This window comes from Paroedura picta, chromosome 2 (assembly GCF_049243985.1).
Source record: "Paroedura picta isolate Pp20150507F chromosome 2, Ppicta_v3.0, whole genome shotgun sequence".
Lineage (NCBI taxonomy): Eukaryota > Metazoa > Chordata > Lepidosauria > Squamata > Gekkonidae > Paroedura > Paroedura picta.
In genome coordinates, this window is record NC_135370.1 from 157,298,309 (window position 1) to 157,370,397 (window position 72,089).

General features: G+C 42.9%; 2 protein-coding genes across 5 annotated transcripts in view; one reads left to right on the forward strand and one right to left on the reverse strand.

Annotated features, from left to right (window-relative positions):
• Window positions 1-6,954: 6,954 nt before the first annotated feature.
• Window positions 6,955-50,777, reverse strand: GALC (galactosylceramidase). Of its 3 annotated transcripts, XR_013228554.1 has the most exons (18): window positions 50,387-50,775; window positions 48,545-48,613; window positions 43,564-43,627; window positions 41,538-41,651; window positions 39,419-39,558; window positions 37,069-37,107; window positions 24,307-24,437; window positions 22,337-22,492; window positions 21,778-21,902; window positions 20,415-20,542; window positions 19,570-19,659; window positions 18,550-18,639; window positions 17,027-17,171; window positions 15,922-16,102; window positions 12,370-12,530; window positions 10,172-10,248; window positions 7,402-9,227; window positions 6,955-7,285 (listed from the first exon to the last, which is right to left on the reverse strand). XR_013228554.1 is itself a non-coding variant. In XM_077323412.1 (17 exons), the coding sequence occupies exons 1-17, from the start codon at window positions 50,537-50,539 to the stop codon at window positions 9,084-9,086; spliced, it is 2,004 nt and encodes a 667-aa protein (XP_077179527.1). In that variant the 5' UTR covers window positions 50,540-50,777; the 3' UTR covers window positions 6,955-9,083. The 3 variants fall into 3 exon arrangements, 2 of the variants coding, with proteins under 2 accessions (XP_077179527.1, XP_077179525.1); XM_077323412.1 differs by lacking the exon at window positions 24,307-24,437 and adding an exon at window positions 30,087-30,214 and having other exon boundaries at window positions 6,955-9,227; window positions 50,387-50,777; XM_077323410.1 differs by having other exon boundaries at window positions 6,955-9,227.
• Window positions 50,778-67,030: 16,253 nt separating this feature from the next.
• Window positions 67,031-72,089, forward strand: part of GPR65 (G protein-coupled receptor 65) — a 6,252-nt gene continuing 1,193 nt past the window's right edge. Inside the window, exons 1-3 of one of the 2 annotated variants that reach the window (XM_077323414.1) lie at window positions 67,031-67,105; window positions 68,900-69,017; window positions 71,776-72,089. The exon at window positions 71,776-72,089 is cut by the window's right edge and continues 1,193 nt beyond it. In XM_077323414.1, coding sequence (XP_077179529.1) covers window positions 71,848-72,089 — 242 coding nt within the window. In that variant the 5' untranslated portion in view covers window positions 67,031-67,105; window positions 68,900-69,017; window positions 71,776-71,847. The remainder of the gene's footprint in view (window positions 67,106-68,899; window positions 69,018-71,775) is intronic. The other variant, XM_077323413.1, reaches the window with a different exon arrangement.

A 72,089-nucleotide genomic window follows, 5' to 3' on the forward strand; every position in this document is an offset into this window, starting at 1 on the left:
TACCAGTTATCCCTTCTCACCCTCAGTGAGCAGTGAGAGAACAACGGAACGGGTGACATTACAGTGTTCATGATACTCTAGGGATTTGCTCAATCTCTATGATGTTTACCATAAAGAATGGGGACATTCTTATGCCCTTGTGATGCTGCCCCAGGTCCGCACCTCTCAAAAGCTCCCAGAATCGGCAGTCACAGGGCTGGACCAGTACAGGTTCTTTGGCTGCTGGTTGGAAACAATAGGAATTGGTAATGCAAAGTCCTCTCATCCCTGTATTTTTCAACACCAATGTGTTGCTTTGCAGGTGTGAGCAGAGGCATAGCCAGAGTCATATTTTTACCAGGCCTTTGCCTGAGACAAAGATTTGCCCACAGTTAAAATTACAGGCAACTCAGATTAAAAGTAGGATAATGATTTTTAAAATCCTAAAAGCAGCATAGGATACAGGCTTCTGAAAGCTCCAAAAGCTTTTTTTCTTTTTTAAGTAATAGATTACTTTTGGAAGCTAAAAGCTCCATTTCAAAGAGGCTCTAGAAAGGCCCGAACAAATAAATAAAATTTCAAAGGGAATCCTAAAAAGCATGAGAAAATACAGTCATCTTTGCCTGGCAACAAAAGCATATAAGCATAGTGTTTGTTTGCATGGGGAAATGCCGCCATCCAGTGGCTTTTCCTTGCAACTGTCCTGTGGTTATTTGTCCTTATGAGTGAAGTGGGATCAGCTGGAACCCTGTTAAATGCATCCATTGAACACTGCAGGACAGAAGGATCAATAGCTTATGGAAGCTCAGAAAATGAACAGACTGACGCCCCTCTTAAAAAGGGAGAAAACCCTGGGCTTCATAGAACAGTGGTTGTTATTTCCATCAGAAAAAAAAATTGGGGTATCCTGCCTTTCCCCTGAGTTTAAGACAGCTTACAATCAAGTCATTAAAACCAACAATAAAGCACCACAAAAAATTAAAACCAAACAGCAATTTAACCCAGGGGCACCAAATCACAATTTGAAGGTGAGGTGATGACTTAGTGGTAGAGGATCCGCTTTGCATGAGGAAGGTCCCAGGTTTAATCGCTGGCGTCACCTGCTGAAAGGACCAGGTAATCAGGGAGGTGAAAGACCTCCGTCTGAGACCCTGGAGAGTTGTTTCCATTCTAAGAAGGCAACACTGACCTTGATGACCTGATGATCTGATTCATATAAGGCAGCTTCATATACTCAACCTCTGCTGCCAAATGCCTGCAGCAGGGCGGCCTGTCTCACCGCATCCCACAGCCCATTCCACAAAGTGGATGAAATAAGGAAGTGTGGGCTCTGGTTGAGGACAAGCAAGCAGCCCTGGGTAGAAGAACATCTGGAGCTTCCTTACACAGAAGAGGAAGAGAAAGAAGGAAGAAGGAAGAGGGAGGAGGGAAGAGGGAAGAGGGAAGAAGGTTAGAAATCTGCACTCCTAACCACTATACCAAGCTGACTCTCTGAGTCAAACTGAGTCGGACCTTCAGTCTATTGAGGTCAGTAGCGCTACTCTGACTGGCAGCAGCTCCTCAGTGCTTTTCATATCTCCTGCTACTTGATTGTTTTCAACTGAAGATGCCGGAGATGGATGGAATCTGGAATCTTCTGCATGTCAAACAGATTCCTCCCACCAAGGTGCAGCCTGTCCCTGAAGAGAACTAACCCAGAGAATATATTTGGCACAAAGCTTCATGATGAAGAGTCAGGTCTTTAAATATGGGATCCCAAGGCTTTAAAAGTAAGAACCAGTATTGACCTGAAAGACAAATAGGCAACAACAGGAGTGGTTTAAGGCAGTGGTCCCCAGGCCGCGGCTCTCCCCCCCCCCCCCACAGTAAGAAACTTCCCAGGCCGCAAGCTTCTTACTGTGGGGGGGGGGAGAGGGAAGCAGGGCCGCGCATGTGCAATGCGCCATGTGTGGCCAAAAACACGCTTGCACGGCACTTTCCGCACAATCACCCTCCCTGAAAAAGGTTGGGGACCACTGGTTTAAGGACTGTGGGGCTCGTAACACCAGAGCCAATTTAAGGATTCACAGGGCCCTAGTAGAATACAATTTCTATGGGAGCAGCCAGACTGCAGGCGGAGCCCCCCCCCCCCCCACAGTAAAAGGGGTGTCACTCCAAGTGTCCTTAAAGAGGGGAAAGGAGGGGTGAGAGGCTTACGGCCCTGACTACGGGGGGGGGGGAGGCATTGTGCATGGATCCTAGAAGCATGGGCCTGCCACGTGATTAAACTGGCCCTGGGCAGCAACAACAATCACTTAAGAACCGGTGTGATTGACTTGTTCTCTCCAGTCCCTGATAATGGGCCACTGCATTTGCCCTGGCTGAAGCTTCTATGCTGGCCTGGCACAAGGTACATCTTGATCGGCTAACAATGAGATGACAAAAGCATGGCTACCCAATGCAATTAGAAGGTGCTTCTATCCACACAATCAACATCAAGCAACATAGCCAGATCCATAATCACCCCCCAAATTTGCTTGACCTTCAGGACACCACTCCACTGCATCTAAAATAAGTAGGTCTCTATCTCCAAGAACATTGACCTTCCCCTAAATTGTAGAAGAGAAGAAGAAGAGTTGGTACTTCTATGCCGCTTTTTTCTACCCGAAGGAGTTTCAAAGCAGCTTACAGTTGGCTTCCCTTTCCTCTCCCCACAACAGACACCCTGTGAGGTGGGTGAGGCTGAGAGAGCCCTGATATCACTGCTCGGTCAGAACAGCTTTATCAGTGCTGTGGCCAGCCCAAGGTCACCCAGCTGGTTGTCTGTGGGGGAGTGCAGAATCGAACCCGGCTCGCCAGATTAGAAGTCCACACTCCTAACCACTACTCCCCACTGGCTTGTATGGAGGATTACCACGTCAGTCTTTGCAAGCCTGCACTTACAGTCCAACTGTAGGTAGTTTGGCATCTGCACCATTACTGGTGTAGTACAGAGGTTAAGAGAATGAACTGTGATTTTTCAGCTGGTTCAAATCACAAACTCATTAGTAGTACCATCCTAAGCAGAGTTACATCCTTCAAATATAAATCTGCTTAGGCAAGCCATTCTCCTCAGTTTCCCATATGTAACAGGGGAATAATAAAGCTGACCTATTATACATGAGCCCTGACATGGAACTTGATCTTGTCGGATTTCAGAAGCTAAGCAGGGCTGGAGTAGTAGTTTGAAGGAAAACACAAGTCCAGGGTACTGCACAAAGGCAGGTAATGGTGGTATAAAAATAAAATAAAATAAAATAAAATAAAATAAAATAAAATAAAATAAAATAAAATAAAATAAAATAAAATAAAATAAAATAAAATAAAATAAAATAAAATAAAAATAAACCACCTCTGTTTGTCTCATGCCTTGAAACCACTAAGAGGTCTCCAGAGGTCAGCTGTGACTTGATGGCACCATCATCTGACAAGACTTCTGAAGGAACAAAATAAGGTTCATGAAGCACTTTGAGTATAATTGGTGAACTAGCACTCCACTAAGAAAAGTTGGAAGCCTTTCTCCATCCTAAGGAGCTTTCCTTGAACTGAAGGGACTCTTCATCCAATAAAAAAGCCACTTAAGTTGGAGAATGGATCCTTAAACTGGGGGGGGGGGGAATTTCCTTTGCCTAAGCTAGAAAATGGGCCATAATTTATAGCTGGACAGGGTTTTGTCACTGCAATTTGAGAAGCTTGGGGATGTGTGTATGTGTGTACACATGTATTTATTTGCGCAATTTGTTTATACAATTTTCCATTATTGAAGTAAAACAACTAAAAATTGTGGGCGCCAGCCAGCCAGCATTGTTCACCAGATTTCCATGATCATGAAACATTTCCTTCACTCTCCCATTGCAGGCAAAGAGCATTAAAAGTGCTTACATTTGGCCAGCTCAAGTTGCATTTGGCTTTGGTTCCTCATTTCCAAATTGGATTTCTTGGAAGGGAATAGTAACAGCCTCAACTCACCATCTTTAATAAATAGCCAGACGGCCCAAGCTGTGATATGGATTTAAAGGAAATCTAGCCAATATGAACATGCCAACTTAATTCATAGCGTTAAATGAAATCCATTTCCTAAAAGACATGTTGCTTCACATGGTGCCATAGAACTTCTTCAATTTTTTTTGCTTTTGAGAAACTCCAATAGGACTAAGAACCTGCAGCAGAAGCACCCGAGGATGTTCAAAAGCCTCATTGGTAAACCAAACATCAGTGAATTGCTTCAGTCCATCTCTGTAAAACACCCCCCAAAATGCAGCTCCCTTTATAGATCCAGAGCAGTTAAAAATGCTGCACCAAAGGATTGTGACAGGGTAAGTCTGCTACCCACCTCCACTGTGCTGCTTACCAGTGGTCAACAGACTTTTACTTAATTGCTTCCTTGCCTAGTTTGTCTTTCATGACTCACCTTTGACGCTCTGCCCAAGGGTGGTTTTCCCCATCAAGACTCTAGTGGTTCTCAACCTTCCTAATGCTGCGACCCTTTCATACAGTTCCTCATGTTCTGGTGAGCCCCAAACATAAAATTATGCAAGTGTTCAATCACAGAAATTAAACCTAAACTGACCAATGGCGTGATGATCCATTGTTCATGATTGTATATAATTTTTTTTTCAGGGTTTCTCAGTTCAGCTTTGCCTTTTGGCCCACCATGTCTGTCTCGCTCTTTTCCATTGCTCCAGACAGACAAACGCTCTATCTCATCTACCCCGCAAGGCTATTGTGTGCATGGCACCCCCTCACCCAAGCTGCTTGCCCTGTTGCGACCCAAAGGTTGAGAACCACCGCTGTAGATAGCCTCTAGGAGCCCCTGGAGGCTCCTATTGTGCTCTAACGGCCCCTTTTCTCTTGAGCCATTACTGCCCCTCAAGAGCAATAGTTGTTTTTGTCTTGGTTCTAGGCCAGCCCATCCTGCGTACATGTTGCTTCCAGCACATACCACCCTTCAACCAGGTATAAAAATCCTCTTGTTAGCAAGCCGCTCTCTACCCTCAGATCCATCCAGGTTGCCCATCAAGTGGCTGGTCAGCTGTGTCATCCTGTCTCTGTAGCTGCCTCTTCAAGACTGGCAAATATTCTTCCACTGACCCAATTCCCTGACTCGTCATTTTCTCTGCCTATTTCGTCGCTAGTGTGTTAGTATGCTTATGTGTTAGAATCATAGAATCATAGAATCATAGAGTTGGAAGGGGCCATACAGGCCATCTAGTCCAACCCCCTGCTCAACGCAGGATCAGCCCTAAGCATCCTAAAGCATCCAAGAAAAGTGTGTATCCAACATTTGCTTGAAGACTGCCAGTGAGGGGGAGCTCACCACCTCCTTAGGCAGCCTATTCCACTGCTGAACTACTCTGACTGTGAAAAATTTTTTCCTGATATCTAGCCTATATCATTGTACTTGTTTAAACCCATTACTGCGTGTCCTCTCCTCTGCAGCCAACGGAAACAGCATCCTGCCCTCCTCCAAATGACAACCTTTCAAATATTTAAAGAGGGCTATCATGTCCCCTCTCAACCTCCTTTTCTCCAGGCTGAACATTCCCAAGTCCCTCAACCTATCTTCATAGGGCTTGGTCCCTTGGCCCCAGATCATCTTCGTCGCTCTCCTCTGTACCCTTTCAATTTTATCGACGTCCTTCTTGAAGTGAGGCCTCCAGAACTGCACACAGTACTCCAGGTGTGGTCTGACCAGTGCCGTATACAATGGGACTATGACATCTTGTGATTTTGATGTGATGCCCCTATTGATACAGCCCAAAATGGCATTTGCCTTTTTTACCGCTGCATCACACTGCCTGCTCATGTTTAGTTTACAATCCACAAGTACCCCAAGGTCTCGTTCGCATACAGTGTTACCTAGAAGCGTATCCCCCATATCCCCCATGGACGTGTTAGTCCGATGTCCATTTTATTTACTTTTTGCCTATAATAAAGTTTGCTTATTTCATTGGATATATGTTGTCTGCCTCAAGTTCTTAAGGGACAATAACCACATATTAACATAGGCAATTAGAGTCTCTGCTCATTCCCCGCCTCCCCCAAGCTATTCTACTGACACATGTTTCAAGTAACAGCCACTCCACCCCACTGAATTTTTTTCTACATAAAATCTCATGATCCAGTTATTTCACACAACCAAACCCTTAAAATATGTATTTTGCATTTCACAAAATAACAAACCTTCAGCATTACAGATGCATCTGTTTTAGTTAGAATCTACACAAGGTTTCCCAGCACTTATCCTCTCTCCCTCCAGCCCGGGCAAGACCAAACATTAACTGCAGTGTCATTTTGCGACATGTGTTATTATGCAATATGAAGTCATACGGAACCATTTCTCAGGGGGGAGGGAGACACACAATTCACATTGCTGTTTGAATGAAAATGAATTGTCAGAGCTTTCATTTAGACCCAAGACATCCATTCTATGTATTCACATCTTTTCACAATAAATGTCTAATCTGAGACGTCAACATTAAAGGATCACTAGAACTAATATATAATCAGAGTCCAGTGGCACCTTTAAGACCAACAAAAGATATATTCAAGGTGTGAGCTTTTGAGTGCAAGCACTCTTCCTCTGACTTAAAGGTGCTTCTGGACTCTGATTTTATTGTGCTACTTCGGACCAACACGGCTACCCATTTGAATCTAATTAATATATACTTTCTGTGTTCCTGGATAAGTTTTTTGAAAGGCCTGGTTGCCTTGCCTACATTACAATATCTATTGCATAGGCAATGAGTTGTGCAGAGCGCTCAAATTGTGTGGCAAGTAGTGAAGATCCTCCAGTGTGACACCCACCTTTTGATCAAATTATTTTGTGGAAGTTGCCATTTCCTGGTAGTCTGTTTGCAAACTATATACCTTCTGCATGGCGACTAGGCCTTAAATGACAAAGCACGCTCATTTCTACTAACTTGCTAGGGAGACAGTATTTACATACACACTCAGTCCATTTTGGTAGCATTTATTTTGTCACTTTTGAAACATCAGACTTTGCACTCTTTACATACACAGGCCTTCTCCCATAACATTCAGAAAATACATAAGAACACACAGACATTAGCCAGTTCAGCACACTTCATAACATGATCACTTTCAATTTGCTGTTTTATAAGTTAACACACAACTATGCTTCATGATTACACAACATTTAGCAAATAATGAAAAAAAGACATTAGTGTAAAAAAGAAATTAACTCTTTGGGATACATTAATTAGGTATTTAATGTCATTCATCACCAAAAGGTACCAGGAGATGGTGTAATGCAGGGGTTGTCAACCTGTGGTCCTCCAGATGTTCATGGACTACAATTCCCATCAGCCCCTGCCAGCAACGCTGGCAGGGGTTCATGGGGATTGTAGTCCATGGACATCTGGAGGACCACAAGTTGACTACCCCTGGTGTAATGGACATTAGCCAATTGCAGTGAGTTGGGGTCCAGTGATCTGCTGGTCCTGGAACTACAGATTTTTCTTGCATTACTCTCCCACCCAACACTCCCTTCCAGACACAGGAAAGTTGAGGGCCTGAGTTGTAGGAATTGCATGTGGGTTGGTGGCTGCGATGAGGAAGGCGAAGAAGATGAAATCACTCTTCCCAACACTTCCATCAGCAGAGCCATATTGAGAAGAGAGGAAAAGAGTGATTGCACCCCTTCCTTCTCCATGTCCCAACTCATACAGCTATTAGGCCACAGGGCTCCTGTGAAACCAACAGTCATATTTCCCAGGATCCCTTTTTTTAAAACCCTGCTGGAGGGAGCAGAACTTCAGACAGTGTCAGAACTTTCAACCCAATCTCTTTTTTTTAATTTGGTCTGATTGAGTATAGAAGTATTCACACTAGCAAATTTTGCCAAAGTGCTTGAGTTGAAATCCTTCAGAAAATATTTCCAATTGTTTAACTCTTACAACAAAGGCTTCGGTGTATGAGGCACAACTCCTGGTTAAGAAGTGAAAGAAGGACAGTTTTTTTCTCTTATCTGTTTACCCAAAATAGTGCACAACATTCAAGTTCACAGACAAGAGTTGAATCCAGTGCTTCAAAGAAAAGAGGGGATCCCCCTTTGATTCCCAAAAAGGCTATGGTGGGCTGGACTTCATCTGCAACCAGCAAATGAAAGGAGGCACCAGTACACAAGTACACATAGCCACCTTGGAGTCTCACTGCCACAGAAACTGGGCCACTCACATCCTAACCACAATGAAGAGCCAGTCCACAGCCTAACTGTACATCTGTCAGCTTTTTCATATGTCAAATATCCACTAAACTCTAGCGGAAGTGCATTTCATTAAGACTTCAAAAGTCTTTTCTACTCTTTCTTCTGCAGAAACAGACAAACAGAGGAAACGCTGAATGAAATACAAACACAGTGGAGCTATGGAATTAGGCTCTTTCAATGTACCTGTTTAGCTGCTACTATAGAATAAGTACCCAGCTTGCTGGGGGGTAAACGGTAATGACGGGGGACGGCACTGGCAAACCACCCCGTATTGAGTCTGCCATGAAAACGCTGGAGGGCGTCACCCCAAGGGTCAGACATGACTCGGTGCTTGCACAGGGGATACCTTTACCTTTACCTTTACCTATAGAATAAGAGGTAGTTTAAAACAAAGAATTTCATGAGATCCAACCAGCTAGCAGCTGGTTTCTTTGCCATTAAAAATAGATAAGCTTATTTAAGAATGTAAAAGGCGAAGAGAGAAGGCATTTGAATCCATTCGGAGCACTTTATCTCAGATGGGCCTTTTACAGAAGGCTTATTATCTGAGCGGAGTGTTAGTGTGAAAGAGATGGACTTCACAGTTGTGCAAGTATTGAAAATATTCCCTTTGTGAAATCTCACTGTTGCTTAAAAAACATCAGGCTATGACATTTGAATTCCAACAATTTAAAAGGCTAGCAGCAGATCCCAAGTCTTCTCTCATTCTTTGAAACGGCAGAATCATCAAATTCAATTCATAAAAGCAGCAAGGAAAATAAAAAAAAATCCCATGGACGTCGTTTACAAAAGGTCGCTTTCAAGGCACTAAGACGAGTCAGGTTTCTGCTTCTTTTAAAACTGCATGTCAGACGCCTCAGCTGGTCTGAATATGAAAGTTATCAAACTGTGTGAACTCAAAAGATTTTGTCCCAATCGCTGCCCAACCGTTCTCTGGATTGGTTATAGTGACATTCTCCCAGAGAGGATAGCCATTTAGCATGCCTGAAGCAGTTGTGCCCTGTCGAAAATAAAGAGACAATGTTCATGTCCAAGACCTGGAGCAAGTTTGTTTGTGATAACAAACTCCTGCATTTGTGCTCCATTACAGATATCAGCATGCTGTTTCCCAAGACTTCCCCTCTTGCTTTTGCTAAGCTGTGCCCCAATAAGAAATAAAAGCTTTTCTCATATTGTTAAGCATCCCCTACAGCAGGGGTAGTCAACCTGTGGTCCTCCAGATGTTCATGGACTACAATCCCCACGAGCCCCTGCCAGCGTTTGCTGGCAGGGGCTCATGGGAATTGTAGTCCATGAACATCTGGAGGACCACAGGTTGACTACCCCTGCCCTACAGGCCCTACTTTTGTGTTTCACCCCATATGGATTCAGAACTTCATCCCAAGCCACTATCAAATTCAGTGCCCAACACAGCCCGTGGCCAAGCCATAAGAAAGGGCAGCATTTGAACCAAATCACTTGTCTCATCTAAGTGGCTCACGATGTCTCCCCCATTTTATACACACAACCGTGTAAGTGGGGGGGGGGATCAGGCCTAGAGACAGAAATCAACCCAAGGTCATCCAAATATTTATTTATTTTATTGCATTTATCTACCGCCTCTCCCTCAAGTGCTGCCAGCATCTCTCATTCACTTACGCCACACAGAGGATGGGCAGTGTGATTCATGCAAGGAAAACCCACTCTGCAAGGCAGCTAGGCCTTTGTATCAAAGCAGCTTATAGTAGGTGAGGCCTTAGGCATCGTTTAGTTACTTGGTTACTTCTAAGCAGGGGAATAACCGCCTAGTCTCAGGCAGACACAACCCCTACATGACTTTCAGTCTCGTCATCTTACGTTACCCACTCCGAGTCAGGTTTTCCTTCTCCCAAGGACTTCTTGATTACCATATTTCAGAATTCTGAAGAGTTTTGTCAATACTGACTTGATTTTATCGGGACTCACCCTGAGAGTTAACGTAAGCCTGTGCCAGGATTCAGCCCGCACACCGGACAGCCCTTTCATCAAGACCTTTTGGCCATCTGGAAACAAATGACACTTTAGGATATTTTCAAGTTAATACATAAATTAAAAAAAAAACTGCACCGAGACAGTGTGAACCTTTAGTCATACTCTAGGTATTTGAGACCACTGTGAAGGCTACCAAGGAATGAATCCCAAGCATCAGCCTTGGAAATTATCTTTTCAAAAGCTCAAACACAGCAATATTTGGCAAGTTTGTATCACACTGCTATCACAACAGGCTTGGCTATGCACAGAGCTGGTACTTCTTTAGAGTTGCTATATTATATTACAGTCATAGTAGTTCAGCAGTGGAATCGGCCGCCTAAGGAGGTGAGGAGCTCCAACTTACTAGTGGTCTTTAAGCAGTGGCTGGACAGATACTTTTCGTGGATGCTTTAGGCTGATCCTGCATTGAGCAGGAGGTTGGACTAGATGGCTCCTTACAACTCTAGGATTCTTTGATTTTATATGCTACTTGTATAGTGGTTAGGTAGTATAGTATAGTGGTGGTATTGGTATAGTGGTTAGGAGTGCAGACTTCTAATCTGGCGAGCTGGGTTTAATTCTGCACTTTCTCCTCCCCCCCCCCCACACACACACATACATGCAGCCAGCAGGGTGACCTTGGGCTCGCCACAGCACTTATAAAGCTGTTCTGACCAAGCAGTGATATCAGGGCTCTCTCAGCCTCACCTCCCTCACAGGGTGTCTGTTGTGGGGAGAGGAAAGGGAAGGTGACTGTAAGCCGCTTTGAGACTCTTTCAGGTAGAGAAAAGCGGCATATAAGAACCAGCTCTTCTTCTTCAGTAATATCAGGGTTCTCTCAGCCTCACCTCCCTCACAGGGTGTCTGTTGTGGGGAGAGGAAAGGGAAGGTGACTGCAAGCCGCTTTGAGACTCTTTCAGGTAGAGAAAAGCGGCATATAAGAACCAGCTCTTCTTCTTCAGTAATATCAGGGTTCTCTCAGCCTCACTTCCCTCACAGGGTGACTGTTGTGGGGAGAGGAATGGGAAGGCGAGTGTAAGCCGCTTTGAGACTCTTTCAGGTAAAGAAAAGCGGCATATAAGAACCAACTCTTCTACTTCTTTTTCAGTAATATCAGGGCTCTCTCAGCCCCACCTCCCTCACAGGGTGACTGTTGTGGGGAGAGGAAAAGGAAGGCGATGGTAAGCCACTTTGAGCCTCCTTCAGAAAAGCGGTATATAAGAACCAAGTCTTCTTCTCCTTGTGGGGGCCCATGATACTTGCATGGGGGGAATCCTGTATCCCACTGCTGAGCCCACCAGGCTCCAGGCCTCACCACCCATCACTGAGCCAAGCAGCCAACATCTGCTGCCACCACCTCAGGCCAGGAACAACTACTGGCATCTGCTGCCGCAGCATTTAAACCCAGAGCAGCTGCTGTTGTCTGCTGCCACCACACTTGGGCCTGGAGCAACTGTCAGCATCTTCACTGCTTGATGCCAGATGCACAGAAGTTGCTGGTGTCTCCTGCTTCAGCAGAGTCCACAGTGGTGGCCCGCGTCTGCAGTTGCTGGGCCCAGAGCAGCAGTCAGCATCGTCTTCCACTGAGTCAGCCACTGGGGCAGTTTCCACTCTTTATTTTTAAGGGATTTAAGCCTCTCTGTTGAGCCGCCACATGGACCTCATCCATAGATTTAGCTGTCCACAGATGGGTGCTACACACAGCTCATAGTATATAAATTTCCACATAAACATCCACAGATGCTTCCGCTAGTTTGAAAAGGGATTGCTATGTATCGGATTTAAAGCTTCTTCACAGCTAGTGCATAAACTGTCCAAGTGACAATTTAATATTTTGTCCAAGGGATTTGTAGGTGCAGGAATCCAAGCTAACAACAAACTCTGTTGACCGAGGTGACCTGGATCTTTAACTGCAAATCGCAATTTTAACACTCTCTTACACTAAGAAAGACTTCAAATGAATTTTTGGCTGATAAAATTAAGTTCTGAATAGTAGTGAAAAACTACGATGGGAGCAAGCACCAAATATATCTCAACAACACTGGAATTAACACAGTCCTATCAGTTTTATTGTATAGCAGACTGAAGTGCAAGGATTAATAGTCACTGCAACTCTGTGATAGGTGCATGAATATTAAAAGTTAAATACTCACAGAGATCACCTGTGACTCGGTAAGTGCCATCTGGAAACACCCAGAAGAAAACTCCCTCGGCATCGCTAATGTATATCCCACCTTTGTCCACTCTTCCTGCAATAAATGCACCTCCTTGATTTGATTCTATGTAAACATCGCAACTGAGCGTTAGGTTCACCCTGCAAAAGACATGTCATTTTCGACACTGTTAAATAAGGCAAGATGTTCTAAAAAATTTTTGAACTTTTTTTTAACTGAGCTAACTAACTCAGTTAAACCTTTATACTTTCAATTACATGTTTAGTCCTTTGTTCTCCCAAAACCAATAAAATATCTCAAATGTTTAATAAAATGAAAATAAAAGTCATGATATGCGGTATCCCAGACACTCCATTGACTATCACTTGCAGAATAGAAAATAGTTGTTGTTGTTGTTGTTGTTGTTAGGTGCAAAGTCGTGTCCGACCCATCGCGACCCCATGGACAATGATCCTCCAGGCCTTCCTGTCCTCTACCATTCCCCGGAGTGGTAGAAAATAGTACTAATAAGTATTTACTGAATTCACATACTAATATTAATTAGTCACAGTGATTCATGAAGGCTCATACTTTTGTTAGTTCTTTTCTACTGTTACGGAGAGCCAGCTTGGTGTAGTGGTTAGGAGTGCGGACTTCTAATCTGGAAAGCCGGGTTTGATTCTGCACTTCCCCCATGCAGCCAGCTGGGTCACCTTGGCTCGTCACAGCATTGATAAAGCTGTTCTGACCAAGCAGTGATATCAGGGCTCTCTCAGCCTCACCCACCTCACAGGGTGTCTGTTGTGGGGAGAGGAAAGGGAAGGCAACTGTAAGGTGCTTTGAGACTCCTTCAGATAGAAAAAAGTGGCATATAAGAACTAACTCTTCTTCATCTTCTAACAAGCCTAACAGAAAACACCTTGAGCTAACAGAAAACACAGCAAAGATATTCAGTCCAGGTTGATTATTAACCGAAGGGCATGCATTGCAGAAAAGATAAAATACTGTACAGGTCTCAAACTGCATGCCAAGAGGTAAAGTCCATTCATTGCCCATGACTTAACCTAATGGTGAATACTTGGGAAGCAACTGACATGTGTTTACCATACATTACTAACACACTGAATATCAATCTGAAAATGGGACTGGCTTATGATGGTAACAGTAATTGCAAATGTATGATTTCTGTGTATCACATACAGCAGCATGATCCATCTGCAACTCTGAACCCACAGGAGAGACAAACTAAATTAGCCGTCAGCTTCATTACTGAAGCGTCACATGGCATAAGGAAATAAATCATCATAAAAGCAGCATCCAAAAAACTACCACTTCCAAAACAAGGTATATTCATTTAGAAACCATTTCTATGAATGAATTCAGCATGCACTGAGCTTTTTCCCACCTCCTTTGATAATCAGAGTTGCCAGATGAACACTGAACCCATTCAAAATACTACAAGATACTACAAGGTGACTGCAAGAACTCAGCACAGAACAGAAAGGACAATAGTCCTAACAACATACAGCAAGCTGAGAAGTAAAATGGAAGTAACTGTGCCTCTGAGAACTGCAGGAGTACAGCTCTCCACCTACCTGAAACAGATGCCCAAAAAACCAACCCTGCATAGCATGAAGGATCTCTCATTCCTTCCCTTACCACTCTGTTCCAGCCATTCAACAGCCTTCTAAGCTGGAACTGGCAGAGGAGATAATCTACCACAGCTGTTTCCAGCTGACAACAGTATGTGTGTGCCACCCTTTCCTGGCTTGGCATCTTCAAGCAAAGGTTGGATACACATTTTTCTTGGATACTTTAGGATGCTTAGGGCTGATCCTGCGTTGAGCAGGGGGTTGGACTAGATGGCCTGTATGGCCCCTTCCAACTCTATGATTCTATGATTCTATGAAGCAGTTTATCCTAGTAGCACATGTAGAATGTGTGCTACAGGCCCTGTGATTCCAGGGAGCCTTCACACCGTGACTGTTAGGGGATCTTCATACTTATGCGGACTGCAGACTGCAAGAATGAAAAAAAGAGTGATATACATGCTCTCTTAGAAACTGAGCATGCACAGCGCTCATTGACCATGTGTGCTCGCAACAACCTGCATCAATGTGAAGGTCCCCTTAGACAGTGGGGCACTGTGCTTGCATCTTCTGCCAAGGTTCGAGAAACAAAATGGATGAAGGTGAGGACTACAACTTCATCAGTGATGATTCCTAAAACAAAGAAAGGTTTCTAGGGAATCGTGGCTGACTCTTCGGGTTTCTAATTATTGCTGGATTATTTTATAGTTGTATGTAGAGAGCAATTGATAAACATTGTGTTAATACTATTGTGTTATGTGTGCTATTATTATATTGTACACTTCCAAGATTTTAAGTAAGATATCGTTCGATGTAACCTTCTTGCTATTGCAGATTAAAATGACAAGTCATGAGCAAAATTTTGGGTGTCATTATCCTCCAGGAAATGCAACAAGGAAAGCTAGGGAGGAAAAATTGAAGAAGGAATTAGCCACTGTGTCCAAAATTCACTTAACTTCTGAAAACTAACTGAACTGATATTTCTTAATTTGAACCAAATCTTTACAAATTGAGATTGTATCATTTTATTTTGGCTCTTGTTTTCCTGATCTCGAGACTGTGCTAAAGATTTAACTGGCTCGAAAGGTTACCAACTGCAATGGTAAACGCTCTTTTTGAAGTTGAAACAACTCAAAAATGTAGTACAAGCCAGTATGAGTCAAACACAACTGAACCATCTCTGATGAATATTGGGCATGACTTACTTAGAGAAATGAACATGTCAAGGATAGTTGAGGATTTTTTTTTTGTTGCTAAGTCTTGTAAACAATTTGTGTGAATAACTACATTTGAATAAAAGTGTACTCAAAATTTTTATGCTAAAAAGTTTAAGTTCAGGGTAATACTAGTAAATGCTTTCAGCAAAGCAAAATTGTCAAATGCTTCCAAAGTTTCAACTATCCCTGGGAAGGGTGTCCCACTGCAGCACAAGTAACAGCACAAGTTGAGTTGTGTGAAGATCCCGCAAATCAAACTGAATCTGGTGCTACGGGCCCCATGACTCCTTAATTTGGGCCTGCTTGGCATAGCTTCAAAACACCAAAGCTATGATGCAGGGCAGGCAATAGCAGCTGAAAATAGGGAAGGGAGGAAATTAGTTACACGGTGTGGGGCATAGTATGCAGTCACAGCACACTAGAGATCATGTCTGTTCATGAAGTTCTTTAGCAGCATCTTTTATCAGCCTTCAAAGCAATGCTTTGAAGTAGACAGAAGAGGGCAGTAAGTGACCACATTACATAACTTTCAAGGCATACCCTGTTACATGAGTGCAGAAGGGTTTCAAAAGAACTGCCATTCACCAGCAAACTGCACAGACAGGTATGTTGAAAGTTGTACCTTTAAAGTAACAAGTTTATGTGACATTTGGTATTGTTTTTCCTTAACAGTTCAAGACAGTTAATTACTTATTTGGTTGAATTCGTTCCACTGCTCCAGTTGAGAAAGGCACAGTGTTACATACCATTTGTAGTTCCCAATTATGCTGATGGTGTTCTCTGCATCAGAAACCCATGTCACAGGTCTCTGATTGACCACCTGCCGAAGAGTGAAGACATGCTCCCCTGGATCCGAAGTATTTACAAAATACTCAAAGACTCCAGTCTGATCAGAAAAGTATGGGGCCTCACTGAAAGGTGGGTTGCCTGTTTGAAGAATAAAACATTTATTTAATTTAAAAGTGCATATGCCACCTCCCCAAAGTGTTGTCAGATTTTAAATAAGCAGAGGAGCAGAGCATTAGCTGTTTAAGGAATAAACAGCTTTATTGAGCATCGAGGCAATTTTGTAAAGAGAGAGAGAAGACAGAAAGCCCTGGCAGTCTGACTAACTGTTCTTCATCTGAAAGCAAACAGGAGCAGGAGGTCTCCAACTGAGCCTATCAGGATACAGGAGATTAACTGGAAAATACCACAAAGTTCCTATCTAAATATGCAAAATACACATCTCCTCTGATGCCCCCCTGTAGGATATTCTTTATCACCTGTTGAATTGTGCACACTACAGATCTTGCATGTTCCAGCACAAAAAAACCCTGTTCAAGACTAATTGCAAACATGAAAAGGCATAAAACAGCATGCATATCATAGAAAATACAAATCAGAGATTAAAAATGGAACAAAACCTCTAGCAGCCTAAAATGAGCCCCTTAAAATAATTGTTATTTCATTTCCTTATATCCATACATCCCAAAAACAGCAGAATTTCTCTACCTACTGCAGAACTCCTGTTCTGGTATTTCTAAACCAGCTGTTTTAACTTGGAGTTACATTAAACAAGAAGGGTCTCAGAAAAGTCCCAAGAAAATATTAGCTGAAACTCATTCAGTATCTTCATTTATACCTTACAAGTGTGTACAGGGATTCAAGTGTATGAATATAGCACTCTTATAGGGCCAGAGAAGAGTTTTCCAAAGCAAGAAGCCAACAGAAGCTCACCAGATCAGATGGGCTAGCCACTGGATACAGATATCCTAAATTCACAGCCGTTCTAAATGCATAGCTGGAGAATGCTACAGACAAAGACCACCAATTTGAGGTTTTCACCAGGGAATTCAAGTGCTCACTTACGGACATTGAAGTCATCCTTGTAAGTTGAGGGAAAGGGCTGGGAACGTGGAGGATCACGGAAACGGCTTTTACGGCCTGTTGTCAGTGTTGTCAGGGTATAGACTTCATCCTGATCCAAATTTAAAGTTAACATGCCGTCACAGATCTGTGTGGAAAAAGGATAAGCAAGCGTGTCACCAGAGACAGCAAACACAGAGAACTATTTCACCTTGAAGACTTACCTAGGCAACAGTGGAGGCCTGCTCTAGGGTAACACTCATGTATTTAGGCATGCCTCCAAGCAAAGCATTATAGATAAGCTGCAGCAGTTTAACATGCATATTTATACATTTTTGACACAAGATACTAGTGCAGTGGTTCTCAACCTGGGAGTCAGGACCCCTTTGGGGGTCAAAAAACCCTTTCACAGGGCGAGCAGCAGGGCGAGCAGTTTGGCCGGGGGGGGGGGGACTGGCACTGTTGCCGATCCTCCTGCAGGCCCTCGTGCTTAGCCGCCAGCAGTGCTGTTCGAGCAGTGCTTCCAGTGCAGCACAGTCTCCCGCCAGGTGCTCCAGGTGGTGGCGCAGTTCGGCGGAACAAGAGGCGGAACTGAACTGAGAAACCACGGGAAAAAAAACAATTTGTATACAATCCTGAACAATGGATCTTCACGCCACTTGTCAGTTTCAGTTTAATTTCGGTGAAAGAACACTTACATAATGTTATGGTTAGGGGTAACTGCAACATGAGGAACTGTATTAAAGGGTTGTGGCATTAGGAAGGTTGGGAACCACTGCACTAGTGAGTTATATCTTATCTTCGCAGTACATAAAATGCTTAGCAGCAGCGGTCCCCAACCTTCATCTGGTCGGGGACCGCCTCCGGGGGTGGGGGAGAGCCAGCGGCCCGGCTGTCGCAGTAGCTCAAAAACGTGCACGCGCGGAACTGCCGCACATGCGCGTTTTGGCCACCAGGGGGCGCAAACGCGCATGCGCGGCAGTTCCGCGCGTGCGCGTTAGCGTTGCTGCCGTGCCGGCTGCCGTGCCGGTCTCTTTCCCCCCTCTCGCTGTAGGGGGGGGAGGCAGGCACAGCCGCTGGCGGCCCGGTACGATGGCCTTTGCGGCCCGGTACCGGGCCGCCGACCGGGGGTTGGGGACCCCTGCTTAGCAGTATCACAGGGGTGGCCAAACTGTGGCTCTCCAGATGTCCATGGACCATAAGCCCCTGCTTGCACCATGCTCCCTAAATCTGTAGAGACAGTACAACAGGCATTCCTGAGTTACAAAGGAGCACCACATAACTCCAAGGGCAGTATCAAATAATACAGAGAAATTGGGGAGAAGAACAGCAAACATGATTTGCATTCTGATGTCCTATTCAGATTAGTCACTAGAAGCACAAAAAAGCCACCCTCCTCTACACGAATGAACAGACTTGTTTCCTCTCTCCATCCAGGGAACCAAAAGGCCCATAACCTGTATGTGTTTTAATGTAAAACATGTATTACAACTGGCCTAGTACAACCTCCCATAACACTCACTCACCTTTTTGGATCCAAGTGACTGGAACAATGTGGAATTTGCGGATTTAAATTCAAGCTTAGAATACCACACCTGAAGAGCTTCCAGGTGGCTCTGAGGAGTGGAAATAACATTTTCATTAGAGCTTCCTTAAAATACACTAATTTGTTTTCTTGAGGGGGAAAATGTTGAACTTTCAGTTTTGAAATCCCTCCGTTTATTAAGAACACCTATATCTTGTCTGATCTCATTAGACTAGAGACAGCTAATTACACAACAGTGCAAAACACCCCAGATGCCTATTTTTAAAAAATTGGTTTTTATAGCCCGCTTTTCACTACCGGAAGGAGTCTCAGAGCAGCTTACAATTGCCTTCTCTTCCTCTCCCCACAACAGACACCCTTTGAGGTAGGTGAAGCTGAGAGAGCTCTGAGAGAAACTGCTCTGTGGGAACAACCCAAGAGAACTGGGGCTGACCCAAGGTCACACAGCTGGCTGCATGTAGAGGAGTGGGGAATCAAACCCAGCTCTGTAGATTAGAAGCTGCCATTCTTAACCACTACACCAAGCACTGTTCAGACAGCTCCCTCAAAAACTGTTCTCAATGAGAAGAGAAAAGATGCATGAGAAAATAAGTATATCCATCCAACTCAATTCAGTTCTTAGTAGACATCATTGATGCCAATAAATACCAGGTTCTGCTTCCCTCAGACATACAACCATAGCACAAGACAAAACCATTTCAGACCATTCAGTTAATGGGCAACTTTTGGTCATTAACAAATTAAGCTAGGATATAAATTTGACTAATAATTTGATGAGTTTCAGGCATCTGATAGAACACAGTAAAGAGGACACAACTGGTTACAGGACTGCACCAACACTTCCAGAGCCAATGGTCTAATGCATACACTGGTGAAATTCAGGAAAATTGTACTCCAACAGCCTCAATAGCATGAAACCAAGTTACTTTTCCTGCTTTGTACCTACTACACACTAACAATAGTATGCAAGGAGCAAATATCCTGTATGTTGTATACTTACAAAGGATCCATTGAAATAGAAAGTTGCTTTCTGGGGTGACAAACTGTACGGACTCAGGGGTGGTCTGATGCAAGCAGAATGGGAATAAGTCTGGGGATAAAAGCATACAGAATTCAACACAATGTACATGCAACATTTATTAGCCAATAGAAACACAATGTTCGTACTCCTTGGTGACAGCAAGTTTACACCACTTGATACCTTGAAAAAAGCTTTCAAAGTGATACACAATAGACAAAAAAAGACTGAAATACATTATCTGACCTAGTTAGGAAGTACATATTTAAAATAAGAAGACACTTGGAGTTCCAGATGCCATAAATACACTCTCCACATAGCTTGGCAATGCTGACTTTAGCATATAGTCCGGAGCTTTCGCTAGAAGACCTCACTGAATAATCTTAAATAATTAAGATGAGTGAACAGTGAATCAGTACTAGCTACGCAAATGGTACTATTAGAATCACCACTGTCTTAACACACCATTAGAAAGTGCCCAAAAGCAACTCCGATGATTTAGAACACTAATCCTTAGAAAGCACAGTAAAGTAGGTCAGTAGGATTATTCCCATATTGCAGGTGAAATGCTGAGACGAACAGCAGACTGTCCAAGGCCCCTCCCCCCCCCATGGGAGTTCAAAGCAAAAATGAAAACAAGGAACTTGAGGCCAGCCTGTCAGCTGCAGTGCTAAATCAGATTTAAAAACAGGCACTTTTCAGTATTACCTTCACAAAGTGAATGGACAGTCATATAACTTTAATTACCCGGACAGATTTGTTGTCAAGTGCTGATAAATGCTACTGTGTTGGGATGATTTTAACAGGCCCAGAACTGAGAGCATTACCATTGTTTCAATGATGATTGTAAGATTGCCTTTCCCGTCAGTCAGTGCCACATAGCTGCCACCTCCTTCTAAATGTCCATCTACCATCAGGTAATGCCAGCCTGGTTGCGTAAATTGGGTTGTGTGTGCTGTCACAGAAACAGAAAATTATCTCATTGTCTTAAAGATGACGATTTTACAATCTTAAACAAATCATAACATTAAGAAAAGAAGTATCAGAAGGCTGCACACTGCATGAATGCAACAGCCTTATCCTGTGCAAACTACAGAATAACTCCTTCCAAAATTTGGGAAGAATGGTCAGCTACCCAGTTCACAGACAGACGTGCAACCACTTTCTTGCCCTGGCCCCAAGCACATGTTCCTGCACTGCCACAAGCTTGGGTAAGGCAAGAAGCATCTATGTAGGAGCACATTCCTACAGTCTCACAGGACTGGTATTCTCATAAGGCAGCAGATGGGGTCAGAGTGCTAGTTCAGCCCAAAGACATCTCATAAAGGGTTAGTAATTGGCATGCCAGAGGAAACCAGGGAAGAAGAGAAGGAGGATCTTGGGTGACTAAGTTCCCTTTCCTGCTGTGAGCCAGACATAATATTGAGAAAAGCAATAAAACTATCAAGTCAGCAAACCGGTTTTGCCTGCGATCACCAAACATGTCCTGTGCTGCATTCCTCAACTTCAGTGTTGGACTTGGCTACGCAGGTTGGTGAGGCAGGACTTCCCTTTGCAGAAGCCATGCTGATTTTTTTTCTCAACAGGCTTCGTTTCTTTATATATATATCAAATAATTATATCTTTGATTATGGTTTCTACTCATTTGCTTGGGACAGACATCAAGCTAATTGACCTATGAGTTCCTGGTTCCCTTTAAGATCCCTTTTTAAATATCTAGTCTTCTGGCAAAGTGGCTGACTTTAGTGATAACTTGCAGATACATGTTAGTAAATCAACAATGCCGCATTTGAGTTCCCTAAGAGTTCTTGGGTTTATGCCACCAGGATCTGGAGATGAACTGTTGTTTTTTAAATTTCTCCAATAGGTCATCACCTCAATTTGACTCAGTTTCTCAGACTCTGTTTCTGAAAATAGTGGCTGTGATGTGGGTACATGGCCAACAGAGTGAATGTAGAAAACAGATAAGCTAAATGAATTTTTTGTGTCTCCCCATCTTCCTTTAGCAATCCCTGTATTTCCTGGCAATTCAATCCCCCAACTGCTTTTCTAGCTGGTTTTCTGTTATGGATATGTTTAAATAAATATTTATGGCTCATCTAGATCCTTTCTAAAGTCTGCTCTCCAAATGCTCTTCTCATGTGCCTAATTAAATTATGTCTAAGTTTCAAGTTCTGTTTAAACATTTACCAGTAATCCATATTGGAGGATCCACACTGTAATGCCCACTCCACGGTTCCTGCGCTGTCATTAAACCGCACCGACCAAAGGGTAACTCTTCATAGTAACTAGCCACTAAATTCCAAGCTATAGTGCTGAAAAGACAGAGGAATGAATATATGTGTTAATGAAAAGAAGTGTTCTAGAATTTATTCAACTGACTCAAGACCATTACGTATATACTAATGAAGAGTAGCTCAGAAGTTCTTAAGTAGTAAAATTGTGAAGAACAACATGACATTTCAAGGAATTAATGCATTCTGTTTTCATCACCTTGCTTTTGAGCCATCATTTGGGGATGGATGAAGCAGGGTATAAATACTTTTTAAATAATATGAAATGTATAAATACTTCAAGGGGAAGGAGGGGAATCTACCAGCCATCAAGAAACACGGTATTGAAATACACAGGGATATTTTTTTAGTTAGGATATGCTATTTTCATATTATATACAACTTTATTATACTGTGCATTTTTTAATTTTTATGTTATATATAGAAGATACATTCCTATGCATGACAAGACATACGAGGTCATGTGGCCATTGACGTAGTTTTGGTTGAGGATTCGAGCCCAACATCCTGCGCCCACTTCATTGTTGAAAGTGCTGTAGTCTTCTGAAGCCCAGAGTTTCTTTTTTGTTAATAAGGCAGAAGGCATTGTCTTGGTCCCTGGATAGTGAGCCCTTGATAAGACAAAACAAAAAATTCACACAAAAATGGCTTTTCAACACATGGTCAAAAAGACTGACACATTCTTAAGCTTTTAGCAAACTGAAGGTTTTGTTGCAGCAGTTCTTATTAGCTCTTGCTGACCATGAATTGATTCAAAAATCCTTAAAAAATATCTGGATACCCACTAGAGGTAGGTCTTTTGTTGTATGTTTGACTCCACCAATTTGGATGCAAAACAGGAAATCTATGGCAGGGATCCCCACTCTTTTTAAACCTTTGATTTTTTTTTTGGGGGGGGGATTGTTAGCACCATAGATTTAGTAATTATGAGAGCCAGCTTGGCATAGTGGTTAGGAGCGTCAACATCTAATCTGTTCTGACCAAGCAGTGATATCAGGGCTCTCTCAGCCTCACCTCCCTCACAGGGCGTCTGTTGTAGGGCAAGGAAAGGGAACCTGCCACAAGCCTTGTGAGAGAAATCAAATAAGTAATAATAAAAAAGTGATTGTAAGCCACTTTGAGACTCCTTCAGGTAGAGAAAGGGGGAATATAAGAACCAACTCTTCTTCTTCAAACTACTTTTGAGGATCTATATAATGAAAATTTTACTTTACTTAGTATGACATAAATGTCAAAACTACCTAACCAGTCCCTACCAATGTTTATCCATGTAATCCAAACCACTGCCATAACAAAAAAGCTTAAAAATTCACAAAAGAAGACATGCTTTAGTCATAAATCCTAGCAAAATACTCACCACTATACAGAGTTTCAGACCAAGACCAGTCAAGGGAACGTTTTATCCCATTTATGGGCTAAACAAACTGTTCCAACTTAAGACGAAATCTCTCATGGACTTCTTTTCCCACTTCTCTGAAATACCACACTAAATTTTCATACTACACATACATTCACATCCTAAACCCACTTGGGCCTTTCATCCTCCTCCAAGAAGTGGCAGTTTTGAGTTAAACAGCAGTAGTGGGGTATGCATCATAATTCCTCTGCTCTAAATCACAATCTCTCAAGTGGCCCTATCTCTTCTCTAGGGCCCATACTTGTGTTTGTGTTCAGAATGAAGGAAAGTTGCTTTAGGAGGAAAGCAATTTGAAGCATGGAAATAGAAAAGAAAGAACTCTTCTGATTAAAATATCCCCTTCTGAAGCATTTTTATAGGAGGGGGGAGAAATGGGGAAATGCTATCAGGGTGTGATATTTACATATATGTCTTATATCTATATAATTTGTCATCAAGAATAACAAAAGAGGTACACAAAAGAGTAACATTTTCTTTCATGCGGAAGTTCTGGGATTATGAATTTGGTTCATGGTTCGCAGCTGAACCACAAACACATATGAATTGGGAGGTTGGTTTGTGAATCGAACCAGTTAACATTGGTTCAGGAACCATTTCAGGTTTAAATCCCTGTTTTATGCGGCCTTTCTGCAGATAGCAGAGGGCTATTTAAACCATTGCTTTTTGCTCTCTGCAAAAAGCTATGGGAAGCAGAAAGCAAAGGTGAAATGACTATGATTTTTTTTTCCGAGCAGAAAGCTGTGGTTTAAATGACTCACAACCAAATACCTAAGCTGGGTTTTTTTCTGGTCCAAAATTCATAAAAGTTCATGGCAGTTCTTCCACTGGCAAATATTGCTTCGCAAACCATGAACTGCCCAAAATTCATGACCAACTTTAGTTCATCAGCCGGTTTGTGCCCATCCCTATTCTGGACAACACTGCTTTGTTGATTTACACTGGACAGCAAAAGTTATCACAAGGGATTGTACAGAGGCAGGGAATGTCAGCTTTGAAGAGGCACCCTACCCAATGACATCGACCACTTCACGGAGTTCAGAGTCAAGCATCATGACAAAAGAAATTGGTTCCCATTGGTTATCGCTGGCTACGATTCGCACCCGCTGCAGCTCTTGCTTATCCAAAGTGTATCTTAAAATCTTTGAATACAGGGAAAAAAGGACACATAATTCTTCCTATTTATAAAAAATCAAAATTGCCATTCTTTCAGTGCAAGACAATTATTTATATCATCACTGCATAAGTATTAAAAGTCTGCTCTCTGTTAGGTCTGGGGAGGCAGGAAAAAAGCATCCTGTTTACATGTAGTCATGAATAAAAATAGAAACAAAGTCATCCACCTGTCAATGGAAGGATTCTGGGACAGGACAACAGGATATTAAGACACTGCAAAATGTTAGTAGTCAATGGTTTGTGCTGATTTTGTGTAAAAAGCAGGTACTGCTTCGGTGGGGCATAGTATAGCTCAGAGTTTTTTAATGCTAGTTTATTCATAGCTTTGTTTTCATGTAAAAGATCTCCCTAAATGTAACAGTACAGGAACTGCAGGTAAGAACAGGGCCAGTCAAGGAGACAATTAGTGACCCTGACCAAGAAAGGAGGTCACTGGCCATAATGATTTCCTTTATTCCTTTATTTTTAAATTTGCAATGGACACACGAGAAACAAAAAGATGGGATACTAGGAGACAGGTTAGTTGGCACTACACTAGGGATCAATGAACTATCTCATACCTTGATTCCAGCAGCACCTTTATGACTGACAAAGTTTTATTCAAAACATAAGCTTGAATAAAGGTGCCACTCAAATGTTGTTCTGCTGCTTCAGACCAACACAGTTACCCACCTAAATTTATCTCATACCTCTCCCAGTATTTAGGAAAATTAAAAAGAGTAGTTGTAATAACACAATGAAGTCCTCATCTAGCAGCACAGCTCAAGAAAAAAAGTAGGAAAAACTTCCAAAAATAACATTGTTACTAACTGAATCTAGAGTGCCCCAAATCCACCCAAACTGAGAATGAAAGCACACATTCTTAGCCCAACCCATTAGATGCTCGGGCAGATCTAATCGATAACAAGTTTAATTTTGGGTATAACTTTTTGTGTACATGCATACTTCAGTACAATCATGCTTCCAGGCAGAATTCTAAGAGATAGAAAGAACATCATTATTAGCCCACTATGCACCATTCCTCAATAAAAGAAAAAACCTGAGCTATTTTGCAACTCCTGGGAAAACCTCAGGTTTGCAGAAGAGAGGAAAAAGATGAAACACCACCTAGGCAGGGGAAAACAAGCAAGTAGGATGACAGGGAGGAAACAGACAACACAAAACAAAAGATAGAGACAACACAAAAATAAATAGAAAAAAAACCCAACCTTTTGCACAAAATATAGGAGTTGCGAGTTGCGACGAACAAAAAGTACTCTGTTTTGGACATTAGCCAATAAATTAAGCACTTTCTGCTCATGGTATCACTTAGTTCTGCAGAACAGGTTTCCTCAAAAAGTTTAATATTATGATTTACTGTCTGGTATGCTTGGGACTGCAGCTGTAACCCAGAATCTCTTCTACAGAATTGATTCATCTCATAATTCGGTCTCAGAAAGATACCCGGTTCAACATGTTTAGAATGAAAGCTTGCACTTTTTGAAAACCTGACTTGAATTTTGATTAACAAATTAATTAAGCAGGTTAAAAAATGTCGTTCTACAATCTATTGCATTGGTCATATAATTTTGGTTATTGTTTATGTTGAAATCATCTCAGTGTTAAATACACATCTACTATTCTACTTTGTAAGTCTGTTGATTGCTATAAATAACTGCCAATTATAAAGTCAACTTACATACCATAAATTCTAGAATACAACCTATCCACAAATTTAGGACAATCCATTGACTGAACTATAGATAAATCTATAGATCTGATAATAAACTGTGTGGAACACAAAAGAAGCATAATGGGGCCCTCCCCGACAAACAGAAAATAAATCAAATCCAATTCAAACCTGAATGTTGCCAGTGGCATATATGGATCTTAAAATTAATTTTGAACCACTTCAAAAACCGTATAATAGCATGAAAACATAAGATTAAAGACCTGCAAAGCCATCAGACAAGTTTCCTTCCCTAAGGAAGCAGAAGATTGCCTTGGGGCCAATTAAAGTTAGAAATTCGTATGTCTGCATGTTTCAGATATTTATATAAACTATGCAGAAAAGATCATTACAGGATGCATCATATGATGATGGTAATGAACACTGCTCCGCAGGATAAGCTTTGAGCTGTTCTTTTAATATTTATCCATGATGTGAAATTAAACCAATATTTAAAAAGGAAAACTTATTCCACCAAGAGAGAAAAATCAGTAATAAAATTTGTATAATTTTATTATACAGTGCCTTCCCCAGTCATTACCGTTTACCTCCCAGCAAGCTGGGTACTCACTTTACCGACCTCGGAAGGATGGAAGGCTGAGTCAACCTTGAGCCAGCTGCTGGGATAGAACTCTCAGCCTCATGGGCAAAGCTTTCAGACGGCTGCCTTACCACTCTGCGCCACAAGAGGTTCTTATATAACTATGCTAAAAACAAAACAAGTTCAAACAGGTTTGCACTACAAATATGACAGGAGCAAAAAAAAGAGCCCTGAACCAACACAAATAAAAATAATAGCTTCTCTTGCTTCTTAATGTATCAGATAAAATCTAATTTTATCCATTACAATTTTTCTTCTGTCATTATGGTTTGGTTCAAACATAATACTAAACCATGGCTTGGAACATTAACGAGCATGTTTTCCTTCCTCAAGCATGCTGCAATTGTCTCCCTAGTCTGGGGCAACCCTAGTTTCCTTGAACTACCGGTTTGCATGTGATAGCAAACTGTCCTTCGTCATGCAGCTCATAAAATACGGATAGGGAGAAAGAAGCCGCCTTAACTTATTCATCTAACACAGCCTTTTTCAACCTTTTGACCATGGAGGAACCCCCAAAATAATTTTTCAATCTTTGAGGAGCCCCAGAAGTGATGTCAGCTGGTCACACCCCCTGCCATCCCCTGCCACACGCCCAAAAGTAACATCACTGCCTACATCCTCAGGCCTCCTTTTGATCCATTCCTCCAGTTTCCTCTGCCTGCTCTACCTCATGTAAGCAAAGAAGAGGAGCTGAGAAGACCCACACATACACACCTATCATGATGCTTCAACGCTCCCATGGCTCCCCTTCAGAGCTCCCACTGAACCCCAAGGCTCCATGGACTCCTGGATGGGAATCCCTGATTTAGCACTAAAGGAGTTTCACACTATACCTGAACCAAGCCTGTCTAGACAACCAAGATGATCAGGAGGAAAGGCTAAAGAGTCTGGGACTCCTCGATCTAAAACAAAAACATTATGGGGAACCTGACAGAGGTTTATAGAGTTACTAGTACCAAAGCCCATTTTAAAAACAGGTGGCAAAGCAGGGCAGACAAGCTTGCTGGCTGGTCTGTGTCACCCTGGGGGAGGTATCCCACCCTCTGCCAGCTCCATCAGTGGCACAGGGCAGCAGCAGGGTTGCCACACTGTGTAGGAGGCTAGGGGGTGCTCATCACATGCGAATCTAGGATTGCTCTTGTAGAGAACAGCTGGGTAGGTGGCGCAGCATGGGGGCCGCAGAAAGGGACTGGTGGGGGTGAAGAGGGGAAAGGGGAGGAGGGCTCCTGCAGGGTGGGCATGCTTGGTGGATCCCTACAGAGGCCTGGCTGGAACATGTGACTGAGCATGGGTTGGCAGCTTGACGGCTGTGGCTGGCTACTGTGCAGGAATCTTTTAGCAGCCACTCCACAGCCCCCCTGCCTTTGACTCTACACAGCAGAACAGGGCAGACCATGTGGCTCTGGTGGAGTACAGCTGTACCACATTCCCCATCCTCCATCGGTCAGGAGGTCAGGGAGCATCCAGGCTGTCACGGAGGAGCTTTTTAGCACTCAGTCCACAGGCCCCTACCTTTGTTTTTGCGGAGCAGGGCAGGCAGGGTGGTTGAGGGGGGGGGGTGTAGAATTCCCTGTCCTCCCATTGGCTAGGAGATTGGGGAGCAGCCAATTGGCTCAAGCTCCCCAGCTTATTTCCCAGTGGCTCTTCATCCTTCAGCAAAGTGGGAAGAGGAGCAGAGGCCCGAGGAAGAGCATGCTAGGCCTCTGATTGGCCCTCAGTAGGAAGGTCCTCCCCCCTTGAGGGCCAGTCTGAGGGCCAGAACACTACAGCAAACAAAATTGCTCCTGTGACCTCCTTCACCATTCATTTTTTCCCTTCCTCCCCAGTCAGGACATATTTAGTAACATTCCAGCAAATTAGACCCATTAGATTCCTCTACATTTTGCGTGCATTTGGCAACCTGGTAGTCTAGCATTTACATGTAGATTCACCAATATTAAGCCTCCTTCACCCATGCGCTCAATCCACTTCCAAAATCAACAAAACAAATAATTATGGGACAGGACAGAATGGTAAGTCAGAAACCCACAACATTCTACATTTTACTTTGGCACCCCCAAAGTGGGGCAAGGACAGAAGGAATCTTATGATGGATTTATGACAATCTGGTAACTTTTAAATAATTCTGGCTTTTGATAGTTCTCTCCTTGAAAAAAAACTCAAATGAGTTATTTTCTTTTCAATTCTTGCTGACACCTCTCTATTTTGACCATGAATTATAAGAGTCATGGCTATAAATGTCTTAAGAAATGGCGTGAAAAATTTGAGAAGCTTTCTTAAGACTGTACATTATAGTCAATTGACTATTGACTGTCTGACTGACTGACTCTACATGAGACAAGATTTGAGAAGAATAATAGAAGGGAAGCATTGGAGAAAGGATGGGCTAGGAGCACAGAGAACATTAGCAGCTGCACTTTATACATACATGTATAAGAATAATCCTGGAAAAGTCTGGGTAGTGGTATGGATGGGGAATCCTGTTCCCAGGAAAAAATTACTGTCTAGAATCCCTTTCCTTCCTTGCTGTGAGCTAGGTAAGAAAAGTGAAAAGGGAGTGAGACACCAGATAGCAGTTATGGTGGTGCAGAGTGTGCCAAGCTTCCAGAGAAAAGCACCTAGGAAATTACTTTCTACTTCTCTCAAGAGCTCCATCCAGCCTTTAGCCTAGCTCCTGAAACAGCCCCAGTGCAGAACATGATGCTGTCTGGCACAGTTGACTGAACATTATTGTGCTTCTTCACAGCTGCTGGGGCTAAGAACTGAGAGGAAGGGAATGAAATGAACACTGTGCAACACAGCAGGTGCCATGGGACCACAGCCACCATGTTGGGCATCACTACTCTAAGGGAAGGAAATGATTTATTAAAGCAGTTTAAATCATGGTACAAATACACACTATAATCTGTAGCAGAAAAATAAAAGGAAAAAGCACACAGGTTAGCTGCCGAAGTTGGCAAAGGAATACAGATATTAGTACAAGCTTCATCAATATTAGGAGACATTACAAATTATTATATCATGTCAAAGTGAAAGGATACAGCTTACAGACCAGAGCCCCATGCAATCCCACTTTAAAGGAGCAGACTGATTACTTGCTAAGTCTGTATCAACATACTTTAAAAATAACATGGGATTTCAATTTTTTGAACTACAGATTTAAGGAGTGAGATTAAACTACACCGTACATTTCTAAATGTAAGGCAAAATACTTGTAAAAAGCTGTATTAAAGATTTCTTGACAGCCCAAGACAGCTTTGAATATAGGCCTATAGGGATATTGTTTCCCTACGATTCCACACTTACCCTACTATCTCAACAGCATCATTAAGATAAGGATCAACTACCATTGACTTCACAATGTCCCAATCTCCATCCGCAGCGATGATGCCAATGTTCTTTTTACCCACTCTGTCCATTGTTTTGCGCAGTACCTTGGTAACAAATAATATACTTGAAGTATAGCTTTCACCAACCAAGTAGCATGACAGCATTAATTTTACAAACCAAATAGTAAGGAAAAGGTCACCAGCAATCTGGCTTTTATGTAAAGTACCCAGAAAACCAGGATTGCACATGCCATTAATCTGAATGCACAGTTTTCAAAGGAACTGAAGCACTAATTGTGTGAAAATCACAGTGAGGCTGAGGGTGATCCTTATAAGTGAATGGACACATGAAGTATGTCAGTAGTGCTTAAAACTAGAGTATTATTACCAACAGCATTCATATATCTACTCAAGGTTTCTAATTGCCTGAGAGCTTTTTGTTTCCAGTTCTTAATCTCAAGACCGGTTTTGATGCCAGAACACAGCCTACTGTAATACAAAGAGTGTCTCCAGGTCTGCCCAGTTCAGTAACTAGAGCAAACTCAATCAACTATAATTACTGTATCTCTCCACAAATCTGGGATTGGACAGATTCATAATTAGCCACTCATCAGGCAATTTGTTGCAAGTGACTATGATCTCCAGGCAATCATGAAGGGAACTTACAATGTTCATAAAGGAAGACACACAAGTATTTGGGACATAAAAATTTACAATGGTATTACACACTAGATGGGGAGGGGTGCCCAACTAGTATCACAATTAGATAGGTTTGATGCCCATCAACTTTTATTTTTGAACTTGCGTCCAATAATATTTTTTTTATCTTGTATGTCAACATTGAACTTAGTAGCATTTAGTCCCATAATAAGTTATCTCAACAATGTTAAAATGTATTCTATAAAATAACGGGTCTAATTATTCAGTATCAGTTTCTAAGCAAAGAATTCTAAAAACTTTCCTTAAATTTAGTCTCCTCTGCAATCAATTTCCATCACTAGTACTCTTCTAAAATACCAACACATGACTAAATAGTTTGATTTAATACAGCAGCAGTAAAATCAATTGAAATTTTAAAAATAAAATTAAAGTTTTATAAACAGACAAGAGGCAAAGCCACAGAGGGAAACAATTGGCACTAGGATGCACATCTGCACTGTGGCCTTCCTGGGGGCTGGCTACATGGCAAAAGCATAAATCATGGAAGGACAAAAGCATAAATCATGAAAGGAAGGAAGGAAGGAAGGAAGGAAGGAAGGAAGGAAGGAAGGAAGGAAGGAAGGAAGGAAGGAAGGAAGGAAGGAAGGAAGGAAGGAAGGAAGGAAGGAAGGAAGGAAGGAAGGAAGGAAGGAAGGAAGGAAGGAAGGAAGGAAGGAAGGAGCCAAACTGGGTTCCATCGGGATGAAGGGCAGCCATTACTTTCTCCTGCCCACCCACCCCCCCGGAGCTCCTTGAGTTCCTGCCTCCAAACCTCAAGGAACATTCCTAACCCAGGGCTCACCAGCCTCCAGGTGCAATCTGGACATCTGGAATTGCAGGTCATCTGCAGACTAGAGAGATCAGCTCCCAAGGAAAAAATGACTGTTTTGGAGGAGGGACTCTACAATGACAACATATCTCCAGGCTCCTGGAGACGAAAGGGCTGCTTGGGAGGGGGGAACTCTGTGGCACTGTCCCCCAGAGCGGTTGTGGGATGCAAATCTCAAGTTGGCACCAGAGGATTTGTTGGAATTGCATAAATCAGTCCCCCTGGAGAAAAGGACTACTTGAGAGGGAGGACTCTCTAGCTTTGGATCCCTTGGAGGTGCAGGGATCCCTTGGAGGCGCCAGTTGGGAAACAAAGAGTAATCCTGTGTGGCAGTAACTGCTAATTACAATAAACATCAAATAATTCCTAAATTTGTCACAGTTTCTTCCTTCAATTAAAATATTTGATAGCAAAATCTGCTACAACTGAAAACCTTTCAGTCTGTACATTCTTCAGTTCAGTTCACTATCAAAGTAAATCAAAAACAGTTGTATGTTTCAAACAGACATGAAAACATTGGTTGATAAAGAACTTACAGTGGGTTTCTCAAATACTGCCTCTATGTCAGTTTTTCTCAACTATTTTACCATTAAGAAAGCCCTGAAACATTCTTCAGGCTTCAAGAAACCCCAGAAAGTGAGATGTCCTGATCCCAGCTAGAGGCTGGCATCCAATATTCAGGGATGCCAGCCTCCAATGGAACCTGAAGAACCTCCAAAATGAACGGTCCTCTCCGGACTGCAGAGATCAGTTCACCTGGAGGAAAGGGCTGCTTTGGATGGGGGCTATGTGGCACTCCCTTTCCCTCCACACCCACACCTACAGAGAGAGAGAGAGAGAGAGAGAGAGACAGAGACAGAGAGACAGAGAGAGAGATTCAAGTGGGTAGCCATGTTGGTCTGAAGCAGCACAACAAAACCAAATCAGAGTCCAGTGGCACCTTTAAGACCTACAAAGATTTATTCAAGAGAGAAAGAGAGAGAGACAGAGAGAACACAGAAGAAAAAAGTATTCCTTTCTTCTGAACCTTATTAAGCACTCAATCACCTCTCCATGTAGGAAATACCTGAGTGTTTCCCTCCTTGGATTGCTCTGAGAAGTCATTGGCTAGAATGTCCAAATTTAAAGAAAAAGACTCTCATAACAGACAATGAGCAAGTTAAAAAAGACACCATCCTCCTACAACAGTTGCTTCTGCCTGTGCTCTAGCTACATCTCTTTAAGGCAATGGCAATTTGTACAGCTTGGTGTAGTGGTTAATAGCAGCGGCTTCTAATGTGGTGAGCTGGATTTGATTCCCTGTTCCTCCACATGCTGGGTGACCTTGGGGTAGTCACAATCCTGTCAGAAACTGTTCTCACAGAGCAGTTTCTCTCAGAGCTCTCTCAGCCTCACCTACCTCACAGAGTGTCTGTTATAGGGAGAGGAAGACTATTATAAGCCTTTGGGCAGTGAAAAGCAGGGTATAAAAACCAACTCTTCCTCTACTGCGAATGTGCTACAGGGAAACAATGTCTACTTTCTCCACATGTCCTCATGGTCTCATGGTGCTTCTGTGCCCCCCTCTACAGTTTCCTCAACTTCCATGTCATTAGTCTCATATTTGCTGTGATGGTCTTGGAATGATTCAGCAAGACCAAGGTGGTATCTGTATGGAAAGGGAAAGTTTGTATCACACCCCAGTCCTACCCACATCAGCATTATTTTCCATACTATTGCCCGTGATGGCTACCTACAAAGGATTCCTCCCTTCTCAGATTGGAAACTGCAAAGCTTGCATGACTTACTCGTGAGTAAACATTCTCAGGGCAGAGGATTTTTCTGGGCACCCTGGAGCCCAGGGCAAGCAGAGGGACAGTTTCTGGGCCTCCTGCCATCCAGAAGGTGCGCAGAGGCTACCCCAGCTCCCCCCCCCCCAAGTCCTCTGAGTTATAAGAGGCCAGGAGGCCAAGGCAATTTACTGGCAACAGGGCATGCTCTGAGGCTGGCTCCTCTTCCACCCAGCAAACTTCTGAAACCAGCAGGAAGTTGAAGGTGGAGAGCTGACCCTTTGTTAAGCCCTTCCTGGCTGACGGCTGCCTCCTGATTGGGGCTAAGCTACCAGGGCGGGCCATTCCTGGATGAGGACCAATCAGGTAGTGAGTGAGCAGTCAGTATGGATTTTATAAGGTTTACTGACTGATATCATAGGAAGGCCATTAGCAGAACACTTCACAGAGCAAATCAGCAGTGCTAAAACCTTTACTCTGCAGCTAGCTTTCTAAGATATCTTCATGTTTCTAAATCCCACAAAGCAAGGTAATACCATAACAACCTAAAAGCTGCACATCATTATGCTCAGTTTTCAGCTGAAATATAATAAGAATAGTTAAAAAGCCAAATACTTTTTATTAAGACCACCCTAAACAATACAATGTTCAAGCTCGCATGTTCTACACAATACCAGCAGGCTTTTGGTTTGGGAGTTTGCTATAGGCAAAGGCAGCTAACTACTTCCATTGTCAACCGACTTCATACTAGGGTTGTGTGCTTCAGCCGCACAAGCCCAAAGCACCCAGCGTCATGGCACAGAGGGGAGGGCCGGTGCTGGTGTACCAGTCGGCATACGCACGCAGGCACACTGGCTGCTTCGGGCTCGAACAACCGCTTCAGCGGCCGAAGCACACAACACGACTTCATACCATAAGAAACTGTTACAAAAACTATGCTAGCCCTGAAGGAAATCAGACAAACCTCTCTTAAATTTATTAAACCAAGGAAGGACTTGTTTCACAGAATATAGAATGTTTACCGAATATGTCTATAGCATGGATTAATGGAAAGAGCTGACTCCCCACCTACTAAAAATTAAACCTGCCCTTTTAGCCATTGCTGCCAGACGTTGTGCTATGTACATCTACTAAAGAACCCACGCTGGGTTCAAATGATACCATCACTTGCACTTTGGGCTACCATTCTCCAGGGGGTGGCTGGTTTTCTCCCAAAATTACAACTGGTTTCCAGATAAAAGATATCTGTTCCCCCAGAGAAAAGGTGATGAACTCTGTGGCATTATGCCCCACAGCCCGGGAAGGCTTGCTTGCGAGGAAGCACCAAGGAAGAGGCAGGGAAGCCATCCAAGCTGGAAGCTGGGAGGTGCAGTTTGGCGCGGTGGGGGCTTGAACCCTCCCCAAGCCTGTGTTTCTGGCAGGTGCTCACTCACTGGCTTCCTCAGTGCCCTTTTGGGGGTGGGGGGGATGGAAAGACGTGGGATCTGAGTCCTGTAAACACAAAGGCCTTGGGGAGCAAAGACAGGAGCCCTTCCTGCCCACCTGCTCCTTTACTCGCCCTACATTTTGCCCAGTGCTTCCATTTCCTTAGGGGCAGGGTCCCTGCCTCCCATGCTCCCCCCATCCAGATAGCCCCTCCACCCTGACGTGGAGAGACGCCCCTTTACTGGCTACCATGGAGGTATCTGCAATGATTAAACCGCTCCCAATTGTATTTCTTACCTACCCTTTCTATTCAGACTAGGGGCAGGGTACATCTTGATACAAAAACATACAGAATAATAAGATATCCTAACCATTGGTGGCAGCCGCAGCAGGCCGACCAGCTGTGGAGCCATCGGCCCTGCTGCCAGCAGCATTACCAGATCGGTCGTCGCGTGCCAGCTTGCCCGGCTGAGGAGCTGTCGGCTGGTAGGGTGGGGTGACAGCGGCACCCTTATGGGGGGCCCACCGCTAGCACCCATTGCATTCCTGGATGCAACGGGCTTTCAGCCTAGTATATTGTTTATAATTCAAAATATTCCAATTTCTAAAACCAAGATTTATGTTCAGAAATTAAATGTGTGTCACAAGGTCCCTTAATTTCAATGATTCTGCAAAGATGTTTTGAGTGAAGATGCTGAAAAGAACTGTTGTTGAATGATGTGGGTGTTGATGACTGTTCATGATCATGGCAACAGGGGGCCAGCAATATAGAATCAAAGAATTGGAAGGGAACTCCAGGGTCATCTACTGCAACCCCCTGCACAATGCAGGAAATTCACAACTACCTGCCCACCCAGTGACTCCAATTCCATGTCCAGATGCCCCCTCCCAAAAAAAAAAAAAAAAAAAAACAGAACCCCTGGTCAATTAATTTTGTAAGTTTAGGAAGGATCAGACTGACTTTCATTTTTGTACATTTATTCCTATGGCAGTAATGACCTTTACATGTTTGTAATAATCCTTAGGGACTTTGTAGCCCTTTCTAAGCATCGGTTGGGTAAATTTTCTTTTTTATTCCATGTGGGCACTTCAGTAGTTTTTCATGGTAAAAAGGAAGCTTTTACAATTATGTTTCTTTCAGATATTTATGGTTAGAATATTTTGAATGGGATCAAGAAAGATTTGTATAACTAAGAGTTTTAAGTTTTTATAATATATATACATGTGTGTTTTGTTTGGAAATGAGCAGGTAACCATTTACATATGTTGCAATTTGGAACCAGAGTGGTATTTACTTCTCCTGTTAAGTGGCTTAAAAAAGAATTCTTGAAACAGGGTGATTTATATAGCTGGCCCCCCATCGCCACGATCATCAATAGTCACCAATAGCCATGTTCTTCAACAACAGTCCTTTTCAGGGTCCTCAATCAAAACAATTTTTGGAGAATTAAGGGACTTTAGTCATTGCATTAGTACATTGTATTAGCTAAAAATAAGCAGATGATGCCACGACAAGGTGGGACTGTTTTTCAGGATTTGTTCACCAAATGAGGTAATCTTTCAAGTTTCATGCAGCAATCCTATGTATACTTACCTGAGAATAAGTCTCACTAAAGTCAGACTGACTTACTCCCAAGAAGATATCCATAGTATTGGACCAAATTATAGGAGTTTTATTTAACTTAAAATATAGTAAGTTTTTCACATTGCTTAGTTGATAGCTCAAAAAACAGACCTCACAAGAGAGCAGACTATACATCTACCAGTAGTATTACATAATGGATGGAGCATTCATTTTATAATTCAATTATCTGGACAGCCCTGATTTTACTGGATAGTTTGGAATAAATTACTTCCGCCTAAATTATTTCACATGGCAATTGCAAGAATAAAATCAAATGAACCCTTGTGATAGAAGAAATCACAACTTATTTTTAAATAAACTCAACTGATAGATGTGTCTCATTTTATTAAAGTCCCCATTTAATTACACAGAACAATGACAAAGATGGATTGAAAGGTTCCCATTGCAGTTTTAAAAAAAGTGTGCCAGAATAAAATCAGTGTTAACTCTATACACACCAACATATTTTCGACACACATTAAGCTTTGGAATTCCAGTTGAGTGAGTAGCTGTGTTCTGATAACAATATACTACAATTTATACATCATGCTTTTATGTTGAATTACACATGCAAATTAATTATCAAATAAGCAAATCTTCTCAATTAGCCTACCTTGATATATTTACTGTTAAAAGTCCGTTCATTCCAGATCTACAAGGCAATTAGAAGTTGTTAACTTAGAAGCATTGTGCTTTTTAAGAGCAAATAGCAAAAATGCATCAACCTATTCATTCATAGTCACATTCTAATCCAATCTCTGTTATTCAAAGCCCAGCTACATGAGTTACAGAACCTGAGGATCGAGCCAGAAGTTCAGCAAACAGAAGGCACTGCTCTGATGTTTAAACTGAAAAAGAAGATCTAACTTGTAGTATTCCTATCACACTTGGCCAATGAAGATGTTGCTAGGGAGCAGGGGTTGCCATCAAATCACTGCAGAGTCATGGTGGCCCTGTGGCAGTTTCAAGGCAAACTCCCCTGTTTGTAAGGGAACTGCTTCACATGTATTCAAGTTGGAACAAGTTCTTGGTATATTACTTCTAGATACTGTAATCAAGACATAGCATTTTGTCTTATTCAGTGGTTTAAGTTCAAGTGACCTTCCAAATCATAGACTGAAACCATGTATTCTCCCTCCTTTTCCATCCCACATTCATTTTTCAACTCCTTTTTAGCAAAATCATAGCTTTGTCATACCACTAAAAATTGACAAGATATGCTTGCAAATCTGTCCTCCAAAGCAAAATCAGAAACCCATTTCAAACCAGAGTTTCTGATTCAGGTTTAGACAGCCAAACATCCTTTGCCAGCTTGGAAATTTCACAGGGTTGTCAAAAACATCCTGTCTTTTTATTAGATGTGTAATTTAAGGAAGTAGGCAGGTGAATCCTTTCAGGGCATTGAGATAATTATCAACTCATAAGCAACAACCTATTAGGCTTCTATTCATGGAGCAGGTCACTTTTTCTACACATTGGGTGATATAAATTTAAATCAAATCATGATTAGCAATAAGTTGGAAGGAAAAGGAAGTCATGAACAACCGGGGGTCGTGTCAGTGCATGGGTTTGATCCACATTATCTAGAAAAATGAGGCCTAATATAGAACGTGTGATATCCTGGGTTTGTACATATCATCTGTGTTGCTTTCATTTCCTGAACAGTACTTTTTCTGAAGTAGCAATTTTACTGTGCCTTCACTGTGGAAGATGAGAGGTGCTTGCCCACTCCAGAATAGCCAGTCTCAGGGGGCATATTGAATGATCTCAGTCAGGCTAAGGCAATGAAAAAAGAGGTCCTATGACTGATGGACAAATTAAAAACTGACAAATCACCAGTCACAAATGGAATACTTCCAAGAGTTTAAAAGACCTCAAATGTGAATTTGGGGGATCCTCGGGGGGAAAAAATACACAATTTATCAATAATATCCGCCTCTATTCCCAAGGTATGGAAGGTAGCTCATGTAACCCCCATCCTTAAAGTTATCCAAAGATGATCCAGGAAATTACAGGCAAATCAGTCTAACATTGATACCAGGTAAGTCAATGGAATCTGTTATTAAAGATAAAATTAGAAGGCACATTGATGAACAAAAGATATTGAGGAAAAATAAAAAAAACCTAAACTAAAAATCCACTCTGTATGCATGGCCAATATTATACTCATAGATGCTGACAGTATCATCAATACAAATTTATATATCAAAAGCCATCAATTCACATTTAACATACAAATTCAATGCAGTGGTTAAAGTGATAGGTGCAAAAACAATCCAAAACGGCCTTTTCTTTTTCTGGCACAGTGTCTAAAAACATAGCACCATGCCCAGTCGTGGGGGGGAGGGGAGGCGTGGGCATCAACGGTCAGCGCACAAATGCAAGTGCAGAGCTCTGTACCTGCGTGTGTGCACCGGTTGGCATGTCAACGCCCGCACCTCTCCTCCCCCTTGCAACGCGGCGCTGGCTGCTTCAGGCGCAAGCAGCCACTTCAGATGCCGAAGCGCCCAAGCCTACTTACAATACACAGTTTCACTGGCTTTTACAAATTTGCAATTGTTGCATATTAGACTTGCAAATGCTTGACAAATATTCTTAGACTTCCAAATACTTGAAGGACAAGAATTCTGTAAGGGAAGATCTTGTTTCACTAAACTTTTAGAGTTCTTTCAGGGGGTGAACAAGTGTGTGTGGACATGGGTGATCCAGTAGATGTTGCTTACCTAGACTTCCAAAAACCTTTTGATAAAGTTCCTCATTAAAGACATCAAAAGTGAACTCAGCAGCCATGGGATAAGAGGACTGACAAAAACTATTGCTTGTGAAAACAAGTGTGAACTTTGGACCTTATTCTGGCTGAGCTCCAAAATCAGATAAGTTTAGCAACGTATCTACACATGAAACATACTTAAATATGACAGCAAAGATTGCAATAACTTTTTTAAACCAACTGCTATACTAACCCCAATGTAGTCAATGTCCAAATCATGAAATCTTTTAGCACCTAAAATCCACGAGACAATATAATAAGCAGTGACATCTGGATGATCATAGGGCCAATTCTCACCCTTCCCAATCCATCCTGGAAAAGCCCACGGCAGCCCTGTAAAGCAAAGCGAGGGACAGAAAGGGAAATAAACTTTTGTAAGCAGAATATGCTAAATAAATGCTTCCTAGATTAAAGACCATCTTCACTAATTGGACATGTAAAACACACTACATCAAGTGAAGAAAGATATATAATCATCAAGTGATTATGGCTACATGAAACCTCTGCAGGCTACTCAAATAGCACAAACCTCCTGATAATATGGTTCAAACAGTTCATAATCCACCTCCCGGGACAGGCTGTGGTTCAGTGGTAAAATATACTTTTCACAAACAAGCTATGAGCTTTAATTACTGGCAGCTCCATTTAAATTATCTCCAACAGCCAGGGGTAGAAACCACCTTTGTTTCCCAGAGAGCCTAGGCAGCCCCCACCAGTTAGTCTAGAATATATTAGCCTCCGAGCCATTCCACACAGAAAAAAATCCTTATGCCAGTGCAAAGACTTAACGATAAAAACCCGTGCCTCCCGGAATTCCCCACCTGCTGCTCCTCTGCTGCCATCTCGCACTTCCTGCCATTTTGCACACCTGCTTGTAATGGCAGAAGAGGAGAAAGTGCTAGACATGCCCCTCTCTTCCACCTGTCAATCAAGACAGGCGGCCAATCACCTTTCTCACTCTTTTAAAGGGATTGCGATGCCCGCTATATATATTTATTTAATGAGACTTATTCATTTAAACGCATATGTGTTTATTCATGGATGTACAGGGCTCCTTTCATTGCAATCCCTCTTGCAATCCGGAGCCTTGAAGCTTTAAAAAAAGTTTTAGGGTGGGATGATTTTTTTGTTTGTTTTGGTGAGGAAGAGGCATGCTTTATGGGCAAACTGGTGGGGGGAAATTTATTTTGTGCTCTGCCTGTGCGATTGTGTATCTATTTGTTGCTCCAAGCTTTTTTTTTTAAAGAAAGCCCCATTCTGGGTTAAGAGAGAGGGGGGTGGGATCAAGGGCCGACACTGGAGCTGGAAATCTCGCTACTTCAGCCTCTTTGGTAACGCATGTGTCTTGTGCGAGTGTCTTGCTGGCTGCTCTCATCCTGCTAGCGCTACATGGCAGAGGTAATCCAGTTTTGTGGATACCCCTGCAAACACTTTAAAATGGAGAGTGTAGCAGATTTAACACTAGATGTTTACGATGTCGTGCAAAATGCCAAAAATAGCACTCTTGTGAAGTCTTGCATCCGATCCTTAAAATGTTCCAATATATGTTTTGACAACTATACTATAATAATAACTGGTAATATTGATAAACCTCTGCTTTTAAAACTTATTAAGTTATCAGCATGCCTTAAGACAGAGCTACAAGAAAGTCAGGAATGATGAGCTGAACTGACAAAATATTACACCTCATAAAGGAAGGCCATATGATTAGAATGAGATATTATTCAGAAATAATTAATGAAGAAGGCTAAAATGAATATAGATAGATGGTCCTGTATTAGCTACAGAACATTTTTTTCCAAAGGCCATGCCTCAAACAAGCTGTATTGAAATCCAGCACAGAAATATCGACAGCACAGAAATACCCTTTTTTCAATATAAAACAGGGCATTATTACTTAGTTAAGCCTCCATGAGAGAGAGAGAGAGAGAGAGAGAGAGAGAGAGAGAGAGAGAGAGAGAGAGAGAATTAATGATAATCTTAGGACTGGATGGAGTCTTTATACCTAAAAGGAAATAGGAAGGGAAAATAACTAGAAAATCTTAACTTTGAATTTAATGCTAGATAACTGTTGTAAAGGCGGGTGAACCTGAAAACCCCCAGACACCTAATTGCTCCAAGACATAAACACATATAACCACAAAAAGGAAGTTGCATTGTATCCTATGCATCAAGCAAGCCTTCTCTGACATATAGAATACTGCTGCTCATCCACCTGAGTACTGGAGTAACCTATACCTAAATCTGAATCACAGGAGTGTTTTCAGATTACAGAAACAGAACACTAAGATATTAAATATTTGAGTCCTTACCAATTAATTTAATGTTAGGGTTCCTCTTTTTAGCTTCTTTCATTAGCCACCATTCATAACCACGGAAATAATTCTCATCGTTTTCATAGTGCATATGAGATGCTTCCGTTCCATCTGTGAGAGACAAAACAAATTTATTTCCTCAGTACAGTAAATTCAAAATATGCTACACCCAGTCCTTTGCAAGCATATTCCAACATATTTCACTGAGAAGACACAATACCGCATATGTACAATAGTATTATCAGATACCTGCAAGAAACTCCCTCATTGGTCTCTACTTGCTGAGTGAAAAGACATTCCTTAAATCAGGAGTGGACCATTCAAGATCCCATTTACTTACAAGATTCCAGAATTCATAAAAAGAGATACATTTTAAAGCACATTGGCAAAATACTAAGATCTGAAACATGGATGCTAAATAATTATATTTTTTCAACATCTGGGATCCTTCACAGAATTCTGATATATTCAATTATGCCAGACTTTTACTAATCAAAGGAGTCAGCTGCTACATCACCATATTGTGGAGACACAGTACTGCAGCCCCCTGCTGCCACTGCCCCACAGCACTGTGGCACTATATTGCCATAGACTCCCCACCACAGCACCAGTGGGAACAGGGGAGGGCTTGGGACAGTGGCAGGAAGTAGTCAGCTTCCTAACATGCTCCAGCATGAAAACATCCCCCACAACTGATATTAAGGCACACCATCAAAAACCAAAGAGAAGCCCATGGGCACCTATGCAACAGAAAAGTCAAAATGCCAAGAGGTTCCCCACCCACTCCCCCAACAGTCCTTATCCTCTTCCCATTCACACTCTGCAGGCTGCTCTGTGCCATTCATGTAGGGAGTGGGCGGAGGGTAACTGAGGGGAGATGTGTTTGTGCCAGCAGCAGAGACGTGATGTCTGGTCTCAACACTGCTTTCACAGGCTACTTAATGAGCCATGCAGGTGCGTGTTGAGGGCCTTTTCACTGAGCCATGCCTGTCTTTGCAGTTTTCTGTCTGGTCCCGTTTGGATGGTGGTGATATTAGAACTTCAGTGGAGTGCCTAATGCCTGATGGCATGCCTCCTTTCCATCTGCCTTCTTGGCTGAGTGGATGGTGCTATTCTTGGGTGCTAAGACGGTTGGTTTGGGGCTTCACTTCTTGTCTTTTTTGCTCTTCTTTTCTTGGGGGAAGGGGATGTGCAGGTTGGAACAAGAATGACTGCATGTTGGCAGGGCTTTCACTCCCAGTCAGATACTTGCAGAGTGCTGGGGGTGGGGGGTGGGGGGTCCTCCTCCTGTGAACTAAGTAATATTCCAAGCAAGAATTTTCATGTGTAACACTTTGCTTAGCCACAATACATGGTCCTTATTTACAAGATGTAATCAATTCTCTTCTTGGTAACATCAGATAACATCAACAAACCATTAAAATGAAATTTTAAATCATTTCTGTATGTCAAGTCACTACCTAACCATCTTTCACGTTTATTTATTTAGCCTTACAAGACCTATGGTTGAGAGAAAGCAAATTAATTCTAAAATCCCACCTATTCATCTAAGTGTGATTTTAAGAATAATTGTTTGGAAATAAGCGTTACAAATATCCATGAGACTTATAACCAAACAAGATTGTGGTACAAGAGATGGCTTCATTTTTCAGAAGACAGTATACTACATTTCTTCATATAAATTACCATGGATCTCATGGGAATCAGTTCCCAAACATGCCCTAAGATGTGAGAATTGGTTGATTCTTCAAACATCTAAAGCTACCAAAATAACAAGTTAACACCAGCATGTAATGTTCTTCTCACAGACTAGGTTTTCCTGTTTTTTCAGCTTAAGAATGATGGCTCTAATTAGTATGGTTCACACTTTTAAAAAATCACTTTAGAGAACATAACGGAAAAGTTGGTAATATCATCAGATAAGGCATACCTCAACGTGTCAGTAGTCAGAGAAATATGAAACTTTATTTTATAACTTGGTCAAAAGCCTTTCCGCTTTAATGGCTCAATAGTTCATTCATACCTGTTGACTGTGCATCACCACCAATTTCCACTTTGAGAATTTGCAAAGCAGCACCACAATTTGGCTTTAGAAAAAAGACAGAAAAAGTGACTAGAACACATATTTTCTACTACACAAACAATATAGTTTATCTGCTTTATTTTTGTCAGATTTTTCAAAATATAACAAGCCATACATATTTCAGACTCCCAACTACAGCAAAAAACAGGCATTTATTATCATGTCACCCCCACTGACTCAGCTTTGCCCTGGCTTTTTTTCTTTTTAATTGCTATTTTTTTCTCTTGTCTATTGGACTTCCCCAAAATTGGGATTTCTGAAAAATCCTGGATCCCAATACTGTGCTGGTATTTAGAGCCAGCATTTTTTTCAGAAATTATTCAGGTCCAACAGACCCAAATCAAAAAATGCCAGCTAAAAATATTGCACACCCCTAGTTCTATTACATTCTACTAAAATATATACCACCCCTAGGATACAATTTGTTTTTATTGTATCCACTATTCACTGTTATATTGAATGTATTTATAAATGGTTTATATAGTATACGCTGCCAAAGTAAATTAAATATTACTAGGGCTCTATCCATTACTGCCCAAAACACTGTCATTTTTTCAATTAGTTAAAAATATGTATAGGAAACAGTTAAGGCATGAAATTTGATCAAAGTTGGTTATGAAAACCACAGTGGCATGAGACTTTTTGTTGTCAAAATACAGACATTTTTAACTAAGTTTTGCTCCTGTTACCTTTCCTAATGGTTAGGGATCAACCTATGGTTAAAATGAAATAATTATATAGCTACATCTTTGGGGCTTTTTTCTGAAAAGTTCTAAAGACGCACTAGCGTCTTGAACACAAAGGTTCAATCGACCTTGAACGGCTCGACCTTGGCTTTCTTTCAGGAGCATTGTTTTCAGCAATATCAACATGGTGGTAACCAGAATGTCAGCAACAATAGTATTTCAGCAATCCTTTTGTATAGAAAAGGAACGCTAAGCTGATGGCACATACAAACTGCTCTTGACCTGGGGCAAGGCAGGCAGTGTTCAAGGTGCAACACTTGTTTTTCTTTAAGCTGAAAGGAACATGACTGCAACACCGAGCTGAAAGGAACTTGACTACAGGAACATGGCAACCTGCTTATTTGCCTCAAGCCAAAAAAGGTTACTTTATCAGTGATCAGCATGACACAATTGCTACCTTGGGGAAAGTATGATATTCTACAAACTTAAATTTTAAACCCTGATGTATTGCACGGGAACTTCCTCTGCAAAGTCACTGCTTTACAGCTCACTGAACTCCTACACAGAGATGATGACAGGCTGACACAATGAATACAATGTATTACACCTTCCAGGTGATTTTCATAATTATTTAAAGAAGCACGTTTCACTTCAAGTCATCATGGATGTGATTAGACTTAGTAACTATGAGAAGTTATTATCATCTTGTCAGATCTTGGAAGCTAAGCAGGGCAAACCAATCCCTGAATGTATCCTGCCTTTGAAAACTCTATCAAGTTGCCCTATATTGGCAACAACTTGAGGGCAAGAAAAAAAAAGACTAAGGAAATGCAAAAAGAATGCCCAATTAAAACTGTTCCTAGTCTGAGTAACTCTCAAACAGGAAACACCTGACAATGGTTTCAGAAGCCTTCAGAAGCTTTGGGCCTCAAAAGGAAGGGAACACCACACTGGCAGCCCAACTGCCACTATACACAGTATGTACCTTGCTGTTTGAACATGGGCTATAGATAGTGCAAACCAAAAATATGCACTCAATTGACTTAAAGTTAGGATTGATCTTGAGATGATGATGTTGAAAGTCTTAATTTAAAATCAGATCTACAAACTGTGCTCAAAGTAATTCAAAGATGAGGAGTGGGGAGAACATACCAGTACCATGGGCCACTATAAGACTGACAACAGTAAAAACACAGACCAACATATTTCCTTTATCAACAAAGAAAAATCTCACATTGCACAACATGGGTAGCTGGGTTAGTCTGACGGTAGCAGCAGAAAACAGCAAGAGTCCAGCAGCACCTTAAAGACTAACAAAAGTTGTGGGAAGGTATAAGCTTTTGAGAGTCACTGCTCCCTGAAGTGCCACATATTTTGTCTTTAAAGTGCTACTTTTCTATTCTATGGCACATGTGCTTTAGGACGCTTAGGGCTGATCCTGCGTTGAGCAGGGGGTTGGACTAGATGGCCTGTATTACCCCTTCCAACTCTATGATTCTATGATTCTATACTTGGGGCCATTTCGCACGGCTTCAAAGTAGCACAATGGTTGCTATTTGGAAACGCTACTAATTTGCCATAACCCACGACGTCGTAGACAATCTGCAACAATCCTGAAACCAATCAGCAAAAAGCGCTTCGTTGTGGCGCTTTCAGGGGAATCCAGAAAAGTGGATTCACCCTCCGGATAGCGATACACTCCTGCAACCAATCTGCAACAGTAGCGCTAAAGACCTGTGCGTTACCATTGTTGCTGGTTCTTCAAAGTCCCTCCCCCTGGCTCTCTCCTCCAAACTTCCGGCGAAGCGATCGCCATTTTTTTTTCTCCGAGCGAGCGGGGATAAACGCACCGGCGAGCCTCTTTCTGTTTAGAGGCTTCCCTGGCTTCAGTCCTTCACCTTTAGTCACTAAGCACAAACCACTGAAAAGCCCGTTTGCTGAAATAAAGTCCCTTTATTTTTTACAAATAAATTCAGCCGAAAATCGGGCCCGTGAGAGGGGGGGGATTTTTTATCACTCGAGGCAGCGTGCAAACGATCATACAATCAAGCGACAGCTCACATTAGGCAGCTGGATGGGTCTCTCCATAGCAACGAATCTACCTAGATTCGTTGCTATGGGTCGTTTTTTTTTTTTTTAAACCTTTCTTAAAGGGAAAGGGGCTGTTTGGGAGCATGCTAACGGCTGCCCATTGGCTGCTTGACGGCCAGGGGCGGGACGAGCTTGGCAATAGCGCTTCCTTTCTAGCGATTTCTGCCGAGACCGGAAGCCTGTGGGAAACGCTAAAAAACGCAACTGATTCCACTACAAAGGCAGGTATGCATAACGACGAATTCCACTATTTTAAATGGCGATTTTTCATTCCGCAAACAATTTGCAACAAAGATCCCTGTGCGAAAAGGCCCTTGATATTCTAGGTTAGAAAGTACATTCTGTGAGGCAAGGGAAGCATCAGAAAATACTAGACTTTTCCAGAAGAAGCCCATTACCTGGTTCCCACTTAGAGCTGTTGCCATGGAGGACTGAATGAATACGAGTACAGATAGTAACTGCTTGAGATAACTACCGGGTACAAATTTCGGGACAGTTGTGCATTTGAATTGGTAGTCACCTCCCCTAAGATCTAACCATTATCGGTTGCAAACTAATTCAGAAAACAAACTCACTGCTGGAGACCTGAAGACATAAAAGTTAAGCAGGTACCACTACTTTCCATCATAAAGATGCATTTTAAGGTCCTCAGAAAATAACAGAAAACACTTTACTCTTTAATATATTACTAAAGACAGTATATTTATTCCTATTAAAATGCACATATCTTTGAAGATACATTGTCCATTGCCTCAGGATACATAGGAATTATTGTCTATTGCTGCTCAGACTATATTTATGAACAATTTCTTACTATCAGCATGGTATAGCGGTTAAGATTGTTGGGCTAAGATCAGGGAGGCCCAGATTCAAATACCCATTCTGTCATATAAGGTTGCTGGGGGAGCTGGGGCCAGTCACACACCCACAGCAAAACTGACTTAATTGTTATAAGGATAAAATGTTTTCATATTGATGGACTTTGCTCCATAGTTTTAGGGTTTACAATGCAAACATTACTATTTTACTACTGATGTATATTTGGACTGGCGTTCACCGCCCCAAGACTGCTAGTCCAAGAGGGGGATGTATACAAGTTGACATAATATAAAAGAAATAAAAGAACAACTTTAGCCATTTGGGGAGCCCATGGAGTTAAAAGGCAGAGTATAAATGTGGTAACTAACTAAGCAGCGGTATGCCAGTGGCATCTGTTATGGCTCTCTTCTTACTATTTCCCCTGTTAGTTCGATGCCATTATGGGGAAGAGGGGGAGTAGTTATACCACCATTTCTTCTTTTTATTTTATTTTACTAGTCCTACTAGTTGCAACCCAGGGATGCAACGGGCACTAGTGGGGGGAGCCCATGACATTCATGACGTTGGCGGCATGGGTGATATTTGCAGCAGGCGGCTAAGCTGTCACGCAAGCTGGCAGGCGGCCGGTCGGAGCAATGGGCTGGACAGGGCAGCACGGTCTGCTTTCCTTGCACATTATGTGAAGTACTCATTGTTGTGAGCCAAGCCACCTTAAACCAGTCCTCAAAATGTCCACCAGTTGTTGTAGACATATCACTGCTTTTTTTTTTTTTAAGAGCAATATGAAGCTTTCCAGCACTTCCTCACACTGTCTAAATTCTTCCTGGTTCTCCAAAAGAACGAAGCAACCCTTTTCTAATCAGAATCTGGGCTGGGGGTGTTCTTAGAGACCTCTTTCAGTGTTCCTTCTGCTTAAATGAGGGGGATATGAACAAATTAAAGTGTTAACCAATGTAATATAAGTAGTTTCTTTAAACTTTAGTCTAGCATTCTATGCTACATTAGAGCTTTCAGTCAACATTCTTAAGCTGCAATGAAAACTGTGTCACAATTTCACGGAGCAAAGCTTCACAGCTCTGATTAAGATATAATTTGGGAAATGCTTAGGGGAAAAATAACTTTGCAAAATATATCATTTGCTTATAGTTGAGCAGCTTGTAAATTTTTAGAAAGTCATTCAAACAACCTCTCAGTTGTCTGAGGAAGTGTGCATGCACACAAAAGCTCACACCTTGATTAAAACTTTGTTAAGAATCATTATGTAATAGACAATTATAGGAAGTTTCTTTCAAGTAGGATTTGCTTGAACTGCAACACTCATTTACCTTAAAAAGATAATCTAAAATCTCTGAGCGATAAGGTTCTTCATAATCCACCAGAAGCCGAGATGTAGCCTGGGGATAAAAAACAAAGTTTAGGAATTACCATGTTACTATAACAGGAGGCAGAATCACTGTTTATAAAGCTTATAGGAAGAAACAAGAGGGACTTGCAAAAAGACATTGCCAATTGGTTCACCTTTCCCAAGGATGCTATAACAATGGGACTGCATCTACCTCTCATCCTCAAAGGTTAAAGCAGGGGTCCACAGTGTAGTGCCCACCAGCACCTTTCCTGGTTCCCACTAAGTGTTTTAGAAAAGGGGGGGGTTGCAAGCCAGGGTTCTGATTGGTCACTGGAAATCTGGCTGGATATACAGCTTTTTAAAAATTGTTGCTTTGGCAGCAGCTGCCACCACAGCACAATGATCTCCACTGTGCCAGCCATTGTATGGCTGTTCCCACCACACTATGTCAGAAGGTGCCCACAGGATCAAAAAAGTTGGGGACCCTGAGTTAAAGCAACCCCTAGTGCTCTTAACCATGATACCACACTAGCTCTCAGGGTTGTCTGGCAAACTTTTATATGACAATAACTAAAGCAAATGAAATTCTACTGCCCCCTCCCCCCCAAAAAAAAGAACAACTCCTTCCCAAAGAACCAGGGCATGCTGAAGAGACTAGTCAGGGCCTTCAGGAAATCATATTTTTATTACAGCTAAAGAAGGCATAGTACACAGTTCTGCCACCCCTTACTTGTCGGGCAAGTGAGGCTACAAATGACTGAGTTGCCCAAGGTCACCCAGCAAGCTTCATTGGTCTTTACACAACACCTTAGTCCGATGTACGTTGCTTGAATTCTCTACCAAGTAAAGAGATTGATATGAGGACGCCCAAAGCAAATGAAGCATTCTAGAAAAAATACACATACACTCTGCCACAGAAGTTACCTAGGTGATCCTGAGCTAATCATGCTACCTCAGTCTAACCTACCTCAACAGGACATTGTGAGGATAAAACAAAGGGGAGAATGATCATACCACCTTCCTTAATTCCCCATCAGAAAAAAGCAGGATATAAACAAAAATAAACACACACACGTATACAAATAGCAAACATACCTAGATGCAGTAACATAGGCATATAATACATGATCAACGCTGTTGATATCTAGGGATATGCATGTATAGATGCCAATTGAGTTTGTGTGCCTGTGCAGACAGATGAGTTCTGAATGTGTACACAGGTCTATGCACAAACACACAGACATACATGCAGACATCTAGGCATAACAAATGCAGCTCGGCTATAACTTGCACGTGTGTGTGTGTGTGTGTGTGTCTATGCACACACACACACATTACATACACATATATTCAAGTGGGTAGCAATGTTGGCCTGAAGCAGCAGAATAAATTTTGAGTCTGGTAGCCCCTCAAAGACCAACCAAATTTTATTCAAGGTATGAGCTTTTGTGCGCACGCACGCACACTTCCTCAGACACCATGTCATGGAAACTTGTGGCTCATAATAACAATAAAGCTCACACCTTGAATAAAACTTCGTTGGTCTCAGAGGTGCTCCTGGACTCAAAAGAGACGCAGACACCTGTGCTTAGCGACGCCTCTCCAAGGGCACCTGCAACAATAGCCGAAATGACAACTCAAAGAAGCGGCGCGAGATGGAGAACCGTGGCGACAGGGGAGCTACAAGATCGCCAAGAGCTGGACTCGACTGACCGGCTAACATCACGATCCCATCCGAAATGGGAGAACGGCAACCCGGGCGCTCCCCTCCCAGCCTGCCCGCCGCCGCCGCCGCCGCCGCCGCCGTCCCTCGCTCGCTCACCCCTCCGCCGCTGACGGCTCCGATGCCGTCGAACTCCCGGGCCAGCCCTTTGGCGTCCGTCAGCCAGTAACTGCCGCTCGGCTTCCCGGCGGCGGCGCTCCATGGAGACAGCGCGAGCGCCAAGCAGGGCGGCAGCAGCAGCAGCGGCAGCATCCCGAAAGGCGGCGCGACAAGGGCGAGGGCGGCCGCGCTTCCTCAGGGCGAGAACAACACGACGGCGGCGGCGGCGGCGGCGGCTTCGACTGTCATCCCAATTCTTCCGCCCAGCTTAAAGCGCCGCGGCGACACCTTCAACCGTCCTCGCGCGATCACGTGACTCGCCATCAGCTGACGAGGATCTGGGCGGGCCGCGGCGGGAGGAACACGCGTGTGCGTGTTCGGATGGGGAGACGGAGGGAGGGAGGGAGCCACTCACTCGCGGGGAGCGGAATGGACCGTTGCCCCGCGGTGACGTGACAGGCGTCACGTGACGGGGACTGCCGGCTTCGCTTCTCCGTTCGCGGCCGCGACGGGCGAAGCGGAGGCGGGGTAGGGATTGGGCGGGAAATGAAGTCCTAAACTGCCTTCGCGGCGGCCCCCCGCCATAGTCCCGTCCCCCCCCCCGGGGGCCAGGGCTGCTTTCTGTTGACCGAAGAGGTTGCTTGGCCCTGCGGCTGGAGCCACTGGGACTGAATTGTAGGAAAAGCGGGGAGGGGTGTAGGAATGTTTGCACGGACCAATAATAATCCGGTCTCCCGTATTCCGACGTAAATCTCGTTGCCTTAAACTAAATGAACTCTCCTGGCAACCCTTTCCTGAATGCCCTCGGGTTCTGACCTGGGTAGTTCTGGGTAGCCAGATCTCGTGTGGATGGATGGGTGGCCCAGGACTTCTGCACAGAGCCAGGCAAACCATCCCTGCCTGTCTCTTGCCTTGAAAAACCTAGGTGGTTGCCATACATTGGCTTGAATTTACTTGAAGGCTAACAAGATTGATACACTTCCATGGCCTGATACCTTGCATGCCCTGCAGCACGTCTCATGGAGTTGTCAGAGCCTTACCTGAAGCCAGTTAAGTGGTTCCTGTTCCTTGTGGGTGCGGTTGTGATTCCAGTAGCCTAACCCTACCATACATGTTCTCTTGAGAACTAAGGCTGTGTTTAATGAGGCCTACTCCCACATAAATGTTATTTAACCCACAAAAAAATTGCATAATGTGGACTGCATGTGCTAAAGAGACTTCATGTGACTCAGTACCATGCTGGGAATTCTGCTCCATCAACGTGTTTACCCATAACTTAAGCATTGTAATATATGGAAGGTTTGTTGTTGTTGTTTTGGTGGGGTGCTGTCTCTGCTAAACCTTATTTGTCTTTCTTTACAATCCTGCCTTTTCAAAAGATGTGGGCTCCAGTGTCAAGCCTCTTAAGAAGAGAGGCTTCTTTCACTGACAGCAGGTTTACAGGCCCGCAGTTTATATTACAGGCACAGACATAAAGCACACTGCTTATTCGGACTACAAAACAGTTGAATGTCGAGCTATATCAGGGGTGCCCAACGATGTACAGGTGGCTGCTCTGGAGCCCTCCTTTTATGGTGCCTGCCAAGGCTTTTTAGAAAGTGGCCAGTTCCAGCAGGACTTCTGGCTGGCTACTGGCAATTTGATTGGCTGTATAGATTTTTTTTAAGAGCCTCTTGTGGTGCAGAGTGGTAAGGCAGCAGACATGCAGTCTGAAAGCTCTGCCCATGAGGCTGGGAGTTCAATCCCAGCAGCCGGCTCAAGATTGACTCAGCCTTCCATCCTTCTGAGGTCGGTAAAATGAATATCCAGCTTGCTGGGGGGTAAATGGTAATGACTGGGGAAGGCACTGGCAAACCACCCCATATTGAGTCTGCCATGAAAATGCTAGAGGGCATCACCCCAAGGGACAGACATGACCCAGTGCTTGCACACGGGATACCTTTACCTTTATAGATTTTTTTTAAGCACTGGTTTGTCAGCAGCTGCTGCCACAAGGGGTAGCCATGAGCTCGAAAGGGTTGGGGACCCAGCATTAAAGCAGCCCTTGTTCTTTGAACCCCTAGGTTAGCTACAGAGGGTGGATCCCTGTAAGTACTCGTGGAGGTGCTTGTGGGCTGAAAAAGGTTGGGGACCCCAGATCCATATTGTAATTACAACCCTAAAGTGGGTTCTAAATTTCTAAGATTTTTTTTCCAGAAGATTATTTTAAGTTGTTTTTTTAAAGCCCTCTAATTCAGAAGCTTCTGGTGAACCTAGCTCATTTGAAGTCTGCAGCAGGTGGATGGGGTTTGGTGACATGGAGGCAGGTGACATGGGAAAAGGTTTGTGCGGCTACCACCTCTCCCCCATGTGTGGCGCCAACTCAGCTGGAGATGTGTCACTGTCCACCTGGTCCCGTCCTTCCTGCAGCCAGCGGCAGCCTGCCTGGAGAAGCTCTGCCACCCACACTTGCATGGCCAGCCCACACTGGAAGAGTGTGGCCTGAGGCAGAGTGCCTCAGACAGAGTGTGGCCTGAGGAAGCTGGCCTGCTGTTGTGTCTCCACCGTCATCGCCATACCCCACTTGGCATAAAGTTTTGGGGAGGGGTGCAGTGGTGACAGCAGATACAGCAGCTGGTCAGCTCCTTCAAAATGGATCTGTGCAAGGAACGTACACTTCCATGTAGCTGAGTGGCTCTTCCGAGCCAGCTCCTTCTGCATCTCCCTTGCTACTCACAGGCTTTTGTCTGGCTCAGAAGAAAAGTGAGTTGTGCTTTGCCCAAGGCTCAGGGACTTTCACAGGCACTCTTACTGCTGGGAGGCACAAGTCCTTCCTCTGCTCCATCATCTCCAGGCACACAGGTCACAGTTGCCAAACATTGCCGGCGGATGGTCTTTCTTCTAGCCAATCACCCCTGTCAGATCCTCAGCTTAAAACGGCGCTCTGCCTGGGGCACCATTGGCTCCTCAGTCAGACCATTTCCAACTGACCAGGGTGGCCAGCTTGGGGAGTGGGAGGGAAGAGCACCACAATCAGCAGTTTGTCTCAGCTTCTGCTTGCCAGGGTGAATAGAGGTGGCAAGGTGGGCTCTTTCTTGGGGGCTGCAAAGGGTCCAGTGTTGTCCCCAAGTGGCACCCAGATCATGCACCTTGCTTGCCCCACACTAGATGCACACCTGTGTGGTTCACATTACTTAACAGCAAAAGATTACATTGTGTGTAATGGATGAAGAGAAGTACTGTACAAGTTCAGGGAATAAGATTTGGTGTGAGAACTAGGATGTAACGTGCACATGCATGTCCTTTTTCTCCATCTATAAAATATTGGGAGGATGACACATGAGTGCCACACTTCTGCTATCTAAAGTACATTCCTTAGTAACAGGGTTACAGTTCTTACAATCCCAAAGCAATAATTCTTCGGAATTGATGACATGAGTTATCTGGTGACAAGCGCTTCTAGACAAATTATTCCACCCACTACCTAAAATATTTAATTACAGATATTCAAAGTCACCTACATTTCTTTCATCTGCTAAATATGCAATATAAATACTTAACTGCATGACTCATAAAGGTGCGAAATAAGGATAACGAGCATGTCAATCAATAAATGAATGAATGGCACTAGTTAAAATGAGGTTCTGAATGTTTGGATTGGATCCAACCCACTTTTTCAGCCACTCTAAACCAGTTTCCATAACTACAGTCCCTACCTCTCGGTTTTTGTCCCTGCAGGTCATATGATCCCCAGTATACCTTTTTGAGGTGGTCAAAGGTGAGCCTTCTTTCTTACTAGCAGAAAAACTGGTTGGATCTAACCCCATAAATTTGAATATCACCAGGGTGATTAATCTGCAAGCCACTCACTGTGATGTGTGTTTTGCAAATTAATTTCAAACTGGAATGACAGTAGATTTCACCTTGGATGAAACAGTTCAACTATAAATAGCTAATTCACAAAATCAATAAATCTGCTTTACATAGCACATCCTGATAGTGGGTAAAACAACAACAACATAATAAATTACTCATGCCATCATGCCGTAACCCGGGATTCTATGAGGTTCCCAGGAATGGGAATGTAGGAATGGGCTTGTGCGAAGCCAGAGCATGGTTGAGGATTAGAAAGGCCCAGTGACAGCTTGTTTTGTTGGCCACAAAGCCAGGTCAGGTGGTTACAATCTGGAACCAGTTACCTAGCCTCCTTGCATGGAAGGGCGGAATATAAAACCAATAAATAAATACATGTTATATTTAAATGAAGCTTTATTTTTTCCCATCATCAATGTACTTAATTCTCAACATGGCCAAAACTGTGGGTACTTAAATCCCAATACTGAAGCCATGAACAGACAAGATTACTGCTTAATGCAACCAGCTGGGGGGAAATCTGAATTAAAAAACAAACAAACATGGGAGTTAACTAATAATTATAATACATTTTTATTATTTTTATTTATTATTACCAGTAAACTGGTAGGGCCCTTTTTCAGAGCAGTTTTGATGTTTGAGTGACAGCTCATTGGGGTCAGGCCTGGCAGCAACAGGCACCAAGCAGCTTGATATGACTTGACATGCATGACTTACACTGACCTGTCAGCTTACTACTTACTGTTCAATAGTATCATACCATAAAAGCCAATTGAGTGCAGCAGATAACAGTTTCAGACTAGGATGTGGGTGACCCAGGGTTGAATATCCTGTCTGCCATGGATGAGGAACAATCTGGGTTGGGTCTACATACTTAATAGCTATAGCCCTCATACACTCGCTTGCTCATCTGACCTGACAGTGGGTTATCCTCTATTTTGGATGGGGTTGCACTCCCTTTGAAATAGCAGATTTGTAGCTTGGGGGTGCCCCTGAACCCAGGTCTCCTGTTGGATAAACAGGTGGCAGCAGTAACCAGGGATGCATTTCAGATGGAGAGCCAGGTGCAGCCCTCCTGGGCAGCAAAGCTCTTGCCACTGTGGTACATGCCCTGATAACATTGAGATTAGATTATTACAATGCACTCTACATGGGGCTGCCCTTGAAGACTGTCTAGAAGCCACAGTTGGTACAGAATAGTGACTGGCTTCCACTTTGCTTCTAGGCTCAAATCAAGGTGTTGGTATTGACCTTGGACCAATGTACCACAAGGACCTCCTTCTCTCATGCACACCTACCTGATCACTCAAGTCATCCTCAGAAGCCCTGCTTTGGTTGTCCTTGCCATCTGAGACTAGACAGGTGGCAACCAGAGAAAAGGCCTTTTTCAGCACGGTACCAAAACTTTGGAAGTCCCATTCCTTAAATGTCTTAAGGCTTTTATGTTAGTTACCTGGTGGACCCTGGATGGGCGGAAAGGCAGTATAAAAATGTTAAAAATAAAATAAGTAAATGCATGCATTGGGTTTATCCACATACACATATGAAAAGCAATCTTAAGAAAGTCTACCTAGAGCCTAATTGGATCTATATAGTAGGTAAAGTCTGTTCCCAGGAAAGTGTTCTAGAAATGGTACTGTTAGCCGATCTGCAGGCTGGCCAGCAGGGAGGAGGTCACGTGTGATGGGAGTGGCCCGGCCTGGTCCACAGCACTGCAGGAAGCGAAGACAGTGAGGCTCCTTCTGTGGCTGTGCCCAGGAGCAGCCAGAGAGCCCTGGGCACATAGGTAGGGGGGAGGCTCAAGGTTACTAAGGACTGGAGGTTACTAGGGACCTGCAGTGGCTTGACGGGGTCTGCAGTGGTAGCATCTCCCTTGGAACTTAGCCTGTTCTTCTGGTTTGTATTAAGTTGGTCTGTGGTGGCCGTAGATACTTCTGCTTAGTGGCAGACAACTTGTAAGTCCATGCAACAGCTGTGTACCCCCCAGAAAGCATTTTCTATCTTTTCCAGCCCTATCATTGCTGTACTTGTATGATTGGGCTCTGCCCCTTGATCTTCAGATTCCACCCTAGATTTCCCCCCCAGATACCAGAATGTTGTTTTTGAAGAACTGAGTCCAAATATGTAATCTGTGCGAAGACTTCCCTAATGGACAGGCATTCTGTGAAGGGCCTTTCTTCAGGCCCGCAAGCAATGTTTACAGCTTTGGCATAATCAGGGTTATGAAGCTGGCTTTTGCCCAGGCAAACCTGTCAGTGTATTTGCCTAAAGTCAAACGCAGATCTGTGTCAAAACTTGACATAATTTGGAGTTTATGTGGGGGTTTTTTTTATTACCGCTTTTGATTCAGCAGGCTTCAAAATGATTGTTTGTATTCTGTGTCTTGTAGCTGACCAAAGCAGGAGCCAACCAAGCCTAAATGAGGAAATGCTGTCTTTGTTTCCTGTTTTTAATGGCTCACAGTAATTAGCTGTTTGGTAATAGCTCGCTTTGCATTATACAAAAAGCAATCCACTGTGACACGGCCTTGATAGCATGCTTTTCTCCTGGCAGAGGTAACAACACAAGCACATAATTGTTATTATTTATTTCATTTATATACCACCTTCCCCATACAGGCTCAAGGCGGTAAATGCCTTTGGCACCTTTAAGGCATTTACACAACACAACAGGCTGTTAGGCAACAGTCCTGTGCACACTTGCATGGGAGCAAGTCCCACTGAAATAAAGCCAGTTTCTTCCAAGGTAACAAGTTGTGCCATCAGGCTCCAAGTGCTTCTGACATTATATGGTAGGGCTGTGGTACAATGAATTATATTCTCCTTATTCCCTTGTTCCAAAATCATAACCAGTTCCCTTTGGAAGAAAGAACACTGGACACCTAGAGCGGTTTTATAATAATTGCTCTATTTACAAGTAACAGAGAAGCAACGGAGTATTGCTATAAGACAGTAGGTCTGCTCCATCAGATCCTCAAAGAAAGCATATTTAACTAAGGCTATCGGGAGAGTGGTTTACCATTGCCTTCCTCTGCAGAGTCTTCTGTGGTGGTCTCTCTTCCAAATATCAGCCGTTTGAGTTCCAAGATCTGGCAAGATCAGACTATACCATGTTGCCTTCCCAAGATGGAGACCATGTGACTGGGGAAGACTGGAGATCATTCCTGAGACTCAATAGTGAGCAACTAAACAGAAGTCTGTTCTTAAGTGCAATCCCTTATGTTGGCACTGGGCAACAGGTGGTCCTGCATATAAACCTCTATGAGCGGTCAGCTATCTTGGGCAGGCTTTCTTAAACAGAGTTTCGTGAAACCCTGCAGTTTCTTGATGGCCTTGGAAGGGTTTCCTGAATCGGTGGGAGTTAATTAATTTTAAATATATTTTTAAAATCTGTTAAATATTTGTGGGGTGATATGACCATATATGATAATGTTGAGCCCCCATCAAAATGGGCAATGATGGGCCTGGAGGCGGTGGGAAAGGAAGGGGCCACAGGTGGGTGTGTTCACAGCTATGCTTCCCAACCATATTCTGTATGATGGCACCATTTCTGGGTTTTCTCGAGGTCTGAAGAACGTTCCAGCGGTTTCTCAACAGTAAAATAGTTCTAAAAGGCTGATCTAAGGTGTGGCAACCATGACACATGACCTGACACTACGTTAGGAGGGCACCACTGCTCACAGCCCTCCAGTCCCCTGGGAGATGCTACCACTGCAGACCCCGTCAAGCCACTGCAGATCCCCAGTAATCTCCAGTCCCCAGTAAAATTGAGCCTCCCCCCACCCATGTGTCCAGGGCTCTCTGGATGCTCCTGGCCACGGCCACAGAAGGAGCCTCACTGTCTTCACTTACTGCAGTGCCATGGGCCAGGCCAGGCCACTCCCATCACATGCAACCTCCTTCTCCCTGCTGGCCAGTCCCAACAGCAGTCCCAGCTGGCCAGTGATGTTAACAGAGGAGGAACCCACCTGCCTACCTACCCAGCACGTTGCTGCCTCTACCTATTGCCCACCTCACCAACTAATATGGAAGACCCCAACTGGCCAGCTATATCAACAGTGAGGAAGCCTGCCACCCCACCAACAAATAGGAGGCATCAGTATTGAATGAGCTTTGCACCCTGGCCCCCATGGGCAACACTGGATGTGTGGGGTGGCTGGATAGTAAAGTTTCCAGGTTCCTCTCCCCTTCCACCAACAAGCCATGGGTGGTTGCCAGCTTCAGGTCAGGGAACTCGAGAAGATTGAGGGGTGGACCCTCGGAAAGAAATGGGAAATCAAAGCCAGTTATCCAGATTAGAGGCCACTGCCCTTAACCACTACACCAAGCTGGCTCTCCCCACAAACCAAATGTGAACCAAACCATGAACCAAATTTGTCATGAGTTTTGCCCTGCTCATGTTTCACCATCCAATGAACAGATCTATCGTCACAAACTGCCACATATTTTTAAAGCAGTTCTTAGATAGAGCAGAAAGCAGGAGATTAAAGAGACTTGGAGTCTCTTTAAGCCCCAGCTTTCTGTTCCCTACAAAAGATGCAAAAACAACTGAGCAGGCTCCCTGCCTCTCCGATATTTTGGCCTTTCTTGTGGAGTTCCTTTAATTATGACACACACAGAAGCCCAAAGCAGGTCAGCAGGCTGCTCTCCACCTGCTCAACTTTTTTCAGGCTTTCTGCAAACCTCATTTAAAGAGACAACTGTCCCTTTCAACAGTGTCACAAACAGGTTTGGGTTGCAAACGAAGCTCCATGTTCAGTTTGTTGTTCAATTTGTGGTTTGGCCATGAACTGACATGAACCACATTTTTCAGGTTCATGCCAATCCATATTCAGAATTTCTCACGTTAGACTCAAATACTTTCTCATCATGACCTGTCCAAATTATTTGGAATTGATGACACAATGACTTTACTAGCCAGAAATTATTCCATGTAATGCATTGTACGAATTACATATATTGATTATCATAAATGATGTAAGGGTCTATTTGTCCATATTGTTGCATAATGGATTTCTCATGCCAGTCATGTACATGCACAGAAATAGATCCATATGCATATTTTGCAAAGCATACTACATCCCCAAATCACAGGATTTCTTAGCTCAGCTAAAATACTTTCAGGTGCTGACTTGCATGTGTAGTTGTGCCTTGATTGTAGCTTGTTATACAACATAAAAGGAAAGTTTCTCTCACTTTACATGAACATAAGCACACTGGGTTCTTTTCCTAAACTCAGTCCATCCCTGAGTCAAGTCTTGTGCAATCAAGCAATCAGAATAGAATCAGGGCCCAACAGTCATTTTTTTTAGGCTATGTTGAGAATTGTAAAACTCGTCTTCCTTCCCAATCCCATGTGCATATTACTCCTAGCTTTTAAAAAACTGGTTTTGTTTCTGAAGCATTAAGAGAACATATAACATGTTGCATCCAATGGTGAAGCCTATAAAAATGACTGAGAGAAGGAGGTGATCTCTTTCTTTGCCTCTCTCTCCCTTTGCAAAGCAGCCTGTTATTTGTCTTGAACAACATCTGCAAGGATTGAAAGAACCTTGCACCCAAATGCACTGCAGACTAGGTCCTTCCAGCAAGGAAGAAGGAATCAAATACATCAGATCCTCCTCCTGCCATGCATACACAAGTTCCTTGATGTTACAAACATTAACTCATGAATGTGTTTGTGTGCACTAACCCCAAGATATTATTTCCTAATCCCTTTAGTCATTGAAGTGGGCTATATTATCTTTTGATGTCATATTATCTTTCAGAATTACCTTTCATAAACATGCACCAATCACCTGTGAGTAAACTCAAGGAAAAATGTATCACTGAGAAGCTAGCAGTCACCTACATTGAAGATGTAATCTCAATCATTCAGGTATTTGAAAACAAGCTTGAGAAACAACAGTGCAATGAGACACATCGTGGAATATGGTTCTTTTCCACTAACACCAACTGATAGCAGCCACTTTGAGTGGGAAAAAGCAGGGTATAAATAAAAATAAAGACTAGTATTATTTTGTGCCTCCTGAGTTTGAAAGTTTACAGATGTCTGCCCAAAAAGCAAACAGAAAAGGCTAGATTCAAAACTGAAGAAATAGAGGAGTCCCAAGAAAAAAATATTAATAAACTATAGAATCATAGAAGCCTTTTACAGTGTTTTCTTCCATAAGTTTTGCTCTGCCTTATTATCTTGAGCATGGGGGACAACAGTGGGAGAGCTTCTGGTGTTCTGGCTTTGCTGGTAGGCCTCCTCATGGCACCTAGGTTTTGGTTACTGTGTGACACAGATTGTTGGATTGGATGAGCCAAAACTTGCATGTTTACCCTGCCTAGGTTTCTGTGAGGTCTAATGGCTGTCACACAGATTCATTCCCATAACATCTACTGGTTCCCCCATTATAACGTCATAATACCTCATGAGACCTGCCCAAGGAGAACATCTAGGAGAGAAATACAGTCAATTCAACCGGACAGCTGCTTAATTTGGGTGGTTTTAAATGTTTTAAAATCTTTTTTAGTGATTGAGTTAAATGATCAAATCTGTGATTATTTTTTTTTTATCCTGTGTATTGTGAAATGTGTTATATATGATATTCACTGCCCTGAGCCGATGGCGGGAGGGTGGTATACAAAATTAAGGGAAGGAGAAGGAGAAGAGGAATAAGAAGAAGGACTGATCCATCGTGACTTCTCTTACGGTCTTCAGCTTCCACAATCCAGATATCATGTCAACCATCTGCTCACAACTGGGGCAAACATGGCTTGTTTACTGATGGCTTGTTTAGTGGCTTGTTTACTGATAGAGGTGCAACTGGCGGGAATTAATGGGAGAAGAGATGAGGGCGCCACCAGTTAATAACCTGACATCACTAAGGAAATGACTTCACAGGAAAATTTGAAGGTGACATCATGCCTTTCTATCAGTCATCAGAAGCTCTATGATAAAACCACAGAGCTCCTAGCAAAACATAATGACTATACGAGGTTTTCCCTGGAAGCCACACTGCCACCCAACAATGGTTTTTAAAAGGTTTTCTTTCTACTGCTACTGGAGGAGTGACAATCAGAAACTAGCCCTACTTAGAATCCTTGGATTTGGGGGAAAAATAACTTTCAGTTTGCCCAAGCAACTGTATTTGGACATTGCAGCAAACTGGCATTTGTATGCTTCCCAAGCAAAGAAATTTTCAGCTATGGTTTACACAGAAGGAAAGGGGGGGGGGCAAAGAATCAAGGCAGAGCCAACTAGCTATGTTTATGCATGTAAAATTGCTGTGACATCTGAATGCGACTTTCTGCTTCCCTTCTCTCAAAGATTTCATGCCATATTTGAAAGGTCACCTAGCTTTGAAGCCTACTTTGAGTTCACATCTTAATCCTATAGTAATTCCAAAGGGGTAGATGTGTTCGTCTGCTATAGCAAAATTCAGCAAAGAATTCAGTGTCATTTTAAAGACCAGCAGATTTTATTCCAGCATAAGCTTTCCTCATTCAGGCTGCACTTCTTCAGGTGGACACTTGTGTGCATCTGGCTTGGAAGGAACATGCAGGGAACTCAAAAGGAGTTGAAGGAGGTCACCTCATTTTCCTGTGTATCCCTTTGTTGTTGTTATGTGCGAAGTCGTGTCCGACCCATCGCGACCCCATGGACAATGATCCTCCAGGCCTTCCTGTCCTCTACCATTCCCCGGAGTCCATTTAAGTTTGCACCTACTGCTTCAGTGACTCCATCCATCCACCTCATTCTCTGTCGTCCCCTTCTTCTTTTGCCCTCGATCCCTCCCAGCATTAGGCTCTTCTCCAGGGAGTCCTTCCTTCTCATGAGGTGGCCAAAATATTTGAGTTTCATCTTCAGGATCTGGCCTTCTAAAGAGCAGTCAGGGGTGATCTCCTCTAGGACTGACCGGTTTGTTCGCCTTGCAGTCCAAGGGACTCGCAAGAGTCTTCTCCAGCACCAGAGTTCAAAAGCCTCAATTCTTTGACGCTCGGCCTTCCTTATGGTCCAACTTTCGCAGCCATACATTGCGACTGGGAATACCATAGCCTTGACTAAACGCACTTTTGTTGGCAGGGTGATGTCTCTGCTTTTTAGGATGCTGTCTAGATTTGCCATAGCTTTCCTCCCCAGGAGCAAGCGTCTTTTAATTTCTTTGCTGCAGTCCCCATCTGCAGTGATCTTGGAGCCCAGGAAAATAAAATCTGTCACTATCTCCATTTTTTCCCCTTCTATTTGCCAGGAATTGAGAGGGCCGGATGCCATGATCTTTGTTTTCTTGATGTTGAGTTTCAAGCCAACTTTGGCACTCTCCTCCTTCACCCGCATCAACAGGCTCTTTAGTTCCTCTTCACTTTCTGCCATTAGAGTGGTATCATCTGCATATCTGAGGTTGTTGATATTTCTCCCTGCAATCTTGATCCCAATTTGTGACTCCTCTAATCCCGCATTTCTCATGATGTGCTCTGCATACAAGTTAAATAGGCAAGGCGACAGTATACAGCCTTGCCGAACTCCTTTCTCAATTTTGAACCAGTCAGTGATTCCATGTTCAGTTCTCACTGTTGCTTCTTGACCTGCATATAAATTTCTCAAGAGACAAATAAGATGCTCTGGTATTCCCATCTCTTTAAGAACTTGCCACAATTTGTTGTGCTCCACACAATCAAAGGCTTTAGCATAGTCAATGAAGCAGAAGTAGACGTTCTTCTGGTACTCCCTAGCTTTCTCCATGATCCAGCATATGTTGGCAATTTGATCTCTAGTTCCTCTGCCTCTTCGAAATCCTGCCTGTACTTCTGGAAGTTCTCGGTCCACATATTGCTGGAGCCTAGCTTGTAGGATTTTGAGCATAACTTTGCTAGCATGAGAAATTAGTGCGATGGTGCGGTAGTTTGAACATTCTTTGGCATTGCCCTTCTTTGGGATTGGAATGTAAACTGACCTTTTCCAATCCTGTGGCCATTGTTGAGTTTTCCAAATTTGCTGGCATATTGAATGTAGTACTTTTACTGCATCGTCCTTTAAGATTTTGAATAGTTCAACTGGAATGCTGTCACTACCACTAGCTTTATTGTTGCTCAGACTTCCTAAGGCCCATTTGACTTCACATTCCAGGATGTCTGGCTCCAGGTCAGTAACTACCCCATTGTGGTCATCAGGGATGTTAAGCTCGCTCTTGTATAGTTCTTCTGTATAATTTTGCCACCTTTGTTTGATCTCTTCTGCTTCTGTGAGGTCCCTACCATTTTGGTCCCTTATCATACCCATCTTTGCATGAAACGTTCTCTTCATATCTCCAATTTTCTTGAAAAGATCTCTGGTCCTCCCCATTCTATTGTTTTCTTCTATTTGTTTGCACTGTTCATTTAAGAAGGCATTCTTATCTCTTCTAGCTTTTCTCTGGAATTCTGCATTCAATTGGGTGTATCTTTCTCTTTCTCCCTTGCCTTTCACTTCCCTTCTCTCCTTAGCTATTTGTAAAGCTTCCTCAGACAGCCATTTTGATTTCTTGCATTTCTTTTTCTTTGGGATGGTTTTAGTTGCTACCTCTTGTACAATGTTGCAAACCTCCGTCCATAGTTCTTCAGGCACTCTGTCTATCAGATCTAATTCCTTAAATCTATTTGTCACCTCCACTGTGTATTCGTCAGGGATATGATTTAGTTCATACCTGAGTGGCCTAGTGCTTTTCCCTACTTTCTTCAATTTAAGCCTAAATTTTGCAACAAGAAGCTCATGATCTGAACCACAATCAGCTCCTGGTCTTGTTTTTATTGACTGGATAGAACTTTTCCATCTTTGGCTGCAGAGCACATAGTCAATCTGATTTCTGTGTTGACCGTCTGGTGATGTCCATGTGTAGAGTCGTCTCTTGGGTTGCTGGAAAAGAGTGTTTGCTATGACCATTGTATTCTCTTGACAAAATTCTACCAGCCTGTGCCCTGCTTCATTTTGTACTCCAAGGCCAAACTTGCCTGTTATCCCGGTTATCTTTTGGCTTCCTACTTTAGCATTCCAATCCCCCATGATGATAAGCACATCATTTTTGGGCGTTGCTTCTAGAAGGTGTTGTAGGGCTTCATAGAACTGATCAACTTCATCCTCTTCAGCAGCAGTGGTTGGGGCGTAGACCTGGATCACTGTGATGTTGAATGGTTTGCCTTGGATTCGAACTGAGATCATTCTGTCATTTTGGGGATTGTATCCCAAGACTGCTTTTCCTACTCTCTTATTGATTATGAATGCTACTCCATTTCTTCTGCGAGATTCTTGTCCACAGTAGTATACCTGATGGTCATCTGAATTAAATTCACCCATTCCTGTCCATTTTAGTTCACTGATTCCTAAAATGTCGATGTTCAGTCTTCTCATTTCTTGTTTAACCACGTCCAGCTTGCCTTGATTCATGGATCTGACGTTCCAGGTTCCTATGGAATAAAAATCTTTACAGCATCGGACTGTCTTTTCGCCACCAGTTACTTCCACAACTGAGCGTCCTTTCGGCTTTGGCCCAGCCGCTTCATTCATTCTGGCGCTACTCGTACTAGCCGTCTGCTCATATATCGTTATACCTATTGGAACTGTCCATAGAGTTTTCATGGCAAAGATACTGGAGTGGTTTGCCATTGCCTTCTCCAGTGGATCACCTTTTGTCAGAGCTCTCAGCTATGACCTGTCCGTCTTGGGTGGCCCTGCACGGCATAGCTCATAGCTTCACTGAACTACGCAAGCCCCCTTGCCACAACAAGGCAGCGATCCTTGAAGGGGGTGTGTATCCCTATCCCACACTAATTTATCTTCTTTCCTCCTAGCAACCTCAAAAGCCTGTCTCCCTGCATCCATCCTTCCTTCCTTCCTTCCTTCCTTCCTTCCTTCCTTCCTTCCTTCCTTCCTTCCTTCCTTCCTTCCTTCCCGAGAGACAACTTCACAGGCTGTGGACCGGGGGGGGGGGGGGTTTGCTGCCAAAATTGAACTGTTGTAACTGTTTTAATGGGGGTTTGTTGGGGAATTATTTGTTATTTGTTATGTGAGATTTTGTTATGTAAGATTTGTTATGTGAGCAACTGAGAGTGCTCAAAGAACTTTCCGGAGAACTTGCACTACCCTTGTCCATCATCTTCGGGACCTCTTTAAGGACTGGAGATGTCCCGGAGGACTGGAAGAGAGCAAACGTTATTCCAATTTTCAAAAAAGGGAGGAAGGATGACCCGGGAAACTACAGACCAGTGAGTCTGACCTCTGTTGTGGGGAAGATAATGGAGCAGATATTAAAGGGAGCGATCTGCAAACATCTGGAGGACAATTTGGTGATCCATGGAAGGCAGCATGGATTTGTCTCCAACAGGTCCTGTCAGACCAACCTGGTTTCCTTTTTTGACCAAGTAACAGGTTTGCTGGATCGTGAAAATTCGGTTGATGTCGTTTACTTGGATTTTAGTAAAGCATTTGATAAGGTTCCCCATGATGTTCTGCTGGATAAATTGAAGAACTGCAATCTGGATTTTCAGATAGTTAGGTGGATACAGAAATTGTTAGAGAACCGCACTCAAAGAGTTGTTTTCAATGGTGTTTCATCAGACTGGAGGTGAGTAGCGGGGTACCTCAGGGCTCAGGGCTCGGTCCAGTACGTTTTAACATATTTATTAATGATCTAGATGAGGGGGTGGAAGGACTACTCATCAAGTTTGCAGATGACACCAAATCGGGAGGACTGGCAAATACTCCGGAAGATAGAGACAGAAAAATGAAAAGCATGCCTACTGGATGGGGGATACGCTTCTAGGTAACACTGTGTGTGAACAAGACCTTGGGGTACTTGTGGATTGTAAACTAAACATGAGCACGCAGTGTGATGCAGCGGTAAAAAAGGCAAATGCCATTTTGGGCTGTATCAACAGGGGCATCACATCAAAATCACAAGATGTCATAGTCCCATTGTATACGGCACAGGTCAGACCACACCTGGAGTACTATGTGCAGTTCTGGAGGCCTCACTTCAAGAAGGACGTAGATAAAATTGAAAGGGTACAGAGGAGAGCGACGAGGATGATCTGGGGCCAAGGTACCAAGCCCTATGAAGATAGGTTGAGGGACTTGGGAATGTTCAGCCTGGAGAAAAGGAGGTTGAGAGGGGACATGATAGCCCTCTTTAAGTATTTGAAAGGTTGTCATTTGGAGGAGGGCAGGATGCTGTTTCTGTTGGCTGCAGAGGAAAGGACATGCAGTAATGGGTTTAAACTACAAGTACAACGATATAGGCTAGATATCAGGGGGGAAAATTTCACAGTCAGAATAGTTCAGCAGTGCAATAGGCTGCCTAAGGAGGTGGTGAGCTCCCCCTCACTGGAAGTCTTCAAGCAAAGGTTGGATACACACTTTTCTTGGATGCTTTAGGATGCTTTGGGCTGATCCTGCGTTGAGCATGGGGTTGAACTAGATGGCCTGTATGGCCCCTTCCAACTCTATGATTCTATGGTTCTATGATTCTATGGTTCTATGATTCTATGATTTTATCATGTAATACATCACGAGTGGCTGAATATAAATCTAATAAATAATAATAATAAATAATAATAATATGAGAGACAGAGAGCCAGGAATGATGAAAGGGTGGCTGGATTCTTCATATTACCGCTTCATAAATTCAGGATTAGTTTGAAAATATATAAGGAGCTATAGTCAAGGCAGCTAGAAGTTTCTTTTCCCCTTTCTCTTCCCTTTGCATTTGTGCAAGCAGCTTCCTCACCGGTATATCATAGTAAAATTCTGAAGTGACTTCCTCTTTCATTCTGAATCCCCTTTTCATCAGAACAGAGTGTCTTCTCAACGAAGACTGAAACAATAGAGCAGCAACACATGGCAGACAAGGTAAGGCCCAGTCCTATTGACCTTCAGCTGTATGGTGGTGGTTGTTTTTTACCTGAAAATCAGATTGCCTTTTGCTGTGTGTAAAAGGTGAGAGATGAAAATCTGTCTTCTTTCACCCAGACAGGGAGGTTAGAGGTTCTGTCTTGGCAGATAATAATGTAAACTCACACATTAGGATTTTATTTTCCCCAAGGTACTTAGCCCAGAGCTCCTTGGCTGAACCAATGGCCTTAAAAAACATACTAGTAATTTACAGTTGGTGAGCTGGTACCTACATCTGGTCAGTATAGACTTGCACGGGCATGCTGGCAAAGAGTCAGCTGTGAGCTTTCTTGAAACAATGCCACACACAAAGTTATAGTTGGCCTTGTTTTCTGGGGCCAGAGGAAAACATAGTTAGGTGAATGGTCAGTAGTAGCCCATTTGAGTAAAAGTTTTGGAAACCAAAGAGAGGGCAAGTCCTTCATTAGAAAATAAGGTCTTCATTTATTTCTGTTTTAAAAACAGTTATGTGAAAGCAGAGTTCTCAGCATCCCCTCCAGTTGTTCGTTTTGTCTGATAACTATCCCTTGGGAAATTTGACTAGGATCTATTCAGACCCTCCATGAATGGCTTCAGAGGGACCAGGAGATGCATACTAATATAAATGTGCATGCATGGACTAAAAAATGTGTCCCTGCTTCCATTCCTTAATAGCACTCACCCTGTTCGCGCGGTATAGTACACCCTATATGTTTGTAAAAGCTACCAGATGCATTTTCACTTTAAACATCAAAATAGTGACTAGTACTTGGCTAATGATAAAGCACACATTCAGCTATGCATGTATTGAATGCAACACAAGAATTACTCAGCATATGTACAAAGAGAAACATGTACAGATGTGTATTCACCGTAACAATTCAGCGTGTGGTGCTACACACGCACAAATACTGCTTATCTTGACAGGAAATATTGCTGAATATATATGAGCTACAACCAGTCTATAAGTAAAGATAGATCTATTTTGAACTACATTATAAGTTTTTAAAAAACCTATTTGGGTCAGTTTACTAATTTCCCATTTCTCAAGCCTCTGCAACTATTGAGATGTAAATGTATACAGCATGTGTAATGTGTGGGGGGCTCAAGCAATAATCTTCAATTGGAAAAATACTAAAATATCAGTGTTTGCATGCTTAAAACCATAGTTGGCCCAGACAGAACTAAAGGTGCCAACCTTCAAGTGATGGCTGGAGATCTCCTGCAATTAAAAATGATATTCATACAACAGAAATCAGCTTACCTGGAGAAATGGCTGCTTTGGAAGATGGACTCTATGCCATTCCATTCCATTGAAGCCCCCCCCCCTTCCCAAACCCACCCTCCGCTGGCTCCATCCCTAAAATCAGGTATACCCAAACCCAGAGCTAGCAACCCTAAGGACTGTTGGAAGATGCTAGATCTGCAATGTGTTACCAGAAAAATACACATGTGCCCTGTGGGACACGTGTATATTCAGCTGTGTAGGCTTAGCAAGAAGTGGTAATGTAGCAAAATGGATCATTTGCCAATGTTTAAAAGATGATTACTATTGGATATTAAGGATTGGTAAAGTCTTAATATCCTTAAAGTTAGCAGAGTGCCTTGATGTGGCAAGTAACGCATCGTGAAGCAGAGTGCAAGTGGAATGAAAACAACGAAGAAAGACACGTTCACAAACGTGATAATTAACTAATATAACAACTATTTAATAAAGAACTTAATATTACATACTTAGAGTTAAAGATAAGATTCCTATTCTATTCTAAATAGCTGGATGGAGAGAGATGCTTGAGGCCATCATGTTGCTTGCTGGAGAGATGGAGGAGAAAGGAGAGAATGGAGACTGGGGAAACAGGAATTTGCCCTCTACGGATAGTAGAGATCAAAGGTGAGAGTGGTCAGTGTTCCTGTCTATCTCACTAACTCTATAGTAAAAGAGTTCCTGTTTTAGTGTCCTTGGTTTGTAGGAGAACTCATTGGAGCCAGCTGTGGGCAATTTAGGGCCTTGGAACGAAGACTAGGTTCACACCTGCTGGATCAAAGGCATCTTGGTGTGAACTGGGTTTCCCGCCTGAATCTCTGCCCCTATACAAGGGTAAAGAGATCACAGCTCTTTGTCTCTCTCAGTGTTTCTGTGCCTGTACCTGTGAATTCTGAGTTGCTCTGTTGCCTTCTCAATAAAACTGAATGCCTTTTCACTCTATGGAGTTGTACTGGATTTCGTCTACAAGCGGTCTTTCCCTGCAGTAGAGTCCTGGTTCCTGACATATATGACATTGTGAGTGCCCCTTTCTCTGTCCCTAAATCTCCCATCGGTTGCCAGGCACAATCTTGTATAATAGCCACCGCATGAAAACATGCCAATAGGGTTGCCAACCACCAGATGGTACCTGGAGATCTCTCACTATTAGAGCTGATTGCCAGATAACCAAGAAAATGTCTGCTTTGAAGGGTGGGCTGAGTGGTATGCCCTGCTGAGGTCCTTCCCCAAACCCTGCTCTCCACAGTCTCCACCCCCAAAATCTCCAGGTATTTGCCAACTCAAAGCTGGCAATCTTAATGCTTAACGTAAAAAAATAAAACAATGTTTAACATCTTTAAATAATTATTGTAAGACAATTTTTATTTATTTATTTATATTTATATACCACCACTCTCACGGCGGTTTACAAAGATCCATGAATACAATAAAATCTCGTAAAAACCCATTAAAACATAATTAAAACACAAAATCAAGATGGCGGATAAAAAAAATATATAACCCACTCCCCATTCAGCAGGGATCTATCATTCTCTATCTGGGAGCTAAGTTGGTTTCAGCTAGAGATCCACAGCTGACAGCGTCGGGAGCTGATCTGGCCTCAACCATATGCTTGGCAGAAGTCCTCCGTCTTCCAGGCCCTGTGGAAAGCTAACAAATCCCGTAGGACCCTTAGCTCTTCTGGCAGATCATTCCACCAGGCTGGGGCCAGGGCCGAAAAAGCCCTGACCCTGGTCGAGGCCAGGCGTATATCCCGGTGGTCCGGGACCACCAGTAAATTCATACCCGCAGAGCGAAGAGCCCTGTGGGGGGCATAAGCAGATAAGCGTTCTTGCAGATAGGCAGGCCCTGGCCACTGGGAAAAGGAAAGTAAAAAGAAATCAAGAGTCCAGGAGCTGGAGCATTCAGAAACCGGGCTTGCAAAACAAGAGCTCTTCTGCCAGGCCTAAAGAAAGATAACACCAAAACATAGCTGGCCTCCTGATTCAAATCCACCCAATCCAACTGCATTTGAAGATTGCACTCATTGCCTCCTTGCTTCATTCCTTGGAATAGGAGACAGACCATGCAGATTGGTGTTAGATAAATGATAAATTGTATTTTGACCTGAATGGATTTAATTTTTTAAACTTTGCTTATATAGAGATTTGTTATATTGGATATGGTTATAATTGCATTTTTGCTTGTGCAAGAAGCCTTGAGCCTTAGGGGAAGGACAGCATATAAAAACAAAAAATATATAACTCAATAAGAAATACAAAACCAATGTGTGCCTTTGTAGTTCAGGGAGAAAAGTTTACTAAAAGGGACATGATACAAGTTTATAAAATTATAAATGGTAGGGAGGTAGGGGACAGAGAGAATTCTTTTTTTTTTCTAGAGCAGAACTTGCAGTCATCTGATGAAAGTGAACCCTACAGTTCAGAACCAACAAAAGGAAATGGCATTTCACAGAATGCCTGATAAACTTTTAGAATTCGCTGCCACAGTAGATCACAATGTCTGGCAGTCTGTACGGCTTTCAAAAAGACCTAGGCAAGGTTTGTATGGACACATTTACTAACAGCTATTAATGACAAGACCTCAATAGAACCTCCATGTTCAGAGGCACCATACCTCAGACTGATAGTCTTCAAGCAAAGGTTGGATACACACTTTTTTTGGATGCTTTAGGATGCTTAGGGCTGATCCTGCGTTGAGCAGGGGGTTGGACTAGATGGCCTGTATGGCCCCTTCCAACTCTATGATTCTATAGAAACACACAATGGAGAATGTCTTTATTCCCAACTTGTGGATAGACAATGTGGGGAACAGGATGCTGGAGTAGATGGTTTTTTAGTTTCTTATGTTGCCTAAACTTCCTTCCAGAACTGTAACAATGTTTGTTGATAGATAACAAAATCCCCTTTCTTTACTATTTCATTTTAATTCCACTTTTCATCCATGGAGCTAAAGACAGCATTCTCTTCTCTTCCCTGCAGTCCTCAAAGCAACCCTGAGAAGGTATGATTAACCCAGAGTTACTCAAAAACCTTCATGGAATAGTGCAGACTTCAACTGGGGTATCCCATATCCTCAGCCAATAGTCTAACCACAGCACATTCTAGCACTTAAACATGAAAAGAGAGTACCCATATTTTTTCTACAGTCTAAACAATTTGGAAGTGGCAGTTTTCAAGGCAAAAATGGCACAGGATACAGAGTCAGCTGAAGGACACATTAAATTTCCTCATACTGAAGCAGATCCTTGGTTCATCCCCCAAAAGGGGGTGGGGGTGGGGGTGGATCTTTTAAAATCATTGCAGAATTACAAGTAATCTGCCATTCCAACCTTAATCAAAGTAGCTAAATAATCCATCTAACTGGATTTCTTTTTCTTTTGCAGCAGATGGAGGGAGGCAATGAATGAAGATCCTCCAAGAAGACATTAGCTACTCTTCTATATCCCAGCTGGATAATGGCCACTTCTGACAATGCTACAAGAGAGGCAATGAACTGCACTGTACAGCACCAGCTAGATAAACGTTTGTTTCCTGCTTTTTACAGCATTTTAGTTATCATCAGTATTCCCACCAACGTTGCATCTCTTTACGTATCTTGTTGCCAGGTGAAGAAAAAAAACGAATTGGGAATTTATCTCTTTGGTTTATCTTTAGCGGATCTGCTGTACACCCTAACCCTGCCTCTGTGGATTCATTA

Coding starts and splice junctions, on each gene's coding strand:
- GALC (XM_077323410.1), bottom strand. CDS start 50,539: ATGCTGCCGCTGCTGCTGCTGCCGCCCTGCTTGGCGCTCGCGCTGTCT. Junction 37,108..39,418: donor TGGACATTGACTACATTGGG/GTTAGTATAGCA, acceptor ATTGCCTTGTAG/ATCTGGAATGAACGGACTTT. Junction 21,903..22,336: donor GTCAATGGCCACATGACCTC/GTATGTCTTGTC, acceptor CTGTCTTTTCAG/CACTATAGCTTGGAATTTAG.